The sequence below is a fragment of the Hylobates moloch genome, unplaced genomic scaffold (genome assembly GCF_009828535.3).
Source record: "Hylobates moloch isolate HMO894 unplaced genomic scaffold, HMol_V3 SCAFFOLD_6, whole genome shotgun sequence".
Taxonomy (NCBI): domain Eukaryota; kingdom Metazoa; phylum Chordata; class Mammalia; order Primates; family Hylobatidae; genus Hylobates; species Hylobates moloch.
Genome location: NW_026652281.1, coordinates 3,776,050 through 3,847,494, shown reverse-complemented (window position 1 = coordinate 3,847,494; position 71,445 = coordinate 3,776,050). Strand labels below are relative to the sequence as shown.

The following is a 71,445-nucleotide window of genomic DNA, read 5'->3' as shown; positions in this document are numbered from 1 at the left end:
TTTTGCTGAGTCATCCCTTAAGTCCTGAGATTCCTAAGCAGCCTGCTGTCTTCAATTCACATTTCAGAGTCTTTGCATGTTTGTTTGTTGTGCTATGTTCAGGATTTTTAGTTGTAAGAGGTAGGAATTGAAGGAATGGAGCTACTCCATCTTGGCAGGAACCAAAAGTCTCCCCAGAGGGAAAAGTCGAACTCAAGCCTATCTACTTTCATAACCCCTGCCTTTTCAACCTTGCTTCCCCACCCAGCTGCCTCCGTTATCTTTGCTGTAGGAACATTCGCCAACATGACCCATTAGCATTTCCCTCAGTGTCAAATTCACAGCTGCACTTGGGACCTTCTAGAATAAGACATGTTGACCTCCCCAGCCTTCCTCAGTTAATCGTGGTTGAGAAGACTCACTGGGCCACTAATGTATTATCTCACATTCTTTTGGGGAATAACCTCCAAGTCTTTTCCCACCTGAAGGTTGACTCAAAGCATGGGCCATCTAACCACTAACTCAGGAGGCCTCAGCAGCCATCTGACCCAAGGTTTCTTCACATGACACTTCACGTTCATTTTCCATTATTTAGTCCTCTCCTGAAGAGACACTTAGGAGAGATGCATTTTAATCCCTCTTTGCTCTATGACTTCTTGGGTGGCCCAAGGAAAATAGATCAGCACATATTAAAAACGCTCAATCTCCTCATTCAGGAAGAGAACAAACATGTGGGGGAGAGTAGCTCCAGGCGCACCCAGGTCTCAGGAGGCCAGGAGGTAGCAGGAGAGGTAACAAGAGCCAAAGGTCAAAGTCACGTCTCTGGTGGCTTGCTATTTGGTGGTAAATTACAGAAATAGATGGTAACAGGGACAAGACATCTCTTTCTGCCTGATTTTTCCGTACAAAAGCTATACGTTCTGCAGAGAAATTGAGTGTTACATCAATGAATACAACTAAAAATTAATAAGAGCTCCCCAACCACCTCCATTTGTAATATGGAAATAATAACAGCACCCACTTCACAGCACTATTGTGGTTAGATGGCGTCATGTGTATGAACTGATGCCCCTAGTGCCTGGCCTATTAGTAAACTTCACGTAATAATAATCCTTATTTTTAGAATGAATTGTTTCCTTAATGTTTCTTTCTTTTTATTTTTTTATTTCTATTTTAATTTTTTTGCCACAGAGTCTCACTCTGTCACCCAGGCTGGAGTGCAGTGGTGCAATCTTGGCTCTCTGCAATCTCTGCCTCCCAGGTTTAAGCGATTCCCTTGCCTCAGCCTCCCTAGTAACTGGGATTAGAGGCATGCACCATGATGCCTGGCTAATTTTTATATTTCTAATAGAGATGGAGTTTCCCCTTGTTGGCCAGGCTGGTCTCGAACTCCTGACCTCAGGTGATCTGCCTGCCTTGGCCTCCGAAAGTGCTGGGATTACAGTCATGAGCCACCACACCCGGCCCCTTAGCCTTTCATTCTACCAGTTTTCCTTTTGGTCATCCATCAAAGCTATTACAGAACAATTTTTTTCAAATACAGATGAGAGTCTTTGTACACTTTCTTTCAGTTCTAAATCCCTATGACTTCAAATTCATTTTTCCACATTAAATTTGGGAAAAGGGGCAGAATTTGGAAAGTCCCATGGAAGAGTAGAAACTGGAAGTTATAAAATCCTAAGCCATGACATCAGGATGTGGCAGCATTGTTTACACGAGGGATTGTCTCTTCCAGTAACTGAGGCCTCCCAGTCATCAACAATAGAGGCCAAAGGAGGTAAAATTATACAAATCTGGAAACCAAGACTTGGTTTTCTCCTAGTTAGTATTTGAAATGGGGCTTAAGACATTGGTACAGCCAGGGAAATATTCAAAGCATCTTTTAGCTCACCCCTAAGGCAGCTTTGGATTTTGTCCGAGAATGGTCTGGTGTGAAAAGGAAGGAGGTTCTTAAGGACCTGAAAAATGCCTGAACTTAACTGAAGTAGTTGGAAATTTTTATGAACTGAAACTGTGCTTCTGATTATACAGCTTCCCTGGGGCCCCATGAGTGGGGAATGCCAGTTCTGTCCCTTCTAGTGATTGCACAGAAAGAGAAATATTTGCCTATTCATGTTCCTCTTCCATCGCGGCCACTTCCAAATCGCTGTATTCCATGTTGACTTTCTCTTGGAAGTCTTGCTGCTATTGTATGTCACCACCATGAATGGATTCCACTATGTTTGCTCTACCAGCAAGAGGGCCTTTAACCCTGGTCCCATCATCCTGCTCTTCACCCCATCTGCAGCACCCACGGATGAGCCTTCCAATTTGTGGGCCTCCCAAGGACCTGGCCGTCCCAATTCTGGTACTCTTTGCCTAGTAGTTAAGTTTAGGTTGGGTTGCCTGTGTCTGATATGAGAGTGTGGAATCAACCTTTGTCTGGTCTAAGGCACTGTTAATTTGGGTCTCTGTTATTTAGCAGACGTTCTTCCTGAATATTGCAAATGAGAGCCTGTTCTCTGGTAGCAAACAATAAGACCAAGAGAGGAAATGGCCGTGAGTTGACCTACATGGGCAAGGGAACAGATGACTTCGCAGAATTCCAGTGTCCTGAAGCTTGGCATGCAAATGGTCCCCACACCTGAAGGGCCAGATGGACAGGAAAAATGGGCATCTCAGTGCACATCAACTTCAAGGGCAGGTGGAATTCCCTCTGACACTTAGTGCGACATAAACCTAGTAGCTCTGAGACACTGCCCTGGCAAAGGTGAATGGAAGACCCCAGAAGTGACTGTGATTTAGCGAAACAGAAGCTCAAATTTGGGGTGAGGTTAAGTTATAAAAAAATCAAGACATATTTAATGCACAACCAAAATTTGGACTAAGAAGGCAAGGCTTAGTGTCAGTATCCTCTTCCCTCTCACCCTCTCCCACGGTAATCACAGATGCCGCCTTTATTCAGGTGAGTCCTATGCCCCTCTTCTGTAGCTCCTCCTACATCCTCAGATTCCAGAGCTGCAAAACATTTCACCGCAAAGGGATCTTCATTTTGCAGAAGAAGAACCTGAGGATGGAGAGGGTCTGGAACTTGAAATTAAGCTGAGTTCCAGGCTCCTACCCAGAGCTGTCGCTGCTTCACCACTCACCTCTGGGTTCAAATAATTCTCCTACCTCAGTCTCCAAAGTAGCTGGGATTACAGGCATGCACCAGCACGCCTGGCTAAATTTGTATTTTTAGTAGAGATGGGGTTTCTCCACGTTGGTCTGGCTGGTCTCGAAATCTGGACCTCAGGTGATCCGCCCGCCTTGGCCTCCCAAAGTGCTGGGATTACAGGCGTGAGCCACTGCACCTGGACAAAACTGCTACTTTTTAAAACATCAGATCTCATGAGAACTCACTCACTATAACAAGAACAGCATGGGGGAAACAGCACCCATGATCCAGTTGCCTCTCACCAGATCCGTCCCTTGACATGTGGGGATTACAATTTGAGATGAGATTCGGGTGGGGACACAGAGCCAAACCATAGCAACAGGAGACTTTGCTTAGTGTTTTCCTGAGTACACTCCCTGGTCTCAAGCATCTCCAAGAAGGAGAGCTAACGTCGTGGTCAAGTTGCCAGCATGGGCAGCTTTCAGCAGGAGCATCTGTGTGTATGGGTGGGGGGGTGAGGAGAGTGAATTTGAAAAAGAATCATCATTGCTAATCTGCTCAGAGCAACATTTACAGGCAGTTGAATTCTGTTCGGATGCAAAAGGGAGCTGAATGCACATTCCACCAGCCACGTGCATCTGCTCCAGTGTGAAACAGATTTCATAGCTGGTGAACCAAGCAGAGGGCTGCCGGCTGCAGGCGCATGGCATTCCAAGCTCTAGAAACTGGCTCATTGAGAACAGGGGTTGGGGTGCAGTGATTGCTTTTCATTTTACTTTTTTGAAAGATCTTGTTGCTGTTTCGTTTCATGCTCAGATAGCAGCTATTCAAATAAGTAAATATGTAAGTGGAGACAGGGTGTTTCCTCTGCCTCCCCAGCCTGGAGACCAGATCCCCAGCTGCTCTCCCCAGTAAGGCCACGTCTCCCTATAGAGAAGCCCAGAATAGCCACTGAAGGCTCCAAACAGAGACTGAGAAGTCAAACGACCAGGGTCACTTGACCAGAAAATGAGGGGCCAGAGCGCCATCCGAGAGTTCCATTGCTCTATTTGCACATTCAGGCTCTCCCTAAATGGCCAGCTGCAGAAATGAAGTTCAAGCTCACGTCGCTGGATCCAATGGTCTCCAGGACAGGGGACATTCATGCCTGCTGGGAAAGGAGCAGACAAGTGCCACCAGCCCCCTTGGGTTGGTGCTAAATTTAAGAAGGCGTCCTATACCCATTTTACAGATGATGAAATGAAGGCTCCCCAAGGTTAAGTGGCTCTCTTGAGATGACAGAGGACTTTCTGACTCCAACCGCTTTCTCTCAGACCCAGCCAGCCTGCATGGGATGTCAGCTTTAAAGACCTTAATCCTTTTGAAAGGAAGAGCTGCTTTATAAATCAGATAATTAAGTGGTTTTTTCTCCCTAGAATGTCAAAACACGATGAGCTCAACATAGCTCTGAAGTAGAGCAGTTAAAAACCAGAAGGAGGGTACAGAGCATTGCTCATGTAGGGGTGGCATGCCCCAGGCATGGGGTGCTCCGGGCCGGCTGGAAAGAGGCTGGAAGGACCGCCTGGCTCCCGTAGCACTGTCACTGCTGCAGATGCCTGCCTGAGCCAGCGCACAGCTCTGCACACCAATTCCCATGCTTCAGCCAAGGGTGACCGGGCTGTCTGCCCCGCCCTTTTCATGATAGGTCCGGGTGCCATGTGCTCGCAGGAATGGGAGCTGTTGAGAACACCTGATGCTGCTCACACATTTGACCGACGGCTAAGACCAGGCCTCGACCGTCAGTCACCCACATTTCCGGCTGGCCACAGAACCAGTCCATCCCCCTCTGTATGAGCCAAATCTATTCTGAAGACCTGAGTTCTGGGCTCTGAGGACTACTGTAAGGTGAACCTAGGGAAAATGAGACCCAGAAATATAAATGGGCTATGCTTCAGCCACTCTTCACTGCCCCACAATACTCTTCACTCTTCTTTTTCTAACAGAACCCTAGTTTTGTTTGAGGGGAGCAATAAGCCCAGCTGAGCACACGAATGCCACCAGATTCCTCCAAATTACAAATGACTCTGTGACACAGTTCTGGCCAATGAGGCATAAACTGCCGATTTCTAAGAACCCTGAATCCTCCTCCCTCTGCCCTTCTTTTGCCTGCAATACTGTTGGATAGAGGTGATAGAGGTGATTTTTTTGCCTGAAATACTGCTGGTGTGGTGGTTAAATCCAAGTGTCTGGAGTCCATCTCCTTGGTTTGATACTCAGAATTGCCACTTGCAGGTCCTGTGACCCCAGCAAGTGCCTTAATTTCCATGGGCCTCAGTATTCTTGCTATAAAATAGCACCTTCCTTGTAGGTTGTTGGGGAGGGTTAAATGAATTAATACATGCAAAGCCCTTGGAGCAATGCCAGCAAATAGGAGGGCTGTCAGGGGGTTGGCCCTTGTTATGTTTCTGGAGGGGAAGCAGCCCTTTTGTAACACTGAGGACACACACACCAGAAGGCAGCAGGGAAAAAAAAAAAAAGGTGCAGGGCCCTGATCACATGGCTAAGCAGTCGCACCGTCTGTGGACTCTCTTGAACTTCCTACCTCCAGATTGTTGTTGTGACAGACAAAAGACTTGTTACTTAGAACCTCTTGTTAGTTAGATTTTCTATGCAATTTACCAACCTGGTGGGTGCCCAACCTCACTGGATTATCCTAGCGATCTGACAAAGGGATGCAGGAAAAATGGTATTTGACTGTTTATGCCCTTCCCTGGTCTAGCATATTTCCTGATTCCTGTTTCCTGGAAAGAGACGCCAACCCTAAGTAACCCAGGCTTCTCCCAAGATGAATGTGTTCTGTTGTCCTGGACTGGATTTTCAGTGGGTACTTCTTTTCAAGGCTTTCAAACAGTAAGAATGGCAGCTCATGAAAAGTCAAGACCTACATCCTATATTGCATTGATGTCCCAGTCTTGAGGCTGTATGAATAGCCTTCACTTGTTTTAGATAAATGTGAGAAGACAGATTCGAGACGGTCAAAGCCCCATCCCCTATCCCACATGTTCTCTTCCGATTGAGAGGTTGGGTCTGTGCCCTTCCCCTGAATCTGGTGGCCCTATGACCTCCAATTCAATTGCACACCGTGAAAATGCCACTGTGTGACTTCTCAGGCCAGTTTGTGAAACACCACACAGCTTTGCCTGGTCCTCTGGGGCACTTGTTCTGGGGGAAGCCACTGCCACGTAAGAAGTCTGACAGCCCTGAGGCAGCCATGCTGGGGGGACCATGTGTGGGCACCCCAATCCATACTCTAGCCAGGGCTCCCAGACACCAACCAGCATTTACTAGCAGCTATAAACATGTGTCATCTAAAATGCCCAACCCAGTCAACATCTGACCACAGTCAAATTAGAGACCCCTAGTGAGAACCACCGAGCTGAGATCTTCCTGGATTTCTAATCCACAAAACCATGAGGAACATCATATAGTTCTAGCCACTAAGTCTTTGGGTAATTTTCACATAACAATAACAACTAGAACAGAAGGAATCCTCCATAACACTCAATATGTTATTGATGAAAATGTTTTATGATCTCTGAGGATATTCCATTACCCTAGGCTCACAGTAATTACACTAAATTTTCAAGAAAACTGAATTCTCACTTCTGTCTTTTCCCAAGCAAAGACCTGGTGTACTTCATCTGCATTTCAAGGGAAATATCTTTTTTATTTTTTATTTGTTTTATCTTGAGTCAGAGTCTTGCTCTGTCTTCAGGCTGGAGTGCAGTGGCGTGATCTTGGCTCACTGCAACCTCTGCCTCCCAGGTTCAAGCGATTCTTCTCCCTCAGCCTCCTGACTAGCCGGGACTACAGGTGTGCACCACCATGCCCAACTAATTTTTGTATTTTTAATAGCGACGGAATTTCAGCATGTTGGCCAGGATGGTCTCGATCTCTTGACCTCGAGATCCACCCACCTCGGCGTCCCAAAGTGCTGGGATTACAGGGTGAGGCACTGCCCCAGGCCAAGGGAAATACCTTTGACAGCATTTGTTTCTTCTGAATGTTCACGGAACTTCTGGCGAGCTCTACCCAAGTTAAGGGATCCCAACCTCAGCCCTGATTGCAGCCAAAGCTAGGGAGGTCCCAAGGAACCTTCCACGTGCCAGATTCCCAGCCCCACTGCTGGCAGCGGCCATGACCTCGAAGGTCCCAGAGACTGAACTGCCATATGCAGGCAGGCAGGCAGGCCAGCAGGAGTTCAGAGCCTGTGTCCCTATCAGCCACATAATGCTGATTTCACTGACGTTAAATGTTCCTGTGTTGGGTTTTTCCCAAGGAGCTAATTAACACACAACAACTAATTTGGCATCGTAGGGTCTCCAGGTACTGTTTACAAACTGCTATTTAACTCTCTTAACAAAGGAGAGCAAAAACAGTTCTTGCAGGAGGAGAAGGCGGAATCCTCTTCAGTCTCTTCTCGTCATCTTTAAATGGCCCCATTTTAAAATTTTTAACACTTCCCATTAAAAATTTTTTCAAATCTCCCCATTTAAAAATATCTGGGTAAGAGGCTGTGGAGGAAATGAAAGAGTAGGAGCCAGAGGTCCCAGGTGCAGGAACTCTGGGGTATGGCAAGACCCCTGAGGCAGGCGTGACTAGCTTTGAGATCTGGGTACCAGATGCCCATCTGCTACCCTGTCTCGTGAAAGTTGCCCAACTACAACTCGGTTGGTCATGGGGGAGGCAGGGTAAGATGCCAAGAGGAGAACCTGGGCGTCTGCTGGAAGCTCCGGCATAGACTCTTAAAGAGCCAGCGCAGGAAATGTTCTCCAGGTGGAGCCTCAGTTTCCCCCTCTGTGAAACAGGGAGACTACGAGTACTTCATAGGATTGTTGTGAAAATTTAATGAGATAAAAATGCAAAGTTGCGAGCACAGTTCTTGGCATTTCGGAGGAATCTGATAAATGTCATGCCACTGCTGTTTTGGCGTTAGCGTGGTGATCCATAGCAGACACCTCCAGCTTTCGGACCATTCCATTCAACTCACAACCTTGGAAGGAGGCAAGCTCCAGGCCATCGGCTCCCTTCTCAACCTCTTTGGGCCTCAGTTCCCCCATTGGTGAGATGGAGGTTCTCTGCTGCTGCATTATGGGGGTGGGGATGGTGTGGGAAGGGTGCCTGGGATTGGGCACAGGAAGGTACCCCCAGCCCAACTGCTGAGCTGCCAGAAACCTGGAGAGTATATGCGGTGCCACTTTAGGGCATTCCCTGTTTCGTTTCAGGGTTCCTGTGTGGAACCTGAGACCACCAAAGGCACGCTGTGGTGCCGAGACCCAGTGCCTGCCTCTCTCAGCAGCACTGTTGCAAAGCCATCACCTCTTTCCTCCCCTTCCCATCCCCCACCTCTGGACTTAGTTCATGAATGTCCCTCCGCTATTCCCTTCTCTTTCGGGCCCACCCAGCTCCGCGTAGTTTTAGCTCCTGGTACCCTCCAGGGCATTCTGCAGAGACCCCAGGTCTGTGATCCACAATCTTGCCTTCTATGTGGGTTCCCAGCAGCTGCAGGGGCCACAGAGACCACCTTGCGCCCCACCCACCTTCCTGGGTGGACACCCAGATGCTAGGCTTCTAAGACCCGTTCCTGTAGAATCACAAAGTCCCTCTTCCGGGCTGGCCCCGCTCACTACTGTGCTGCCCATAACTTCCGGAGGGAGGCGGGTACCTGTGGGTAGAGCTGGGGCGCCCCAGCTCACCAGTTCAGGACTTCGAGAAAATAAAATAACCTGGTCGCACCTCAGTGTGCATATCAGTAAAGTGGGATGATAAATAGTACCTTCCTCCCAAGGTCAATTGTGAGGATTAAAACAGAATATTCACAAAAGTCCATAGCTCGCTAGACTATAGTAAGCGCCTGCTTCATTTGTAGCAGGTACTGTGACTATTACCATGATTATTTCACCCTGAAACACTTTGAGTAGGACAGTGGAAAGACCCTTGACCCCTCCGGGGACAATCCAAGGCCCCTTGGCTAAAACAGAGCAATGAAGCCCCACTGGGTTCGGGTTTGAGACTAACCTCAACCTCACCACCACCCTCAACCTGGTGACCCAGCACAGCTACGCTGTCTGGCTGTGTAGCCCTGGGTGTAATCCATGTCTGGAGGTAGAACACTGGAGTTCAGTGGGGCCTGAGCTTTCTGGAGTGAGGGTCACCGCAGGGCATGTACTGGAAATCCACATCCCTGGGCCGCTCCCTGGGAAGTTCTGATCCAATAGGTCCAGACTCCTTCTGGGATCTGTGTTTATTAAGCATCAGGATGATTCATATGACTCCGCCGGTGGAACACCGGAGCCTGCGGGGGTGTCAACGCTTGTTCACTGGTTACAGGTGAGGTCGCCCCGTTGTCACCCACCTCGGGCCCTGTGCCCTGGTGGTCCAGGGCTGGCGCTGTGGCTTAGGTGCAGCCTCTTCCACGTGCACCTGCGAGGCCTACCCTTTCGCCCGTCTCAGGGCCTTGATGCCCTCGCCTGTAAAGTTGGCATCAGCGAAGACCCCTGACGGGAAGGGCTGAGTGAGCAGGTGTGCCCCAGGGACCCTACGCGCCCCCCGCCCCGTCGAGCACGGAGGTCGTCCTGCGTCTTCCGGATCCCAGGCCAGCGGGAGGAGGGGCTGCAGGGGCCCTGCGGACGAGGGGATCCCAGCGCGCAGGGCTCCAGAAACCCCAACTCTTGCGGGGGAGAGCCACCCGAACCAGACGTGTGCGGGCAGCAGCCGCCGCGGTGGTCTGGGACGCGGGTGTCGCCTTCCACGGGACCTGGGTCCGGGGACCCAAGACGGGGATCTGGGAGGAGGGGGATGCCCGTGGGGCCTGAGACCCGGGCGGTTTCGGATGCGAAGTAGTTCCCCCGAACCACTCCCTACCTTCTCCCCGCTTCCCTGTCTTTCTGCCCCTCTGTCCTCTGCAGCTGCTCGCCCCTCCCTCCTCTGAAACCCACCGCCCGCCGGAGGCTCCCTTCTTCCTGCTGTCCCGCCCGCGAAGCTGCTGCAGGGACGGTGCACCCTTGGGCTGCACTCACCACCGCCCCTCGCCCGCAACGTCCTCCTGGCCCCCCATCCCCAGCTTTTCTGCCGCTGTTCACTCCCGCGCTCCGCTGCAGCTCAGCCCGCCCTGTAACTCTCCCTCTGTTTTCTGCCCGGCTCTTCAGTTCTGCGCTCTCCTCTTCTCCAGGCTTCTCTCTCTTCCTCCTTCTTCCTCTCCCCTATCCCCTCTCCATTCTCCTGCGCCCCTCGCCAGCGCGCTCGCAGCGCATGGGCTCCTGCCGGGGCCCTTCTGGTGCCAGCCGCTTTCAGTCTGTGGGTCCGCCGGCTGGTGGAGGGGAAGGTCGGGGCGGCCCCGGGCCCCGCGCTGCTGGGCCTCATGGTCAGAGGAGGCTCCTCCTGGTCTCCCTTCAGAGCTCCTCGTCGGAGGAGTCATCGGAGGACCAGGAAGGAGGACCCCCACAGTTGTCGCAGCCTGTGCTGCGAATCCGCTCACACCACACCTCTCACCCCAGAAGCACAGTCATCATGTCATCATTGCCCAGCCCCTTTCAGACAAAAGGAAGAGCGCGGTGGGGATGATCAGAGGTAACCCTGTCTCAATTCATGGTGTGTGTGTGTGTGTGTGTGTGTGTGTGTGTGTGTGTGTGTGTGTGTTTAAGTAGAGGGGAGAAATTCCTAAGAAAATGGGCAAAAATTACAGATAGTCCCATTTTGTCCGGTATCACCATTGGAAGGGGAGGAAGATGAAGAAAGAGCCAGTATTTGTGGAATTTGTTTCAGGCTAGAAATAGAAAAAGGCTGCAGCTGATTAAGGAGGTGGCCAGAGAAGCAATGTTTGTTGAACGCTGAAGATCACCTTGTAAAGGTGGAGTTCCTTAGGCTTCACTCCGGGAGCCCTCCCTGGGGAGGAAGAAAAGGCAGGGTCAGTGCTGGGCCATCCCGGGTGTGTGGACCTGCTGGGCTAGGTCTGGTCTGGGCGGTGCTGTTGGGACGGGGGACGACAGAGCCAGGAGGGGCCAGAATGAAAGTCGCAGAAAACCAGAAACAGGCTACAAACTTCTCCAGTCCGCCCACCCTCCCCTTCCGTTTGTTTCATTAAAACCCACTTCCAATCAGAGGACCACAGGCCAGGGAACATGGTGAGCCCAGCCAAAGACACTTTGAGGACAGATGCTATAGAAACACAGTACTTTGGTAAAGAATCAAACTGTAAATCAAAGATCAAAACTCTGACTTCGTCCCTTCCTGGAGAGCATCTTGAAAAGGAGCCCCAGAGCATCAGCAATGGTCATCTCTGGGTCAGTGGGGACAGAACTGTCTCTTGACCTTGATCTTAAGTCATTTCTTTGTGATGCCTGAAACGTGGGCACTGAGCATTCATCGTTCAGTAATAAGAGGGGACAAAATAGTAATATTTTGGACATTGTTTTTTTTTTTTTTCCAAATAAAATGAACAAGGATGGGTGCCTGGGAGTGGAATGGAATTCTGTGCAACCTCAGATGATATAGAATCTGCAGGTGGTGTCTGTGGTGTACAGAGGAGCCCCTGACATGCCTACCTGCCCCAAAGGGTGCTTGCAAATTGAGTTCATGAGGGAGAGTTTAGAACACTGCTTGGTTCATAGGCAGGGTTGGTCGGTGTCATTCTTGTTATAGTATTCACCACTTGATCCACGATGCAGAAGTGAACTGAAATTCGATTTTTTTGCCTCTCACTGGGGACTGTGTTTGGTTGTAAGACTGTCTACCTACAGTGGTGGGGGTGCCTGAGCAGGAAGCGGTGCTCTGTCTGCTGGAACTGCTCCCTCCCCTAGAACTCAGCCCGCCTGCCCTGGGTCTGCCACAGCTGACAATTCCATCTGGAGTCTCCCTTACGGGAGGCGTCTCCCAAGTCTTTGCTGTTAGCCCAACCTCAGCCGCAAAAATCCAAGCCGCTCCAGGTCCCCACTGCTCTGCTCCTGTGTCTTCTTTCTCCTGGGCAGCATCCTGCAGGACACGACACGGCTTCAAACAAACAACCGCATTCACTGAATTACACAGATTGATGTCCAGTTTGCCAAAATACCTCAGGCTTGCTGCCTCTCCAAAGCCCACGCATGGAGCCCTGAAATGCCCGCCCACCGGCGGGACGCTCACACCCCTCCAGATCCTAGCAAGGCTGGAGGCTGAAGGTTTTAAGGTGACTTTCTGTTCTACTGCCATGAAGGATTACGTTGTCGAAAAATATTGAAGGGTGAAGGGAGGTGTTCAGGCAACTAAATCAAGAAAGTAATTTGCAAAACAGCACATGCAACATGTGATCCCGTTCTTATAAGGACACGGTAAAATAACTAATAGGAATAACAACAGCTAATGCTTACTGGGTGCTGACTAAGCATGCACACTTCCGTGTGTGTGTGTGTGTGTGTGTGTAACTTACACACCAAAACACCAAACTGTGGCAAGTGGTTCTCTTGGTGGTGGCTTTGTCATGTTTCTCTCCCGTTGTGTAGTTGTATATGGTCCAGGTATTCTACAAGAAACACGTCTTACTTTGTAAACCATTCCTGTGAATTTTTAAAACATCATGTAAAGTTCATTTCTAGCACCCGTTTGAAATGGAGGGGCTGGGATTGGAAGCTGCACCCCTGAACTGGCTCCACACCCACTTTCCTTCCTCCTTCAGGACTGGTTTCTCAGAATTCCGTCTGTGATTGCTGCAGGACTGGAAGGGATTCATCTTGGGATTTTCTGTAGTAGCTTACCAGATGCCTTAGCCTACTCTAGATGATCTATACATAATAGTAAATAAGACTTCTCCAAAATGATGTTTTAATCAACCTCCCCAGCCACATCAGAGCCCAGCAAAAACCTTTCTCCCTCAGGCAGGTGGCTTTTCTCTTCCTCAGGAGTGATTTCACCTCTCTGCACCTTATCTGTTGTGATGGAAGGTGGGGAGGAGGAAGGCCATCCCGTCTGATCTGAACCTTCTGGAAGGAGGGCAGGGGTCCCTTTGGAGCTTACAGTGGGGGGACTGGTCTCAGGTCCTCCCTTCCCTTTTGCTGTCGCTGTTACCTTTCCCCTCTATCTTAATGGTAGATAAGTTCAGCTCAAGGAATTGCTCAATTCCGCCAAATAATTGCACTGTTGTTGTTTTAACTGAATTGGTCAATCAGTTTAATTAAAGCAGGCAGGCTGATAAGCCCCTCATGGCCAGGGCGCTGCTGATACTTCAAGCCATACCCTTAGTAACACAGAGTTCCATCTTGGTGTATGTGTGCATGTGCAGTGTGTGTGTGTGTGTGTTTGTGTGTGTGTGTGTATTTGTGTGTGTGTGTGTGCGCCTGTGCACACATGCCTGAGCGTCTTGGTTTAAGAAAGTAATCATTTTGTAAAAAAAAAAAAATGATAGACAAAACTATTTGGTCAACATTGAAATCAATTTAAAAATGATTCTTCCGAGCATCCTATAAACTTTTCCCTCTCCAGATTCTGGGAATCTAGATTTTGGAACTATTTTGTTTTAAAAAATTATATGTTAAGTAAAAGGTGGCAAATGTTTTGTTGTTCATATTTTGGTGAAGTATATATTTCACATAAAAGGCACGACTCCTCTCCACAAAACTCTGTGTTCCAGGAGTGTGAGTATGTGAGTTGCGAATGGAAGCATTGTTATGCCCAGCATCAAACACCCTGCACTGACAGAAATATGATTCCGGTAAATGTTAAGTTCCTTGCTGACCTCAAACATCAAATTAAATCTTGTGACAGGCATTGGAAATAGAGGGGGAAAGGGCTGAACAGACAGAAAGCTCAAGCAGTGACTGCATGCCGGTGCCTTGGGTGCAGGCTGCCCCCTGCACAGTCCATCCCCTCCCTCCAGCCACTCAACTCAGAAACCCAAGGTGCCCAGAAATCGAGATTGATGCTGTAGTGAGACTCAGGGGTCCAGCTAGAAGCTGCAGTTTTGCAACCAACAATGGCAAAAAAAGCTCTGGCAGCCCAAAGCCCTGGGTGCAAATCTGCGCTCCACCAGTCACTGGTAAGATGATCCCAGCAGGGCCAGGACTGGGGAAAGTGAATGAGGCTCTTATCTTGGGTACAACATTAAAGGCAGCACCGGAACACTCAGCCATCGAGATAAATAATATTTTAATGCAGTATCTTAAAAAATCAAAACGAACGCAAAAAATCTGTGATGCACAAAATATCAGCATTTTAAATAAAGATGGGATCCATCTCGGCGCTTGCGCGTTCTCTCTTGCTTGCCTTACCCTGACCCCAACCCTGTATTCCATCTTGATTTAAAATCTCACGTTTTGTTCCTCATGGATTTATTTTTGCATGGATTTAGATTTTTTATTTTGGTCCTGACGACTGAACGTGTTGGTGCCCCTTCAGCGGTGCCCCCAAGGTGAGGGTCTCTCTCTTGCCTCACCCTTGTACTCACCCCGTGAATAATCTCACCTTTCTGAACCTTAGTTTCCTTGTCTAAAAGGCAAGGTAATAACTGCCACTCCCTGGGACTGTTTGACATGACTCCAGGACCACAGGGAGTGCATGAGGAAGCTGGCAGTCCACCTACCACCCATTGTGAACCCAGACGGAGAGGACTTCCACACCCACGCAGTAATTCTGGGGGACTAGGACCTGCGAGCGAGGTTCAATTCCCAGTCCATCCGTCCCTGTCTGCCTGATACATGGTCACAACGTGTATTCTGCTGCAAGGCCCCAGGGCTGAGTCCTGTGAAATCCCTGTGAAATCCGGGGACCACACAGCGTAACCGGGAGACAGGAATATGACAGGAAAAGTTAACTCACAGGATGGGAGGTCCCAGGGCTGTGTGCACAGTGACAGGAGTGATCACAAGAGTGCATGGGGACTCACCCTGGCCAGAGACAGAAAGGTATACGGGAAGGTTCCCCAGGGGAGCCGAGACTCTGTCCAGACCTCAAAGAATTTGGAGAGGAGAGTGAGAGTGAGCCTGTATCTGGGATAACTGAAAAAAAAAAAATGCTTGCCTAAAAAAAAAAAAATCTCCATGTGTGACAACTTACGTCACTAAAACAAAGTGTGGATTTGAGTTACTAGGTACTCATGAGAGTTTTGGAAAATGGACACAGCCCTGCATTTAAAGGAATTGTCTTTTCATGCTGGCTGATACCCTTGTAAACACACACGCACACACACACACACACACACCCCCCACCTGACATCTCCATCTAACATTCCAGGATGGTGTCAGCCTTTCTGCTTCCTCCCTCATCCCATGTCTCCTAGAACTGCCATGAAGCTGACATGCAGCATGTGCTCGCTGCTGGGCATAGGTGGCCAGCCCATGGCTCCTTCCTGTACCCGTTGCTGGCAGGTCCCGTGCCCCGGGGCAGCTCCTGCCATCAGTCACATCTGCTCCTCAGCCGCATCTGTCAAGGGGCGCTGAGCAGGTGTGTCTGTGCTTCACTCAGGTCTCTTTAGTGGTTGTCAGTAAGCTGTGAATTCTTCCATAGAACCCTTAAATCCTTCCTCAATCCCCACAGCCCACGAGCAAGCCTCCTAAATCCAATCAATTAACACAGCCCAGAAAGTGGATCCATTTGCAGGAAAGCTGTAAGCTGGCACCTAATCGTCCTCCCCTAGGGGACTGCTTAGAGCAACGGTAGGACGGCAGGAAGGAGGTCTCCGTGGACATGAAAACATCAAGGAGAACAGTACGTGTTGATGTGGAAATATGTCCATGACATATATTGCTAAGTTTAAAAATCTTAGGCTCCAAACCAGCAGATGAATATGATTGCACTAGCTTTTGAAATGGTCGTGTTGGGTGAGTGTTTATACAGAGATGTCTGGGCCACCAAATATTCCCAGCAGTTACCGACAGAGCGACACCAGGAGGGTTCAATTTGAAAAATTGTCTTCTTTATTTTTTTTAATTTTTTTTCAGTGGTTGAATTTTTGACATGGGTATGCATTGTCTTCATAAGAAGAAAAAGGAAAAAAAAAAAACCCAGCTAGGCAATTTATAAGCTTCCATGGGGCATTTTTGGTAAATAAGAAGTGTGGGGTTTTCCAGGTAAATGGAATATGTAAACCATGGGTGCCGGGGCTGGGAGGAAGGGACAAGAGGGGACACTGCTTAGTTGCGTAGGGTTTCCTTTTGGGGTGGTGAAATGTTAGGGAACTAGAGAGGGCTGGTGCACGTTGTGATTACACTGAACATTCTGCATTACTAAATGCCACTGAACTGGACACTTGGAGATGGTTAATGTCCTGTTATGTAAATTTTACCTCAATAAAAAGTGCCAGATTCTCTGGTAAAACAAGTCACCTAACCAAGTTATCTGTGTGTCTTCTAGTTTTATATGTAACAATTTTCCTGATTTGGAGCATGCTAGTATGGATGCTCCAGAGGACTGGTCTGTCCTGAGGCTGGAACCCGATTTCTCAGCCTGCTTTTGTGGAACTCAGAGGCACTGACTGCTAATGAATGGGATGCAGGGGAATAATTTCCAAGATTCCTTTAGGTTCGCAAAAATAGCGTATTCAGAAGAATGAAACCTCTCCATGTATAACATCTGATCATTTTCTTATAGTCACTGTCGCTCTGAATTTCTCCTTCACACAAAGTTCTAGTCTGACATCTACTGAAACCAGAACTTCTAGAACTTTCTTTTCAGTAAAACATTCTCTCTCTCTCTCTTCCATTCCTCTTCATTGCATACAATATTTGAGATAGCTTATAGGAAACCAGGGTTAAAAAGGTGTAAATCATCAATGCAAGAATACAACTACGGGAAAATATAAATTAGAGTTGAGTATCAAGATTTAGAGAGGAAATACTTAGAACTCATCCTCTGAAGCTCTGAAATTACGCACAGCTGCTGTGGCAGGCCATGCATTCAACCCCCTGCTATATTTATATAGCGTGTTTACCTCTGGAGGACATTCACTCGTTTTACCCTCAAGAGTTTCCTGGGAGGTGGACAGAGGCTGAAGAGCTCTGCATGTGACAGACGGACACTGAAGGCCCTGCAGCCCCCGCCAGCCCTTACCAAAACCCTCCAAACTGACCAAGTCCTTTCTTCACCCACATACAGCAGACTCGCACGTGCCACTGCAACGGGTATGGCCCGTCTCTCACACACATGCACGCACACAGACACACACAATGGGGTCCTTACACACACGCAGACGACACACATCCAGACCAGACAAGCATGCATATTTTTATTTCAGTGAGTAGGAACAGGAGCACCGTTTCGGCCAGGACTCCACAGGGGCGATTTATGGACCTGGAGCGTCTGAGTGCATGTGTGCTGCTGGGTAGGGTAGGATGGGGCAGGAGCACACGGAGGGAGGCTGGAGGGTGCTAGAGAGAGGATGGGTGTGAAAATGGTCATCTTGATTTATACAGAACCACATTTACAGCCTGTCCATTGTGGAGCTTCACGTGAACATCATCTTCTTCTTTATCTCTTTCTTTTAGAATCCCATGTGTCTCCCTCCTCCCTCCTGTCTTTCCCTCTCCCTCCTCTCCCCTTCTCTCTCTCCCTCTCCCCCTGAGGAGGCCCAGCTGGAAGGAGACAGGGCTCCGAGTTCAGTCCGTGCAGACAGGACTAAAGTAAACATGCTGGTCATCGGGCAGGCAGTTAGCAGCATTTGGACAGATGATCAGTGCTGGGCTGGTGGAGGACCACACACGCAAAGCCCCCTCGGACCACACAGGCGTGTGCCTGCCCGCCCTGCCTACGCACACGCACATGCTTGGAGTCACACACAGGACGCCCTTCCCATGCCAGCGCGGCTCTTCTTTGCCATGGGACAGTTGGAGAGGTGTCTTCTCAACACTCACAAGTTACAGGCCCATGCTCGCCTTGCCAGAGCCCCCACACTCAGCCAGATCCCCTTGAAGAAGCAAAGGGCCAGGGGCCTCCCAGTCACATGCTTTGTGGGTACCAGGGGTATGTCCCTTCACCCTTGAAGACCTCTGTCTCTCCATCTGTGGGGCTGGGGTGATCACAGTGGCTGCTGTGCGGGGGTGTGGATGGCTGCCTCCCGTGCCCTTCACTCCCTGTGTGGACTCCAGCCTTCTCATGATTTCACCTCAAACAAGCGGTCTGCACCCCTCCCAAGGCCTGGGGGTCAGGGCCCCAGCTCACATGCCTTGGCTCTGCACCACCTGGTCAACTGGGGCAGGCCCCTCCACTTCTCTGTGCCTCAGCTTCAGCAACTCTGGAGCAGAGAGAGCAACAGGCAACCTGGCAGATGGACTAAGGCAGGCCACTGGTGCCAGCCACAAATGCTGGGCATGGATACTGGCCCACAGATGCTGGCCACAGATGCCGGCCACGGATGCCAGTCACAAAATGCTGGCCACAAATGCCAGCCCACAGATGCTCGCCACAGATGGCAGCCACAAATGCTGGACATGGATAGTGGCCCACAGATGCTGGCCACCAATGCCAGCCACAAATGCTGGCCACAGATGCCAGTCACAAAATGCTGGCCACAAATGTCAGCCCACAGATGCTGGTCACGGAAGCCAGACACAAAATGCTGGCCACAGATGACAGCCACAGCTGTTTATAGGCTGCCACTATTCTGTGCAAAGACAGCTGGGACTCCCACCTGACAGTGACTCCCTTAGACCTTTTCCCATTGTACTTCCCTCAAAATCCGCACCCCTCCTAAGAGGCTGGGAGTTTATGTCCTGTCTGCCGCGTGCCCTGAAAGAGTCACCAAGGGGGAGGGTCTCTGACGGAGGTGTGCTAACGGTTGTATCCTGCCCAGCATGTTAGAAGGCACCCCCCCCCAATAAAATGCTCCCCACCGTTGGCACAGATGGGCAGGCAGCCGCGGAAAGAGACTTAAGAACTGGTTGTTTCTCACTGTTCCGCTCCTCTTCTTAAACACTCCCCTAATCCAATTCCCGCCCCCAGATAGTCCATGTCTCTGAGAGGGCTCCCAGATTCCAACATGTGCCTAATGAGAAGGGAGCCAAATAAAGCCCCTGCCTGCTGGCCAAGGTGGGGTGGTGGTGCTGTTGGCTGAAGGAAGGAAGCCCATCTTCCCAGACTCACTCTGCTTATCAGGGTGATGGGGGAACATGGGCTGGGTGAGGAAATTCCCGCCCGGGGGACACCCCGAACAACGTTCCAGGATGGGCTCTATGGCCCCTGGCGGCCCACTGCACCATCTGCGAGGCATGTGACACTCCCAGCACGGCCAGTGGCTGACCAGGGCCATCTGTCTTCATGACGTGGGTTTGTTTGGGGGAGGTGAGAGCTGGGGGCTGTCATGGCTGAGGAAGGCTGATCTATTGGCAGAGGTGCTTTGAAGCCTCCTCAAGATTGCAGCTCTGCAGACCACAGCACGCGGATGCAGTCCCAGGCACCTTCCTACACAATGGGGGATTTCTAGTCCTGGGGCTCCAGGGAGAACTCCTCCCTGGGGGAGTTGGGTGTGGACTCAGCCACTGCCCTCTGTTCACTTGTGTCCTTCCACCTGGTTCATTTGTATTGAGCACCTACTATGAAAAGATACAATCCAGGCACTGAGGGCATAACCGTGGGGAGTCTCCTCATCTAGGGGGAGGAACGAAGTCTGAAAAAATCCCTGGATCCCCAGAGTGGGAGGAGAACACCAAGGACAACGAACCAGGATCGTGGGACAGACAGTGGGACTTCAGGGCCAGCGGTCAGGGCAGCCCTCTTTGGGGTCCCCATTTGAATTCAGATCTCAGAAACTCCTGGAGAGATAGCATTACATGAGAATCCGTGTGTCTGTCACTCTGAGTCAGCCTTCAAGCCCCAGCCTTTCTTGCCTCTGAGGCCTCTGCCTGGCACGCCAGCCTCAGTTTCCTTGTTTGCAAAATAGGCACGATAAATACACCTAACTCCTAGAGGTGCTTGGAGGGTTGAGTGAGATCAAGCATGCCCAGCATGTGGCCCACGGCGAGACCTGGGGAAATGCCAGCTGCAGTTACAATGACTGTGCGAGAATCTCCACATTTAATCTGTGGGTGAGGACACGCCAATGGGAGAGAAGCTCTGCTGTCTTGGGCAAAGAGGAAAGTCAGGACCCCTTTGTCCTGTTCCTTGGGATAGCATGACATTACTAGTGGATGATTCTAAGTGGAAGAAAGCCTTTCCTTGGGGTAGGGACACTAGCATCATTTTCATCTTGGTGCCTCCAAGAGTCACCAAGAGCAGAACAAACCCACAGTGATGTCCTGGAGAGAGAAATTGGGAATCCACTGACACACCTTTAAGAAATGCTGGGTGATGACTGTTGTTTTAATCCCAGGGACTCTCCTCACTAGCCTTAGAATCCTGGCTCAATCCCACATGAGGTTGAGATCAAGGCAAGTTACCTATCTCCCTGAACCTCAATGCAGTCATCTCTAAAAAGGGCCTAGTCGCCCTACACACAGGGGGCTTACAAAGATTGAATTAAAAGAAGGGAAGCATGTGCCCGGCACGTGGTGGGCACGCTGTCAATCTGCTTTCTATTTTCCCTTTCCCTTTTCCCTCCCTTCCTTCTCCTGTGGCTCACCCCTCCTTTTTTCTTAAATCACTAAAACACGTTGCAGAGGCACTCAAAAACTGCTAGATGTGACCAGCAAGGACACAGAAAGCAATGACTTCAAAGTGAGGGTCACAGTTTGTCCCCTCTGTCTGCAGAAGCAGATTTGGGTTAGGATGGGAAGTCTGAAATACAAGCTCTGAATGTTGCATTTTACATCCAGTCTTGCGGGTGCCTGTGCTCCATGCCCTCCCAAAGCCAGGCCCCTGAGCTGAGCGGCTTCAGAAAGTAGAGCCCCTCTGTCTTTGGTATCAAGGAGCAGGGACCATTATCATCACCTGAACAATCGAGCGCTTACTCCGTGCCAGCCCCTTGAGCTGTGCAGGCTCCAGTGCACGGATCCCTCCCATCAGAAGGACTCGGGGACCACCCACACCCCTCTTTCACTGCTGGAGAAACCAAGGCACAGAGAAGAAATGAAGCCCCATTCCAAGGGTAGGCTGCTGCCAAAATCCACCAGTCATCCCAGCCTGGAAGGTCCAGCATGGGACTTTTCCATTTCCCACCAGATGTTAGTTGAACAGAGTGAGCCGCGCCAGGCTGTAAAACAAATCCCAGCGTTCCCTGCAGCCACGCAGGAATTATATTCGCCTGTCAGGGCCCAGTGCAAGCATAACACAGACCTCCTCTCCCCTCGCCCAGCGTGGAAGGCGTTTTGACCCCTGCTGAGAAACATGAAGGTCGTGACCCACTGGCTTCCCCATCTGCCCTTTCCTCACCAGGGGATATCTGACAACAGCCCTGTTATTTATGCAGCTTAATGCAATCCAGAGGCCATTGGTACATTGCAGAAAGAGGGAGAAAGGAGGGGTGCCTGGCTCCTCAGAAACCGGTTTCACTGGCTGTGTGTTGAGCCTGGCATCCTACTGGTACGGGGAGGACAGGATGATGGCTTTCTGCAGCAGGGAGCCTCCCAGGTGGCTCTTGCTGGATGCAAACTTGAACAAACCAACAAATATTTACCCAGGGTCTGCTGGGTTCAAGGCGTTATTTTCACAGGGTAGCGTCGTTAGTAGGCACTCAGGGGACATTCCTGGATTAATTCTCTTCCGGGAGTTGTGCAGACTGGGCTGTACTGGCTCCCTGGAGCCGGCATTTCTGTGGGGGTGATGATGTCCAATCATTTGTAGCACACCACAGTACTTTCAAGTAAGAGCTAAGAAACTGGCTCTTCCTGGGAGCAAAGTTAAGTTGCATTTTTTAAGGGAATTTCTTTTCTCTCCGTAAATTTATGCTCTCTTATGACTCAACCAAGACACACAGAGTCACAGTTACTTAACACAGAGATGCTACTTTGTTTTTCTACGTTTTGTTGAAAGGACACAATGAACAGTCATGAATAGACCTCACCAGAGCATCACACAGACCTAGGTATGACTCCTGGCCTCACCATATACTAGGTCTGTGATTTGGGTAGGTTGGTTGACGTCCCCTCACTAGAAAAATGGGATCAGAATAGGACTTGGCCCTACACAGTGGGGGCCCATTAGAGATGAGGGTGAAGATATCCCTGCATGGACTCTGCCCCGGGGCAGGCTTTATGGACTGGTGCCTGTCATCATCTTCATTCTCATCTCCAGTTGAAGGCCATGTGGCAACAAAGTTGAACACGCAGAAGACAGAGCTCAGTGGCCTGGGTTCAAATCCCAGCTCTGCCCTTTGTCAGCTGTGTGACTTAGGGTCAATTACTTAACCTCTCTGTGTGTCTTGGTTGGCTTCCTCATCTGCAGTACTGGGATAATAATGGTTGTGATGAGCAAACTCATTAATAAATGCAAGGTCTGTCTTGCATTTACTGGCCAACTGGCTCATAGCTAGTTGGTCATTATTGCCATTACAGGGAGAACTGCTATTTTGGAATGCTTAATTTAAAATTACTCAAAAATATTTATTGCACAAAAAATGGCCCAGCAGACATGAATATAATAAAAAGAAAAAGAAAACTAAAAACTCCAATCTTATTTTAAGATATTTTTGTAATATGTTGATGTTTTTGTGGCTTTAACATCAGCTATTCTTATAATCATTTTAGGGAGAATTTTTATTCTCAAGCCCTCGATTTAAAGTCATTTAAAAAAATTTATTGCACAAATAATAGTATGTAAAAACTACTGATAATTAAAAATATCAGTTCTAATAAATCTTGTTTTAAGATGTTTTTGGAATTTGCAGAAGTTTTTGTGTCTTTTGTCACAAAATAGCTTCTAGAGCTGTTCATTTGGACAAATACCAGCTTAGAAAATATGCTGCGTGTGGCTTGGGCTGGGCTGTCTTCTTTTGCGTGGGACACCTCCCACCCACGCCCTGGGCATCGTAGATGATTGGGTGTCCATCTGTGAGTCCATGCCAGTGTTGCGTGGACTCAGAAACTCAACATTACAGCATCAGTTCAGGATTTTGGTTTTCAGTGTCATGTTATTCTCAAGTTATTCCTCCTTCTCTCCTGGGATAGTGACGACCTGTAATCGTCACTTGGTCAGAATTGATCATTCATGAAATATTTAAATGAAAAGTGATTGCAAAACCTCAATTACTTTCGCACCGACCTAATCATTGGCTGCCGCGGGCTCTGTGGGACCACATCTACGAATGCATCGTTCATGGCCGTTGTTCCTCGTGGAGTGTGACCCTGTGCAGGCAGGGATTTGATCTTTGGTGCACGGCAACATCCTCTGTGCTGGGACAGAGCGGGGAATGTAGCAGGAGCTCAACAAATAATCGTGAATTTATGAATGAAGACTGAAATGAACCTTATGAATAGGGGACTTTGTGAGTTTTTTACAGAGTACTTTTTTGGCTAGAACATTTCGTAAGAGTTTTTATTTTTAACTCGAAGTCATCTAGAATTATTTTACTTAAAGTAATATATATGTATATTATTGTATACATAGGTATACAGAATATATATGTATATATTAATATAAATGTAATAGGTATTGGGGCAACATTTTATATTTTTAAGTGAGTTTACATCCATGTTCATCTCCTTTAAAACCCTATGCGCTAAGTACAGCAAATAGGATTTTGTTTCCCCGACGTCCAGGCTGAGCGCAGCCAGATGGGATGACTTGACAAAGTCACAAACACTGACAAATCCCGGCGGGGGAGTTGTGGCTTCCTCCAAAGGAAGGTGAATCTGTGTTTGTCAATTGATCAGCAGTGGCCCTGAGTGAGGCCGTGAGGAAAGTAACTCTGTAGTTTTAATTCTGATGATTACTTCCTGAAAAAGGACCCTGAAATGGTGGGTCCAACCTCCTCCTTCCCTCTGTCTCTGCCAGTCACTCGGTCTCTGTCTGTGCTCCCCTCCAGCCGCCTGTCCCTCCCCCTCGATGGGGGCTTAGGGGCCCAGCTCACCACTCACGCTCCCACAACGTCCAGCGTCCATGCCTGCAGCCTGTTTCCTGGGAATTTCAGTCCATGTGGAGCGAGAGGCCAGTCTCCTGCTCTGAGCCCAGGAGGGCACGTCCTCCGCCAGCTCTCAGCACTGGCTCTGCTTCCTGTTTACTTCTGCAAGTAGCTGGGATTGTGGGGTCTGCAGCCAGCCCTGTGGTCCGAAGCCAGCCAGGCTCAAGGGGTTATCATCCTATCAGCCGAGATAGGCTGGCGGGCTCTGCCATCCGTCAACTGTCTTCTGATGTAATTGAAAGTTCTCTGTCCTGGAATGTCATCTTATTAGGTGGATCAGGCCTTGACGTGTTAACTGGAGAGTTTCTGCAGGGCTCAGCTAGTTATTTTATTTTTTCAAAATTAAGAGGCATATAGTCTTTTAAAAATCTCATAACAAGTTCTTATGAAAATTTTCCAAAAAATCATCAGAGTGTAAAGAAAAAAGTAATGATCACCCAAAACCTTATCACTCCGAAATAATATGTTGGTAACATTTCATTAAACCTCTGTCTGTGCAAATTATATCCAGAGAGATTCATGTGTATGTTTCAAAAATGGAATCAGATTTCCCATGCTGTTGTTGACCTGCTTTTCTTTTTGATGCCACAATATGGCAGGGATGTGTCTCCATGTCAATAAATACAGATTTGCATCATCTATAAATAGTAGTGTAGCATTCTCCAGGTGTGGCATTTAGACTTTTTCTTTTTTTTTTTTTTTTTTTGCTATGATATGTTATAAACAACACCACAATGAACATGTTTTGCACATTTGTGTAAATATTTCCTTGGGATCAACGCCTAGAGTTGGGGTAACTGGAGCATGGGGCATTCACACGTACAGTGACCATCTGAGCAAACTACAAGCAAGGAAGTGCCAATTTTCCTCACACAGACAATCTACACTGGGTCCCAGTTCGCAGCCCTGCATCATACCAAGTGCCCAATTCTTTCACTTAGCTACTTCCAGCAGTAGAAAGTAGCATCTCATTGTTGCTCTTTGGTCTTTAAAAAATTACATTGCACATGTTTATCAGGCATTTATGCACCTGTGAACTAGCCCAGCTACTTAAAATTAGATCCTCATGCTGCAAGAGCTGTAATGGTCAACAGATCCAACCCCACTCCCAAACCTCCATCCACCCACCATCCACATACTTGGATCGTCTCAACTGTTTCTCTCCAAAGAGCTGGCCTTGCCTCTGGTCTGTTTGAGCACTCCCATCCACGGGAGCTCATCGCTGCCTGAGATGGTCCACTGTGTTCCCAGCTCTAATTTATTAACCTATAAAAGCCAGTACATATGGAATAACCATGCTGGGCCAGGAACGACGGGAAGCCCTTTGCTGAACAGTGTCTCCAGCCTGAAACAGTGCTGAAAACATGTATCACTATTTCCTTCTTTGTTCCATCAGGGTCACAAGATGCAGAGAGGTTAAGTAACTTGCCAAGGGTCACACAGCTCTAAAGGAGCAGAACAAATAATTGAATGTGAAGAAACCGTGTACCACTTGAAAGGCTCACAGAGGAAACTTCAAGCTGGTGAGAGATCTAACAAAAATAAAATAATTTCTCAAACTACAGATTTCTTTAAAGACTTCCTGTCCTTCAGGCACTTTGTCTTCAGCTGCCCAAGGATGCAGAGCAAATGTCAGACACCCTTGGGGTCTGGGCTTTGTGCGAGACCTGTGCTAGTCTCTGCAGCTACCAGAAAGCAAGAAGGCCTGGCCTCAAAGATGTTCCAGTAGACTCGGGTGTCACCGGCCCATACGCTTATGGCTGACAGATTACCAGGCCAAAAAAAAAAAAAAAACAAGCCTACCTTAATTGATAGAGGCCTCAGATTAGTTCAAAGCATTCGCCTCTATTTTTTCCCATTGGGGCTGGTTTCAGAGATTAGATTTTCTAGGTGCAGAAATGCCCTTAGGCAAATCAGAGGCCCAATTTACAACGACCCCACTTGGCCCTCCTATCCTGCCACCTGAAAACATCATTCTCAGGGTGTCCTGTCCTCAGGTCTCTTGAAGAAAGGCTCTGGCACCAGTCATTCACACTTTAGCATAAATCAGCCCAACAATTTAAATAGTTGGACTCTATGATGAACACATGAATTTTTTTAAGTGGGCTCATTTATTCATGAGACGGATGTCTATGATTTGGATAGGAGGCTTCTCAGCTTCCCCAAAATTAATCCTTAAATTTCATCTCACCCTCCCTTTCTGTACAACTTACGTTTCTTGAGCACCGATCTGTCCTTTGGACAGACAGGTAACAAGCTATGGGCTGCTTCTCACCTGAGGAAGGTTAGGCCCCAGAAATGAAATCCGTTAAGTTTCAAAGCAAAACACACAAAACTCAACCAAAAGAAAAAAAAAGTGGGTGGGTGGGGGGGGTGCACAACGATGCCTTTTAATGTAAAGAACCTGCCCCTGTGGTCCGAATCTTTCTTATCATGAGTCCAGCGTGCAAGGGAGGATGAAGGTGCTGCATGGGTTTCCTCTGGGGTTGGGGACTGTTGGCTGGGAGCCACCATGGCTTGCAAACTAAATTTAAAAGCTTGCATCCCAAGACCCTTGAGCAAAGGTTACTCGAGGTCTATTCCGGGTTCAGGCGGAAAAAAGAAGCTTGACTTGGCAAGGAAGTGCCTTGTGAAGAGGCGCTTGGCTGACCGGGGGAATGGAGGAAAGCTGGGCCCCGCCGCGTTCTCTTTTGGCATTTACAGCCCTGAAAAATGATTGCAGCTTCCTCTGGCCGCAGAGCTGGAGCCTGAAGAGGTGACCTTTAAGGGGAGTCTGTTTACTGCAGCCGCAGGCCCAGGGCACTTGCGTGAGCTCCACGAAGTCTGCGCCGGGCCTTGGCACTGACCCTGCGGGGCCTGCAACCCAAACTCGCCGGTTTCTGGGAGCTGGTGAGGGGCTGCGCTGGGGCTGGGGCGAGGGCCCAGCGACCGGGGGAGCCTCCATGCTGGGTCCCCCCGGGCAGGGAGCGTGGGGTCGGGCGGGCTCACTGCTTGCTCCCGGGAACATCCTGCAGGGCAGGTCTGCCTGACCGGCCGCCCCATCCTCCGACGCTGAAAACTGTCGTGCAGCCAGCTTCAGCCTCTCTTGGCTCTGCAGACAAAACAAGAGGCGATTCTCCTGCGTAGGGTGCTCCTCTCTCCTTGTGGGCCCTGCCACAAATCGGATTCGAATCTCTATCCCCCGGACTTTCACACCGAGTTACACAGAGGAGAAAATGGGGATAAAAGTTAAACTGAGAAGCATTCAGAACTCACCCTATAACTGTCTGAAACGAAACCATCCACATATTTTACGGCAGACAAGGAAACTGTAATCCGATTTCTCCACTTGGATCTTAAATGTGAAATAAAAAAGCACATGTAACGGTATCTGCTATTTTTCTAGAGCAAGAATAAAACTTGAAGACTTGGATTTAACTTTTTAAAGATGGATATGAAACCTTTCTTACTGAAAACAGGACCACTATTCATTTTCTCTTTGTACCCTCATTCAACGCTCTTTTCTTTTTAGAGACACTGTTTTTTTAGAATTCTTTGGTTTCTGTTAGGAACGTAATACACTTTCTTTGGGGAAAATGTAGGAGAGAATAAAAAGAAAAATAACAGTGACATGAAATTTCACCACTCAGAATTAACGTTGGTTAACATTGCAGTAGATTTCAACCTCTTTTAAAATACATATATGTGTGTGTGTATATTTATATATATGTGTATATATGCATATATATATATGTATGGGTCTCTGTGTATTTGTGTGTATAAATAAGTGTATATAGGTGTGTACATGTGTGTATGTGTGTATATGTGGGTGTGTACATGTGTGTATGTGTGTGCAGATATGTTTGTGTGTATGTATGTACGTGTGTATGCATGTGTATATGTGGGTGTGTGTATATGTATGTGTATATGTGGGGAGTGTATGTGTGTTTGTGTGTATATGTGTAAATTTGTGTGTGTATGTAGATATGTGTGTGTGGATATGTGTGTGTGTGTCTGTGTGTTTTCTACAATGCATCCTTTACAAAACCAGTATCAGGAATTTATATTGTGCTGTTCTCACCTGTCAATGTATCATAAATACTTTGCCAAGCCATTAAAGTTTCCTTATAAACATCATTTTGATGATTGCCTAATACACCGACCTATGGATGTGCCATAATTTCCTCCACTATTCCCCTATTATAAAAAATGTTTTAAAGGTACAGACTTCCTTTCCCAGTGGGGGAAAATAGAATAGCTGGTCTGATCTGGAATGGTTATTTGTGATTTCCTGAAGTTAGGTAAAAAAAATTAGACATTTTTTGTTAACCCAAGTACCTACTTCCTGGCGGATTCCAAATATTGACCTGATGGAGACCAGGGGAGGGGAGCACCCAGACCTTTGCCTTGGGAGAAGGGAGGGGGGCCCGGAGCTGACTCTAGGACAATGTCCCTGTGTGAAGGTGGCAAGCCAGGTCACCCCTCAAGGGAGGAGGGAATTGGGGCCCCCGTTCTTAGGTGTTTATGAATCATGAACTCCACTGAGAACAAGATGACAGGAAGCCACGGAGCCTGTCTAGAAGAGTCTGTTCCCAGAGTCCACACGAAATTTCAGGGGTTCTCAACCCTCGACCCTTTGTGGAGGCCTTTTGGGATCCCTAGGACCCAGGGTTTAATTACTGGGGTCCCCCAGTGACCAGCTCCAAAAGCATCCTTGGATTCCTTTAGTCTATAACTCTGGGAAGATCATAAAACACTTTTTTTTTTTTTGAGCACTGAATGTTAACATTTAACAGAGAAAACTTTTGTTTTTGCAGAAGTTGAGAAACTATAAAATTCTTCCTGAAACCTAAGACTTTGAGCATATCACAAAGGCAAGAGTTACAAAAAAGTGAAACTTTTAGGTAATTTTATGAGTTTTGAAAATCTGCCACAAGCGTATGTTTAGCACCCTCAGAAGAATTCCAAAAGGAGTATTGCTTCAGTCTGTCAAGAACTAAAATAGTTACACATGTTTATTCCATGTGGTTTGATGTATTATAAGCTATTTGATGGAATTAGGGATGACATGGTTCCTTTTTCTCTCCATAAAAACATTAGTGCAGCATGTCCTCTGATACTTGTGGTCTTGAGCTGTTAATTTGTTTCTTCATTCCTTTCGAATGTAATGTTGCATTTTAGTGTTCAGGCTCCGTGGGTGGCACACTGGCTCACCACAAACTTGTGTGTGACTTTGGAAAATTTACCATGCTCCCCAAAGCCTCAGTTTCTTCATCTATACAATGGGGCACCTGCCTCATGGAACTCTTGTGAACCTTAAAGGAAATAAGACGTGTAAACCACTTAGCACATGGGCTGGCTTGCGAAGAACATTCTGCCTTAATTAGGATTATTTGTTAGTTCTCACCGGAACATTCAGAGATGTAAACGAGGTTGAAACAATGCCTGAAGCCTTCAGGAAGAATGGGTGAAATAAATAATGACCGCATTTGCATTACTAAAAGTTTGGGGCTAATTATGCTATAATTTCCTATTATACATTGAATGAGTTGTCCAGAAAAGAGAGAGAAAGAAAAAAAAAAAAACAAGAAACCACCCACATTCACATATATGAGACAGCTGAAAAATTGGGGGGTGTAAACTTTCTCAAGATGGGTTTCACAAAGCACTAGTCCCATTAGATGCCCCTTGAAGGGATGTCAGGGAGTTTCTCTGGAGAGATCAGTTTGGGAATGTTGCTCAATCTTCCCTCATCTTGGAGAGTCTTTGTGCACCTTAGCATAGTAAAGGCTCTGAGAAGTCCTGCAGTGAAGAAACTGACGGGGCTTTGTTAAATCCAGTTTGGGAAAAGGATTCCTACTTTGGAAAAGGCTGAACTTGAGAATGATCCCAAACATCCCCTTCAAATCACAGATGGAGACGAGGCTCAAGGGACACACTTTTAAGTATCACCATGTGGCCACACGATCTTTGACACAGTGCCAGGTAGCAGAGGCCTCACAGTCAGTGTCCAATGAGGCTTTGAGATTGCTCAACAGTTTTGTTGAGAAGTAATTCACATACCATAAAATCCACCCATTAAAAAATTCACAATTTGATGGTTTTAGTACATTCCCAGAGTTGCACAACCCATCACCACAATCAATTTTAGAACATTTTATCACTTCCAAAGGAAGCCAGTACTCACTAATAGTCACTCCTCCACTCCGCCCTCCACAACGCCTGGCAACCACTCATCTACTTTCTATCTCTAAGGATTTCCCTGTTCTATGGACATTTCATAGAAATGGAATCACACACCCTGTGGTCTTTTTGTGTCTGGCCTGTTTCACTGAGCGCCGTATTTCCAGGGTTCATCCTGCCACAGCATGTATCAGCCCTTCATTCCTTTTTCACGGTTGCATAATACTCCATTATAAGGAGAGACTGACTTTTATCTACGTATCAATCAATGGGCATTTGGATTGTCTCCAGCGCTTGGCTATTATGAGTAAGGCTGCTGTGAACATTTGTGCCTGTGTTTTTGTATGGGCATGCGTCTTCATTTCTCTTTCTTAAATACCTAGGCGTAAAATTGCTGAGTCATAGGGTCACTCTAGGTTTAACATTTTGAATAACTGCCCAAATGTTTCCCAAAGAGTCTGTACCATTTTATAACCTTACCAGCAATGTATGAGGGTTCCAAATTTTGAGTTTGCTTTCGATCAAATACCTGGCACAAAGCAGTATACTTGTTGATTAATCCAAGCTATTTTAAAAATTCTCATACTTAAATGACAATTGCCTAGTGTCAGGGAGTGTACTAAACACTCTGTGTATCATAACTCACTTAATCTTCACAACAACCCTAACAGGTGACGGTATTGTCCTCCCCTCCAGGCAGATGGGGAAACAGAGGCCCAGAGAGGTTCAACAGCTCATCCCGGGTGATGTGGTTTGTGAGCAGTGGATGGAGGGATCAAACCCAGAAGTTCAGCTCCACAGCCCAAGGCCTCAGGAGCTCTGCTGGAATCCTAATGTGTTCCAGCTTTTCTCTTCTAAACTCTTAAAAAAAAAAAAAACTATTGACAAGCACTTACAAAATTCAAAACCAGTAACTCCTCCCCTGGAATGCAGGAAGCTAGAGGACTGGGTAGAATATGCTGATTATGAGAGTTGGATAAAGTGTGATGGATTTACACAATTCACACCTTCTTTGGGGAAAGATATTTATCAACTCATCCGTGAGGCACGGGCGGAACTCACTCAGGCTGATGGTTGCTTCTCCATCTTCAGGCTCCTCTAGAAATGGATGGAAGGTGCTGTCTAGCAGCGAGCAGCAGCATGGGGGCTCGAGCCCTCAAACCCCTTGGTCAGACTCTGCAGGTCAACCTTGGCCCTGCCCTTTCTGTGCTGTGCTACGCAACCTCTGTGAGCTCCCAAGCCCATTTCCTCCCTCCAGACCCAGCCGGTGGTACCCCCTGCCTAAGGTTGTGCTGAGATTTTGGTGAGCTAATCAACGCCAATGGATCATGGTCCCTGCCCAGCAGAGTAACCACCCCCTGTGTAGTTGCAACCCTTGTTATTCTAATGCACTCCAGTCTTGAACCCTAGGTCTAGGGAGAGGCCTGACCACGCATGCACTCTACCAAGAGGCCCGTCCCCATCTGGGAAATGTTTTTAAAAATTTGGGGCTGGGTGCGGTGGCTCCCTCTGTAATGCAAGCACTTTGAGAGGCTAAGGTAGGAAGATCTCTTGAGCTCAGGAGTTTAAGACCAGCCTGGGCAACACAGCAAGACCTCATCTCTGTAAAAAATTTAAAATTAGTTGGCATGGTGGCGCACAACTGTAGTCCCATCTACTCAGGAGGCTGAGGTGACAGGATCATTTGTGCTCGGGAAATCGAGGTTGCAGCGAACCGTGATCAGACCACTGCACTCTGGCCTGGGCAACAGAGCAAGGTCTGGTCTAAAAAAAAAAAAAAAAAAAAAAAAGTGGTGCTAAGAAAACTTGCGTTTCGGTAAGTGTATGATTTTTTTTCCTTTTAGTAAAATTGAAAATTATGCAATAATAATTTCTCCCTTCCCTGGGCCCCTAGGGAACCCAGAACAAATGTTATTACTGTCATGGTGCTGTGCAGTCAAAGACCACTGGGCTTTGACAACAGAAATGAAGAACACGGAAGAGGAGAGGTTGGAGTATTTCTGGAGCATTGACTATGGACCAGGCCTTGTGCCAGTTCTGCCCTTTTACATGGCCCTCTCCTCAGTCCCCAGAGCAGCTCTATAGAGCACTTAGTGTTCCTCTTTTAGCAGTGAGTACCCCAGCCCTCAAGCGGTCCCTGCTGAGAGCAACTGGTCCTGTCCTCCAACTTTAATTCTTCTAATGAGTACCCCCTCGCTGGGGTGAGACACAGGCACTGCGGACCCAGGGACATCCCTTTTAGCAACTTGGCGTTCCATTTAAGGCAGAGAGCACAACAAGGAAGAGGGGCATAGGAGGGCTCCCATTACCCTCACTTCTACCCAAGTGACCTTGGCCAAGCCACTTGTCCTGGGCATGGGCATGCATCTGCTAAGTGGGCAGTGGATGTTGCTTGCTCTGGACACCCGAGACTTTCAGAGCATGGGATGAATGGGCCAATGCTTTCCCAGCACTTGGCATTCTCCTGCGTGCCCTGGGTGTCCACCATTAATTCGCTGGCAGTTGGGTTCATGGCACAATGTCTAACCTGATGGGTACAAAGTTGAAAAGGGCAACGTGAAGAAGCAGACAGAGGCTGGGCTCCTTGTCTTATTGTCCCCCAGCTGTGTGTCCAGGGCTCCACTTTCCTCGTCTGTAAAAAGGGCATATAATGAAACCTGCCCACTAGCTGTTGGGTCCATGCCATGAGATGATGCCCTTAGAACACTTCCCCATGCCTGGCATGTGGCAAACTTACACCAGCCAGTACCATCCAGCTTGTCATGATCATGTGCTTGAAGCCTGTTCCGAATCTTAGTGTCATGGGAACGTGAAAGACCATTATCATTTGTATTCAATGCAGACAGAGCAGTGATGATAAACCTAAGCTTGGGTGTTACCCCTGAAGTAATTGGAGACCAAAGTGTGGGATTTGCTTTGAGGTCATCAAAGAGAGAATGCATTTACAAACTACCAGGTTGAAGTTAACATAAACTTTGGAAATCATGAGGAAATTAAGGATATCACTTTAAATTAACTATCTTAAGTAGACAAGTACTCTAAATGTGATAAGACAGCTATGGCACATTAAGTCAATGCCAATTGGTAATTAAAAGCGGATTTTGTTCGGGCTTAGCTGCCCAGGAGGAGAGATCAATGTCTTCATACAGGAGCTGCTGGTCCTCAGGAGGTATGGTTTTAATAGCCTCAGGCCCCACTTGCCCTCCACTTGGCAATGATAATAATTTGTTCTTGTAATGAAATAATATTCCTTTCCTGCAAATGCACTGTGCACAGGAGTTCCAATGTGACAGGTGTTGCAAGCCCTGAGTATGACCTGATATGGTGACAATTTCATGGAATTCTGGAATCCCAGAGCTGGAAGGGATGGAAGTCACGTCAAGCCCCACTTCTTCACTTCACAAATGTCACCAAGGGTTTGTAGAGTTGTTCATGGGCCTAGAAGCACCTAGCTGTAAACTTCTGGGAGGTTCCAGGAAACATTGAATGGAAGTGTTTCCAGGTAGCTGGATGTCCAGTTTTGCTCTTCCCTCCTTCCTTCCCTCCCTTTCTCCCTTCTTCCTCTTTTCTTCTTCTTCTCTTCTTCCTTCTCTTTCTCCTCCTCCTCCTCTTCCTTCATCTTCCTGGTCCTTCCTCTTCCTCCTGTTTCTCCCCATTCTTTCTTTCCATCCTCTTCTTCCTTCTTCTCCTTTTTTCTCCTCTCCCTCCTCCTCTCCTCCTAAGCGTCCCAACCCACTTACGGTGAATCCCCTACTGCCCATATGCAACCTCAGTCTTCTAGCTGAGTCAGCTTGCCCAGCCTTCTTGGGACATCTGGTACCTGTTCTAACCTGGCATTCCTTGTGGCTGAACCTCTGGAAGCACTTGAGGAGGGTAGCAGCATGCATGGGCCTCAGGGAAGACATCCAGAGCCATGTCCTTGGTTTTCCTATCAGATGATGGTTTTACCTTCAACCAGCTGAAAGTTACTTACCTTTTGACTTCACTTTACCTGTCTGCAAAGATGACCAAGTGTAAGAGGTGGCTTTATCTTTGTTTGTCTCGTCCAAGAAGACTCCAAAAGAGTCCTAATATACAAAAAACATCCTAACGCCCTACTGAGCCCGTGTTCTGGGAGCTGGCCACAGGACCCTCTGATGGGAGGGGTTTTAGCCATCTCTAGTCTGCCTCGGGTGATGCCACTGGGCACCCACTGGACACCTGGACACTGGGTTCTCTTCTCAGGTCCAGGGCTCTCGGGTAGGGAACCAGTGCCCTGGATCCCCAAAAGTTGTGTGGGTGAATCCAGGAGTAGCTGGGATTACAGGTGCCCGCCACCGCACCTGGCTAATTTTTGTATTTTTAGTAGAGACGGGATTTCACCATGTTGGCCAGGATGATCTCGATCTCTTGACCTCGTGATCTGCCTGCCTCGGCCTCACAAAGCGTTGGGATTACAGGCGTGAGCCACGGTGCCCAGCCTCCATCTCTTTTTTGTCCCTTGTCTTTCCTTTCCTCTTCCCCACCCTCCTTTCTCCCTCCCCGCACCTATCCGTCTCCCTGAGCCTCTCTCCCGTCTCTCTGACAGTCTGTCCCACCCTCTGATACCATGCATCAAACTTCAGACCTAGGGTCCCCTGCCTTCTTCAACACACTCTATCCTGGCCGCCAGCATATGAGTCCCTGGAGCCCCACGGCTGCCTACAGTAATACAGGAGGCTTCATGTGGAAATGAGTGAAGTTTGGACAGCTCTCGCCTTGGCTCTGGCCAACTCCATCCAGTCCAAAAATGCACAAACCACTTACTCACAGGAGAATAATACATTACAGAAAAAAGAAATAAACTCATGTGTCTCTGTTAACACTGGACTTTCTTTTTCTTTTTCTTTTTTTTTTTGAGATGGAGTTTCACTTTTTTTGCCCAGGCTGGAGTGCAATGGCACAATCTTGGCTCACCAAAACCTCTGCCTCCCAGGTTCAAGCAATCCTCCAGCCTCAGCCTCCTGAGTAGCTGGGATTACAGGCATGCGCCACCACATCCGGCTAATTTTTGTATTTTTAGTAGAGACGGGGTTTCTCCATGTTGGTCAGGCTGGTCTTGAACTCTCGACCTCAGGTGATCCACCCACCTCAGCCTCCCAAAGTGTTGGGATTACAGGCGTGAGCCACCGCACCCAGCCAACACTGGACTTTCTTCTAGCAAAACGTGTCTCCTGCGTCAACCAAGGGATGCATTTTCCACTTGCAGCTGAAGCTCAGATATGTGGGCTTTTTGTGTTTAATGTTTGGAGGAGGAGTCACCTCAGGAAAATTCTAAAGAAAAAGCTAACATTTCTGGAGCCTGTACTTGCCAGGCACAAGCGTGCGAGGTCTAACAGTGAAGGTGTCTCAAGAGCATGACCGCTTGGCAGCTGGTGGCACAAACTTTTTTTTTTTTTTTTTTTTTTTTGAGACGGAGTTTCACTCTTGTTGCCCAGGCTGGAGTGCAATGGTGCAATGATCTCGGCTCACTGCAACCTCTGCCTGCTGGGTTCAAGCAATTCTCCTGCCTCAGCCTCCTGAGTAGCTGGGACTACAAGCGTGCGCCACCATGCCCGGCTAAATTTTTGTATTTTTTGTAGAGATGGGGTTTCACCAGGCTGGCCAGGCTGGTCTCGAACTCCTGACCTCGTGATCCACCTGATGGCAGAATCTTTGGGGATTGCGTTAAGTGCCTAGACTCACAACACCAGCTCCCACAACGTGGCATAAAGATAAAACAAAACAAAACAAAACAAAAAACGAAAGCTAGGTTGAGCAAGAAACTACAAACAGTATAATCTAATTTTTTAAGTGACAAATGCACAGCGAAAGCCTCTTGGAAGGAGGAAAGCATTGATTCCTGACCACCCGTAGGAGCCTCTGAGCACTGTTTATCTTGTTATCTTGGGGTCTTCCTGTTGTATCTATCGTAGGAACTGTTTACTTTCGCAGCAGTGGGTACTATTATCAGCATCTTGTTTGAAATGAGAAAACTGAGGCAGAGAGAGATTAAATGACCTGGACTCCTGTGGTTAACTCCAGAATCTACGTGCTTAGCCCTGCCCTAAATCAGATGACAGGCGCTATTTGCTAAGATAAGTTGTTGTCCCTGGGGGTTGGGATTACAGATGGTGTTTTTTTCCCTGTTTCTTTTTGCATATATGTACTCTTTTTTTTTTTTATTTTTTATTTTTTATTTTACGGTGAGCATACACCAACAGAATAATAAGCAAAGAAACAATCAAACGATCTAAGCACTGAGGGCAAGTGAAGGCTCCTTGGCCAGCATTATCCACAGTGCCATCACACTGGTAAAAATTACTGTGATACAAGGTCAGGAGATGGAGACCGTCTTGGCCAACATGGTGAAACCTCGTCTGTACTAAAAATACAAAAATTAGCTAGGTGTGGTGGCAGGCACCTATAATCCCAGCTACTCGGGAGGCTGAGGCAGGAGAATCACTTGAACCTGGGAGGCGGAGTTTGCAGTGAGCCGAGATCACGCCACTGCACTGCAGCCTGGGCGACAGAGCGAGAGTCTGTCTAAAAAAAAAAAAAATTAAAAAAAAAAATTTCTGTGATAGTTCAGCTCCACCCACCCGGCTTTCAGGGTGTGGACATGGGCCGTGGAGCCCCCTGGCCTCTGAGGAGAGAGGCTGCCTTGACCCCTCTTTATCTGGGGCTGTTGAAACTGCACCTGGATTCTGTGTACAGCTCTCAGCTGAACATCCCTGGAGATGTCAACAAATCGGGCGTTGTTTAGAGAATTGCAGCAGGAATGATTAAGGAAAGAGCGGAACGGATTTGTCAGGAAGGCTTTATGAAAGCTAAACACGAGGCTTGCGGTGATGACAACGGTCTGCAAGTAGGAGAGGGGTTGGGCACCGGAGCACGGGAGGGGCACTGCTGCGCTCGCATGGAGAAGACCCCAGGGAAGCTCGCGGGACAGACCAGCAGCTTCCTGGCTGTGGAGCAAGGGAAGTGTGCTTGGAATGGGCTGGCATTGCGATTGTGGAAGAACCGTTCCCACCGGCCATCGCAGGCATCACCGGGTTTTGCTGGGCATCACTGAACATCACTGGACAACACTGGGCAACTCTGGGCATCACTGGGCATCACTGAACAACACTGGGCATCTTTGGGTATCACTGCACTTTACTAGATATCACTGGGCCTCACTAGATATCACTGGGCTCTACCGGGCATCACTGCATATTTCTGGGTATCACTGGGCATTACTGCACATCACTGGGTGTTACTGGGCATCACTGGACGTCATTGGGCTTTCCTGGACATCTGGATATCTCTGGACATCTCTGTGTATCACTGTACATCTCCATCACCTGGCATCACTGGGCACCACTACATATCACTGGGTTTTACTGGGCACCACTGGATGTCGCTGGGTGTCACTGGTGATCACTAGACATCGCTGGGCTTTAGTGGGCATCTGGATATCTCTGGGTACCACTGGGCATCACTAGGGCATCACTGGGCATCACTGGGTGTCACTGGGCATCCCCGGGCATCACTGTATATCACGGGACTTTACTGGACATCTGGGTATCACTGGGTTTTACTGGGCATCACTGGGCTTCACTGGGCATCTGGATATCTCTGGGCATCACTGAGCATCACTGGACCTTGCGTCATTGACAGGTGCATCAAAGCTGTGAGAAGCTGGAGACCTGCCCAGGAGGAGGAATCCTCTGACCCGGCTTTGACTTTTCAGTACAACTGGTCATTGATGCTTACAGTGAGGAGACGTGGACAGGGGCAGGCAACTGCAAGGGGTGGTGACGGAAAAGGGGTTGGGAGTGTGGTCTTGGGCTGACAATGTCCCCGGGCCTTCTCCATAGAGATGAGTTGGTTGAGAGGGAGGGGCCCATCCACCAGAGACCATAAATCTGTCTGGTTGTCGCCTGGGCTGGAGTATAGTGGCACCATCTCGGCTCACTGCAACCTCTATCTCCCAAGTTCAAGGAATTCTTGTGCCTCAGCCTCTGAGTAGCTGGGATTGTGCGTCCAGCTTTTTTTTTTTTTTTAATAGTACAGATGGGGTTTCACCATGTTGGTCAGTCTGGTCTTGAACTAGCCTCAAGTGATCCACCCGCCTCAGCCTCCCAAAATACTAGAATTGCAGGCTTGAGCCACTGTGCCGGGCCATCTTGTCTCTTGAATAAATGACAGAGCATGACTGAGCCCCTCTTTGCTCAGGCTGGCCTGGTATCAGGATCATATCACCGTTTGGGGAGCAATTTCTATGATTATTTCCTTCCTTCATTTTACTGCATTTAGTCAACCTTCAACCTGTTTTTGCCCAATGGAAACTCTCTTCTGCTTTCTACTTTCTTGGTATAGCTCTTTAGTAGAGAAAAATTAAGGGTTTATAAATGTCATTGCTTGTTTTCTTGTGACATAGTTCTCTAAATTGAAAAAAAAAAATGCAGAAGCAGGAGTGCCCAGCCCTCCGGGACGATTTAGAATTGATCTATCTGTTCATTCCATCATTTTGATGGCTCTTTCTTTGCTTTTAAATATATTTAAGTTTTATATCCCATCTGGTGCCAAGAATAAGTTTGCACATCCTTTAAAACAAAGCAGAATAGAAATCAGGATAATTGGAAAGTTCTACCAGACCCAAAGCCAGTGAAAAGGCAGAAAGGAGCAATGACTCTGGGCTTCCTGGGCACCGGCATTAATCATTAAGCAAGACCCACTGGGCAAATGCTGGGCAGTGGATGGAGAAAGTACAGCTATAAAATAAACAAACAAACATGTCTCTTCCTGGTGAGACACTTAAGATCCAGAGTGGGAAGGAGACGCATTTAAAAATAAATCTGTTGGAAGGGCTGGGTAACGCTACCTATCTAATTCTAGGAGAGAACAGAGAAGGGAATTCATGACTTCAGCCCTTAATGAAATTAATGAAATTTAACTTTGAGCTTCCTGGCAGCACAAGGAAAAGATGAAATGGGTTGGGTTATATAATTCTCATTGCTCAGAGAAAATGACTGGACTTCATTGCATTAACTGATTGGTTCACTAAATTAATCCAGTACTCCGACTGCAAAAAAAAAAAAAAGGACTTTCTCATAGTGATTTTGAGAGTTTTCCATAATAAATAAGTGAAAAAAGTAAGTTGAAGAACAATGTGTAAGGTAATCCCCTCCTTGAAAGCACAAAATAAAAAGTTTTGAGCACCTGGAGAACAATTCCGAATGGCGCTCCCCAGCCTGCCACCAGCAGCGCTCCCTGCAGAGCGTGGCTTCGAGGAGGAGGCCCGGATCTTTTCCTTGTATTCATCTCTACTGGTCAATTTGTTCAAACAGATATCTCCTCCATTCTTAATTAGAAAAATAGAAATCAAAAAGGGGAAATACAGCTGCAAACCGTATATACGAAGGGAAGAAAGCTTCCCGAGACATTTCTCAGGGTGGAGGCGGGTTAGGCCTTGGTGAGCCACCCTGAGAAGGGCTTCAGGCTTCCCATGGCCAAGTGCAAAGGGCAGGGCCCTTCTGCTGCATGAGATGCTGAAAAAGGCTGCAAAGGAGGAGGCTGCCCTTGGCTCCCCTAAGCCAGCCCTGCTCCTGAGGGTAGGCACTGGTGTCCAGAGCACAGCAGGCCCACTTTAAGACGGTTTCTTTCTTTTTTTTTTTTTAATGAAAAAATCAAAAACAAACGAAGAGGTGAGTGGCAGAGACACCGAGTGCTCACCGCTGGTCTCCTCTCACCTCTGCCTGGGAGGATCAGGTCCCCTTTCTCCATCCCGGAGCCTAGAGGCTTAGATCAGGATCTGGAGCTGCGGGTCACGCACGGTGCCAGAGGTTTAGGTTGACGACAATTAGGGAGGCTTTCCTGCGATAAACCGCTTAATCTTCCCTGGAATCTGCACTCTCTCAGCTTTATGGCTGCCCATGCTGGAGCTTTGCAGACTGAACCATGTCAGAGGTCACTCTGGGCAGAGACGTGGATGGATCCATCCCTATCAGATGTCCCCAGTGGCCCCAGCAGGACAGAGCCAGTGGGACCATCTGTGATCTCACATGCAGACACGGATGTCCAGCCGGCTGCCTGGGCTTGGTAGGGCTGTAGGCAGATTACTTCCTGGGCCTCCATCTCCTCATCAATAAAAGGGACAATCATTTCTGCCCGGGGGGGTTGGGGCGGGGCAGCCACGATGTGAGAAAGCAAGTTAAACTATTAGGTAAAAACATAATGTGCTAAATACGAGCAGTTGAGAGCTTAAATACTGCATCAGGCAAATCTAAATTATTACAATCTGAATCCTGCCACGATCTGGGCGACCTGAGGCTATTCCTTCAACTTACAGCTGAACATCAGTTCCCTCACTTGTAAAATGGACAGAAATAACTACCCTCACCTCAGAGCACACGCCAGGCATTCGTGCACATTCTCCAAGCACCCTATCTACAACTGTGGCTCTTGCCCCTCCTCCATTTACTTCTGTCTTCTCCAAGCATTACCATCCAGCCTCAGTGTATTTATCTCTTTATCATCTTCTCCTGTCCATCCATCCCCGCAATGAAAGTTCCACAAGGACATGGAATTTTGTCTGTTTTATCTTCTACTGTATCTCCAGTGCCTAGTGCAATGTCCAGCACATAGTAGATGCACAATAAATGGGAAATAAACAAAAGATTAGCTAGTTTGTTGTTACATCATGTTATAGTGTATCTACAAGGTAATTCTTAAATCAACTTGCAACAAATATTGTGTATTTTATGCATTTTATTTTGAAAGTTCTTTATTCTAAAGAACTCTTTTTCTGGAGACTTTACACGTTTGGGTGTAAAGTTCTAATCCAGAAGCAGGAAAAGGGTGAGAAAAGGGTGGTTGCTGTAGTATCTTTTAAATGGTTACATTCACATGCGTGAGAAAATTTTAAATCCGACTCCCACTGTGGTCACCCTCCCTTCCACCTCCTCCTGCCCTAGGTAGAGCTGGCTTTCTTGCTCGCTGCATTCACCTCCGCCCTCATCATAGCTCTCAGGTCAAATTTTCCTGTGTTCTCAAAGCAAAGTGAGCTCTGGAGGTGAGCACATTCCTAGGTTCCAGGAAATTCCACCCTACAGAAATCCCATAACTGAGACACTGCCCCATCCAGACTGCAGGTCTGAGCAGAAGGTCCTCCATGCAAAGCAGCTGCTGTGCAACTTTCTCCCAGTGAGGAGCAGAGTTCAATTCTTTGAGGACCTTTGCAGATGCATCTGCACCAGGGTGAAATCCAGGGGCCGTGGGGAGGGTGGGGATGAGAGCTGCCAAGAACGAGCCCAGTGAGCTTAAGTTGGAAAAGAAAGACACAGCCAGAGCTGGATTCTGGAGAGGATTCCGATTAATTGGACCTGTCCTTGCCCTCCCAATTCCAACGTTCTTCTCAAATAGAGTAAAACATCGAGGAAGGGGCCAGCCATTGAAACATGGAGTTTTGGGGACAACCCTGTCATCGGAGCATCTGCTGCATCTGGCGCCCGCCCCCTCCCACCCCCGGCATGTGAGCATCTGGTTTGACTTTCTTGCTTATCTGAATGATTCCAATTGCAACACCATCTCGTCTGTGGTTTCACTGTTCATTATGAAATCATGTTTTACTTTTAAAATGCAATAATGGTGGAACCAAGCTAATTAGGCACTGAAACCAAAATCTCACAGTAAGGAGGGTTTTCTTTTTTACCCATGACAGGAGAGCTGGGATCAGATTATTACTAAATCTGATTTGCAGTAGGCTCAGAATGAGGTATCAGCTAAAGTGTTTTAATTGATTTCAGTGACCTTGTGCCAGAAACAGAACTTTTTTGGGAAAAATAATAGCAGAGAAGAAAGCGGTTATGACTCATTGGAATGAGAGATCAGACATCTTCCGCCACTCAGTGTCATCATCTAAAACTGTGACAGAAATATCAAATTATTTCCTCAAAGCTGCAAAGACTTTGATCATATAGCACTCATGTAAGATGCAAGGAACCAACATCAAAATACATGTAGCTTGCTTAATAAGTATTAATATCTTTTAACTCCCCCTAAGAGTCTGCTTTCTTAATGCTATAGATTAAGCAAAATGAAAGACCTGCAAATTCCAAGATGAGGTTGTCTTTTCAAATTGTTAGCTCAAAAAGGGGCTTAGTCACCTATAGCCCCAGCTAATTCTTTTCTCTGCTAATGACCCTCTTTCCCCAGGGTCACTGTGTTCCTCCCTCATCTGCCGTAATTCCTCTGCTATTCCTGCCCACACCCTCACTATATGCAGGGCCACCAGCTGGCCCGGCACTTTTTGGACGTAGCCCACACCCTGTTTGGAGAATAGCTATTTGGAGAATAGCCCACAGCCTGTTCCTCTGTTAGAGGATCCGTTTACTGGATGCTTGCTGTTAGGTCGGACTGCACGAAATTGCCATTTTTTGTTGGTCAGAAGCACTTGGAGGTTGGCAATATTGTAGGGTTCAAACAAATGTGTGCCAGGCACAGAAAGAAGAGCCTGTGTGTTTCCAAAAGACGGTTTGGCACTCAGGTTATGATGCGGTCTTGTGCCGCGCTTAAAACTTACCTTGTAGGCTGGGCACGGTGGCTCATGCGTGCAATCCCAGCACTTTGGGAGGCCGAGATGGGCAGATCACAAGGTCAGGAGGTCCAGACCATCCTGGTCAACATGGTGAAACCCCATCTCTACTAAAAATATAAAAAATTAGATGGGTGTGGTGGCGGGCGCCTGTAGTCCCAGGTACTTGGGAGGCTGAGGCAGGAGAATGCTGTGAACTGGGGAGGCGGAGCTTGCAGCGAGCCGAGATTGCACCACTGCACTCCAGCCTGGAGGACAGAGCAAGACTCCATATCAAAAAAAAAAAAAAGCTTACCTTGTAGCCTTCAGCATGTGACCTTGATTTACCGTGCCTCAGTTTCCTCATCTGTGAAATGGAGGTAACAGGGGCACCAGTGTCATGGGGAGGGTGTGTTGAGTGAAGGAAGTGGTGGAGGTGGAGAACTTATGATGTCACCCAGTGCTACTGGAGCCAGCAAGCTCACAACAGTTCCGAGACCAGAGGACAGCAAGCCAGTGGCTTGCCCAACATCTCTCCACTCCTTCCAGCCGAGGAGCATCCTGCTCAGATGAACCTTCCAGCCCCCTTCACCACACGCAGCTGCCTCTGTCCTTCAGATTCATGGAGCTGGGGACTGAGGACTTCCCTTCCCCTTGGCCTGACCATGCTGATCAGCCAACACCCAAACACCTGAGTTCCTCGGTACTTTCAGAGGTGATTTAAGTCCCTGGTGTTACACAAGGGTCAAAGGTGAGTCCCTGAAAACAAGAAGCTAATTTGGTTGCCAGGTATAAAAATAATCTTGCATTTTTGCATGACAGAAATATTTACTGAGATGATTTTTATTTTCTGCAGGAGGGCAAACCCTCACTGATTTGAGGAGGGTCTCAGCTGTCGCTTTTATTTTAATTTCTAAACTGTATTTTTTAGAACAAGTTTCTTTCCCCTTCCTTCCTTCCTTCCTTCCTTCCTTCCTTCCTTCCTTCCTTCCTTCCTTCCTTTTCTTCCTTCCTTCTTTCCTTCCCTTCCTCCCTCCTTGCTTCCTCCCTCCCTCCCTTCTTCTCTGTCTCTTTCATCTCTCTCTCTCTTTCTCTCTCCTTCCTTCTTTTCTCTTTTCTTTTCTTCTCGTCTCTTCCGTTTTCTTTTCTTTGAAGGGGGGACTCGCTATGTTCAGCCTAGACTGTTCTGGAACTCCTGTCAGCCATCTCTTGACTTGAGTTTCATCTTTTTTGGGGTGGAGGCGGGGACAAGGACGTCTTAACCCTTAGCCCAATTTATCTCCAGTGTTTTCATTCTCAAGGGCTATATATTTTGGTGGCTTCAACACTTGGGCTCTAATTGCACAATAAAACAAAAGAATCCCTCCCAAGGGACCAGGCTTGTCCCAGAAGTTCCCTTGGAGTCAAGCTTTGGAGGGCACACAATGACCTCCTCCACAAACAAACAAATAAATCAGGCCTCCTTCCGGTCCTCCTTCCACCAACGGTGCATAAACAGTGCCAGCCTCCCTGGCCAGGGCGTTGGAGGCTCCCACAGCTTCTACCAGTCTCAGCGGGAGGTTTGCCTGGACTGTCTGGCACACATCTCAGCACATCCTGCAACTATTTTCTCAGTGCCTGTGGGTCCCCCACACTCCAAGAAAAGACGTCTGGTGTGCCTGGCACCCCCACCCCCAGCATCCTAAAGGAAAGTGTGTCCATTGATTTCTGATCTCTGTACCCTCACCCTACACTGCTTTGGACGGTGACAGGCAAGAAGGGGGTTGAGACTTTCATATATACATATCTATGTTTAAAGCATTTTGTTTTGTGAACCAGGATGTTGCATTCGTCCAATGGCAAATGTACTGGATCCCCCACAGACTCCATGCTCAGAAGCAGAATCTGCCAAACTGGACGGAGCCCAGCTCTGGCCGGCGCCTTCTGTCTCCTGGCTGCTGAGAGGCTGAAATGTCAGGCGCTCCCCTCTCTGCTTTCAGCCGCTCTTCCTGAGTGACCAGGGCTGAGAAGCCCTCCCCTCAGGGACGGCGACCTCTCCCCTGCCCACTCCCCAGCTGAGCTCACTTTTGTAGGTAGGAATGACCAGGTAGGAAAGGGGAGAGAAGGCCATGGAGTTTTAAAAGGAGGTGCCCTGAAGCAAGAAGGACCAAGCCTTGTCCTGGGGATGTTTTGCACCATCATTCAAAGAGAATGAGAGCTCCTTTGAATCCAGGTGCTGTGGGTCATGGCCTGCCTTTGACCCTGACATCCACGCTGGGAGCTGAGTTCTGCGTTCATCCCCATTTCACAGAGGGGGAAACTGAGACCCAGAGAGCTGGGAGACCTGCCCACTACCTGCTACTGAGAGTCTGACCCCAGAGCCATGAGCCCCTCAGTGCTATGCATGGGGACCCCGCTGGGCGTGTGGATCCAATCGCGGAATGAGGGATTCTGTCAATGACCCACCGTCCTGGAGGAGGGCTTGAGAGGAAGATCATGTCTGGTTTATTCATAGAAGCACTGTCTACCAAGCCTCTGAGTTCCTGGCTTTAAGCAAGAAATTGCAATTGCATTTAGAGCACCCCTATCTGCCAGGTTGACAAGGAATGGCCTCTAGTACTGGGCGTGTTCCTTTCTACTCTAACACGGGATTTCCTCCACCCCAGCTTGTGTGGACTCTGGGAAAGCCAGGGGGAGAGGCGGGAGGAGGAGAGGGGGCTTGCTGTCGGCTGTCAAAGTATGGGGCTGGATCCTGGGTGCCCTATCTTCCTGTCCTCTGGCCTAAGATGCTAAATTCAGTTTTCTAATGAGCATTTTCGCCTTGCCAAGGTGCTACTGAGAATCCCCTTTCTAGGCCCATCAGACAACCCTTCTCTGGGACCCTATGGGTTCAGGAGCAAGTGGCAGAGGTGGGGCACTGAGGACTCTGTTGGCTTTGTCATCTGAAAGGCTCCAGGATGGAGCGAAGGGAAGGGGAAGTGCAGAAGGAGGGGCTATCGGAAGAACCGACTCCCGGGCATGTGCAGGGAAGGCAGGCGAGTCCAGGGCCACCTGCTTCCAGGATGTGGGTTCCAGGCCTGATTGCAACTCATTCCCAGCAGCTCCTGGCCTTCCCACCCCTCAGGCCCCATGGACCCCAGGAAAACCTCCCAGGCAGCTAATGCTGACAGGCTGAGAGGAGCTGGATTATCTGCTTTGGGTTAATATAAAACAAAATCAGAATTTTAGGGAGGGAAAGAAAGAGGAAGAAAGAGGTAAGCTAGGGACACGGCGTGCAGGGTGGGGGCCGAGCCCATCTCTTGGGGATGGCCCTAGCTTGTTTTTCCTGGCCCCACTCTTCATGGCACCACTACGGTCACTTTCGGAGAGATCCACCTCCCGGCCCCCGCCTGCTCAGGGCTGAAATCCTGCAAGGCAGACTGAAAGCTGGACCCGCAGGCTGTGGTGTCAGCCTCCTGGAAGCCCCACGGACTCTGAAAGCCCGGGGAAGCGGCCAGCAGTGAGGCCCATTGGGCGGCGCTGGCCAGTGTCAGGTGGTTGCAGAAGCGGCAGCCTTTGCAAGTCTCTGGCACGGTGACCAGGCTGGAAACGGGAGATGGTGGCCTCGCATTTGACCTTTCACCTCCTCTCTACTCAATAGGCCTAATTATTGCATTTGTCTGTCACTGGAGCCACAAATGATCCATTCAGGTCACGGAGGGGAGGCTGCCTGTGCAGCGCCTGTCTGGAGAGTTCCACTAATTGTATCCTTTGGGCACAGTTTGGCGGTGGTTTGCTCAGGGTGGCATTTTGAGGGAGACGCTTCGTGCCACGTGCCCCCAGGGGAAAGGATGGCACCGTGTCCTGGGCATCCTTCTCAGTGAGGTCCAGGCTTCTGGCTCTGTGGGCACCTGAGGATGGAAACATCCTTTCTTGGGCCCTGGGTGTGAATTCCAGGGTGTGTTGTCTGCAGCTTCGCCAGTGCTCACTGTCTACCCCAGGGCGGTGCTCTCCAGGGTTGGCTATGGTCCCCAATACCCAGGATCCCCCAGCCTGCTGCGCACCAGAGGAGCCCACATTTCCCAGCCTCCTTTGCAGTTGGGTGACCATGTAACCCAGTTCTGGTCATTGCCTGTGAGCCAGGGATGTGTCACCGCTGGGCCTGGCCCATAGAAGCCCCTGTGTCTGATCCTCACCATCTTTCCCCACTTGCCATCAAAATGGAAGGATTCCAGGAGCAGGGGGCGGGGGTACAGGATGGGGGAAGCCTGGCCCCAGGTGACTCTGGGGAGTGCAGATAACTACAGCACCCCAAGCTGTGTTATAGGCTACGTGAGCACAAGATAACATTATTTAGTTAAGTCATTCAGATTAGGTTTGGTATATTTAGTGTTGAGACATGGATGTTTAGCGCTTGTTTAGCACTTGGCCTACTCTGACTCATGCACTTAGGAGCGGAACCCCACTTTTATCTCAGAAGCTAACATTTTCAGCTAGGAGATGATAATGTGACAGGCTCCCTTGCAGCTAGGATTGGTCAATGACATGTGAGTTAACATTGCTGGGAAGACCTCTGAGAAACCTTCTTGAGAAAAAAACCGACAAGTGTTAGCTCAATCCCTTTTCCGTCCTGCTGCCTGGGATGCAGATATGATGGCTGGAGTTTCAGCAACTGTCTTGAGCCATGAGGTGTTAGGGATATTAAAGCAAGAGATGGAAGAAGTTTGAGTCCCTGTGGCTGTGGGGCCACTGTAGTGACCCTAAACTCAATATATAAAATAATAAAAGAAAATCATAGTTTTTAAAACCACCATTATTTTTGTTTTTTTATTAAATGTATTGGTACCTAGTGCTACCAACTAAATTCCTTATCCATAAAAAAGTAGGTACCCTGCAACGATTAACTGAGGTGGTATGATATGTGTCAAGTGAGGCATGATAATACATGTAAGGTGAGGCAGGATGATATGTGTCTAGTGAGGCGGGATAATACATGTAAAGTGATGCTCCAGCTGCCTGTCTCTAGAACTGCACCATCCAGAACAGCAGCCGCCAGCCGCATGAGCCACCTGCATCAAAATTCACCCCTGCTGGCCAAATTTAGGACAACTGGAGCAACAGGATGAATACTGGTCATAAGGAATTCTAACCCAGAGAATAAAATAGGAATTCGTGAATCCATATTGGTATAACAAATAAGTGGAGGGGAAGGAAAAGCTCTTTCTCATAGTAAAACTAAAAACTTGGTGGGACCCCAGCTCCACCCCTCCCTGATGTTTGGCTCTGAGTGAGTTCATGGAGGCAAAGCTTCTCCATGGGCATGCTCATCCATCTTCACAAGGTCACTGGGAGGATCACCCTAGAAGAAATGTTGAGCCCAGGGTTCATCCAAAGGCACTGCAGCTAATATCATTACTGCTACTAAACCCAAGTGAAACAAAGAGCAAAAGTTTCCACCTGAAAGCAAATCTAAGAGTGTGGTGGGTAGAGGAGGCAGGAAACCCCATCTCTACTGAAAATATAAAAATTAGCCAGGCATGGTGGCAGGCGCCTGTAATCCCAGCTACTGGGGAGACAGAGACAGGAGAATCACTTGAACCAAGGAGGCAGAGGTTGCAATGAGCCGAGATCAAGCCCTTGCACTCCAGCCTGGGCGACAGAGCAAGACTCTATCTCACAAAAAAAAAAAAAAAAAAAAAAAAAAAAAAAAGAAAGTTTAAAGAATACGTAGGAAAATACTGTAGAATTTCTAACCTAGCTATAAGTAAAATGTTTGAAAACAATGGCTGGGAAGGAAGAAACATTAAGTATAATCTTCTAAAGTTCTTATATTGTGCATGAAGTTCTGTAATATCATTTGAAGGTAAATAAATAAGTTAAAGATGTATGTATATTATAAACCTTAAAGCAACAACTAAACTAGCAAAACACTTATAGCTAATAAGCCAACAAAATATAAAATAAAGTATAAAATAATAATCCAAAAGAAGGCACACAAAGAGGAAAAAGGAACAAAATACAGATTAGACAAATAGAAAATGATAGCAAAATAATAGATGTAAAGCTAGAAGGCAGAGATTGTCAGACTGAATTCTTAAAAATCCAAGTATATACTGCCTTCAAGAAATGCATAGTAAGGCCAGGCTCAGTGGCTAATTCCTGTAATCCCAGCACTTTGGGAGGCCAATGCAGGCAGATCATTTGAGGCCAGGAGTTTGAGACCAGCCTGGCCACCATGGTGAAACCCTGTCTCTATTGAAAAACCAAAAATTAGCCAGATGTGGTGGCACATGCATGTAGTCCCAGCTACTTGGGAGGCTGAGGCACAAGAATCACTTGAACCTGGGAGGCAGAGGTTGCAGTGAGCCAAGATCACACCACTGCACTCTAGCTTAGGTGACAGAGCAACACTTTGTCAAAAAAAAAAAAACAAAAAACAAAAAACATGTTAAACACAAGACACAAATAGGTTAAAAATAAAAGGATGGGTGAGGATTCGTTATGCTAACACTACTCAAAAGAAAGCTTGACCGGGGCAGTGGCTCATGCCTGTAGTTCTAGCACCTTGGAAGGCTGAGGCAGAAGGATTGTTGTGCCCAGGAGTTTGAGATCTGCCTGGGCAGCACAGCGAGAGCTTGAAAAAAAAAAAAAAGAAAGAAAGAGAAAGAAAGGCAGGAAGGGAGAAAGAGAGAAAGAAACTGGGACTGGGACTGGGTCAGGGAGAGGATGACAACTCGCATAGTACCTGGTAATATTAAAATTTTTTGAATGACATAAGCTACAAAGCTCATTCAAGAAAAAATAGCCTATGTCTAGTAAAAGTATTAAATTTGCATGAAAATTCTTCCAACAAAGAAAACTTCAGGCTCAGTTTCACTGGTGAATTTTAACAAACTATTAAGGATGAATTATTACAAATTACACATCAAGTCTCCCAGATAATGAACTTAACCATTGACCCAACGCTGACCTAAATCAGCATTACCTTGATACCAAAACCAGACAAAGACATTACCAGAAAAGAGAACTATAGACCAATATTCCCCGTGAATATAGATGCAAAAATTCTATAGACAATTTTAGCAAATCAAATCCAACAACATAGCAAAAAGGATTATAAACTGTGACCAAGTAAGGTTTATCCCAGGAAGGCATGGTTGATTTAACACTCAAAATCAATGTAACTCATTATATTAATGAATTAAACACACACACAGTATCATTTCAATAGATGCAATAGATTGTCCTGCAATTCATTGAGGGCAGGGAAGAGGGCTTGGTGCTGGGAGTAACCGTGTGATCTTGAAGAAGTCAATTCCCTTCTCTGGCCTCAATTTCTCTTAAAATAAGTGATGGGGCCGGGTGCGGTGGCTCACACCCGTAATCCCAGCACTCTGGGAGGCCGAGGTGGGTGGATCACCTGAGGCCAGCAGTTCAAGACCAGCCTGGCCAACATGGCGAAACTCCATCTTTACTAAAAATACAAAAAAAAAAAAAAAAAAAATTAGCTGGGCATGGTAGTGGACGCCTGTAATCCCAGCTGCTCAGGAGGCTGAGGCAGGAGAATCACTTGAACCCAAGAGGTGGAGGCTGCAGTGAGCTGAGATCGTGCCACTGCACTTCAGCCTGGGCAACAAGAGTAAAACTCCATCTCATTAAATAAATAAATAAAATAAGTGATACAGTATTTAATTTAAAATAAGTGATTTAGTAAAATAAGCAATTTATAGCTAAGGTTATCTTATAATTTATTATCAAAGTGAGACATTTTTCAAGCAAAGGGCCCACTGTGATGAGTGTGCCGGGACCACAGCCTTAATTCAGGAAGGTCCTGAGGAAACCAGTATTACATTTGCCTTAGTTGAGCTCTGTAATATTATTCTATGCCGTCAGGGTGTTTGTAGCATGGAAAATCACTCACTGCATTTGATCTATGGGCGTCCATCACCCAGAAATTATTATTGTCCCTGTGGTCCCTACAGAAGCTGACTCTAGTCTTCTCATAAAGTAGGAGGGTGAATGCAATGCGGAGAACTTGACTCAGAAAATACAGAATAAATTTTTAGTAATTTTGAAAGTAAAAGAGAAAGACAGTTTGATGAATAGAGACATTTGTTCCATTTTGTTTTGCTGTTCTTGTTATTGAAATGACAACAAATTTCCCAATTTGACTTGACCACCATGCCATTTCTGTCCAGAAGCTAGACAATTCGCTGCTGGCCCTCACCTTGCTCATTGGGCAAAGATTCAAATGTAACTTGTCCAACTCCAAGAAGATCATATGTGCAGTAGAGCTCACAAAAAGCAAAATAATGTTTGAAATTGGCATCAGTCAGAATCATTGTGCCTGGGTCAGGTGACCTGAATGGAAGGCTGGGAGTGGGGGCTTCAAATGTTTACTATATTTAAAGTTTGGGCCTGGGCGCGGTGGCTCACGTCTGTAATCCCAGCACTTTGGGAGGTCGAGGCTGGTGGATTACTTGAGGTCAGGAGTTCGAGACCAGCCTGGCCAACCTAATGAAACCGCGTCTCTACCCAAAATACAAAAATTAGCCAGGCATGGTGGTGGGCGCTTGTAATCCCAGCTACTTGGGGGGCTGAGGCAGGAGAATCCCTTGAAGTTGGGATGGGGAGGTTGCAGTGAGCTGAGATTGTGCCATTGCACTCCAGCCTGGGCGATAGAATATAATAATATTCTCAAAAATTAATGCTCAAAAAATAATAATAATACAAATAGTAAAAAAAAAATAAAGTTTGGAGGGAGAGGCCCACCCACTTCTCAGAGCGAGCAATTGCCTGGAAACTGGAAGACTGGGGCAGCGTCTATTGTGCGCCGTGACCTTGGGCAAATCCCTTGATCTCTTGCATTTTAATTTCCTTGCAAAAAATCTGAGGTGGTTTGGAGACTCCACTAATAACAATACACGTAAAGACCTTTGCCAAAGCAAGTTCAATCCCATTCTCGGTGCTTTTTTCCGAAGTTATTTTTGTGTGCCAGTGCACGTATGTGACCGTATTTGATAAGGTATTTCCTGGAGGTGTTTGCGAAATTCCATCCAAGCCAGGGGGTCGCTGAACCTCAGGAACTGACCAACCCCTCCTCCAGCAGAGCACCGTGGGGGAAAGAGAATTCCACATGGACCCTATTTTTGTACCATTTTCCCTGAAATCGGAAGGCAAGATTCTGTCTCATGTCACATGCCGGTGGCTTTCCCTCCTGCGAGCGCTCCCACCCTCCGAAGGAAGGACTTCCCTTGGCCTCTTGCTTCCTTAGCAGGTTTCCTCAGACCCTTGCTCAGGGGAATGCCGACTCAGCAGGAAGACACCCGTGGCCAAGGGCTGCCCCAGGCCCTCACTATCTGACCGTGGATCCCACTTGAATCCTTTCCATTCCTCTTGAAGGGGCAGAGAGGGCTTTGCCCCACAGAATCATCAGAGATCGGATGGTCGCAGCTTTAGCTCAAGGAAGATGCCCCTCAAATGTGCTTCCTTCAAGCATGTAGGGACCTGATGGGAGGTGGTGCATCTTGCCTGTGCCATGGAGGACCCTTTGATGAGGTGTTTGGCTCATTGCCCACCACTTTGAGAAGTTGCAGGGGGCATCAGGGCAGAAGCAAGGGCTTGGAGTTTGCTGTCAAACTTCATCTCTCCCTTCTGGCTACGGATGGGGCTTGCTGGGTTATCTGGGAAAGGACTGCATGGGTTGCCTGACAAAATAAGGACACCCAGGTACATCTGAATTTCAAGTAATAATAAACGATTTTTTACAATAGCATGAAACATACTTTTATAAATGTGGTGTGTTGTTTATCTAAAATTCAAATGTACCTGGGCATTCTGTATTTTTATTTGCTGAATGTAACAACTCACACAGCGTCAAAAAACTGGCACACGGTAGGCTCACAGCAAAGCATTTCCTTCACGATGTTTGTCCATTACATAGATACTTTTTGTGAGTCTACTAGGCACTAGGCCCTGGGGACACAGCAGGGAATACGACAGTATCAGTTTCTTATGGCTGCCCTAACAAATTCCCACAAATCTCGTGGCAGAAACAACACACATTTATTAGTTTACAGTTCTGGAGGTCAGAAGTCCAGCACAGGCCTTACTGGGCTAAAATTAGGGTGTTGACAGGGCTGGTTCCTTCTGGTGGCCGCAAGGAAGTGTCTATTCGTTGTCTTTTCCAGAGACTACCACGTTCCTTGGTTTGTAGCCCCTTAATCGTCAAAGCCAGCAGTTGCAGTTTGAGTCCTTCTCATGACACCGTGGCTGGATCTATTTTGTCTCATTCAGAATCATCTCCCTACTTTAAGGTCAGCTGATTAGCAACCTTCATTCCACCTGCCACCTTAATCCCCCTCTGCCATGTCACCTAGTGGAATCCCAGGTTCCAGGGATTAGGATGCAGATGTCTTGGATGGCATCACCTGCTAGCCCAGGTCCCTTTTCCCTCCTCCTTTCCATGTCCAGCCCCTCTCCCAACCCAGAGGAACCAGGCACCAGCTCGGCTTCTGGGCCTGGAGAGAAGTCCTTGAGTGATGGTGATGGTGACAGCCATGATAGCAATGAGAGCAGCAGTCACAGTGATGGACTGTACGGCTCTCCAAGCACAGATGCTTCTGTGTGTTTCTTTCTTTCACCACCCAGTGATCCTGTGACTTGCTGGGTTCACACAGCCCGAGTGAGTGGGGATGTAATGGTGCATTACCAGGCTCAGAATCCCAAGCTTTCCCTCCACACCGCAGTCCACAGGACCACGAGCTTCCTCGGGGCAGGCACCATGCTCATCTTTGTGAGCAGAGAGGCTGCTTCAGCCAAGAGTAATGATGATCTGGACTCAGGGCTCAGGGCCAACTCCTGCTGGATGTATACCCGGGGGACAGGGGATGGGGGGGTTTGTCATCCATCAACCGGGGGGTCAATAGCCCACCTTGCGGGCTTGTTGTGAGGATTAAACGAGATTATCTAAGAGGGACCTGAGACATTGAGAGCCTCAGCAAACGGGAGTCAGGATTAAGACTCTGCACCCAGTCTTCCCCATGGGTCTGTGGGGCACGATCCTTGTGGTGTGTGCTGTGCTGTTGGAGGGATTGAGTGCACCGAGCAATGATCACCCACTCTCCAGCCTGAGTGCTCAATTCCATGCAAGAAAGCTTTCTGGGCTCCTACTGTGTGCCAGGCTCTGGGTGAAGTGCTGAGGACGCGAAGATGACTTAGGTTCAAGGCTTTGCCCTTTTATCTACGCAAGTTACAGATAAGGTCAGATTGCCTCCAAATAATTTGATAAGGTCATCATTATTATTATAAATAAAAAGAGCAATAACAACTAATCTGTTGAGAATTTATACGCGACAGTCACTATTCTAAGCGATTTTCTGGACTCCCGCATTTCCGTAGAGGGACCCGTGTGGGAGGTACTATTCTTATCCCTGTTTTACAGATAAGCAGGAAATTGTTGCTCTGCATGGTTACCTAGATTGTTCCAGGTCAAATGGCTAGAAAGTAACAGAATCAACATTTGAACCCAAGACCAGGAGTAAAAAGGGCTTGCAACAGGAAACATAATCAGGGGTGCAGTTCCTTTGGGACACGAACTGTCTACTGAAGCTGAATATAAGCACAGCCTCCCACCTGGAGATTCCACATTTAGGCACAATTGCAAGAAAAATGTGTACACGTCCACAAAAGGACCATCACCAGAGCATTCAGGCAGCATTGTTTGTAACAGCCAATGGCCAGAACTCCTTAAATGCTTTTCAACAGTAGGATGGATCAATGAATTATGGGATAGGTATACAGAGGAATATTACGGAAAAATGAGAATGCACAAATCTTGCCACACACAACAGCAAGGGTGCGCCTCCCTAATATAACACTTAGCAAAGGAGTCCAGGCACCGAAGGGTATGCCCTGTGTGATGCACTGTAAAATGCTCACAACCGGGTGCACAGGTCTCCATTTGCAGGGGCGTCAAGCTGGGCTGGAGCCGCTTTCCCCTGCTTGGTCGCAGGTTGGAGTTGGTGGAAAAAGGAAAGTGAGCAGGATCTGGAAGTTGGAAGTGGAGCAGCTGCCACGACCCTGAAAGTCCTTGTGGCTGTCCTGGGGAGAGACAGGCAAGGACGTGCTGATTGATGACAACTTGTTCTTGTTCTCTCTGTCTCCTTCCCAACTGCAAGCCTCACTGACCACCAGTGACCCAGGGACCACCAGTCACAGAAGCAGCTGTGCCCCGCAGATCCCTCCGCTGCCTCCCGTCCCCATTCCCCACGTGCCAGCTGGCTTTCTGGATTTCCCTGCAAGCTGCACTCACTGATGTTTCTGGAAGCCTCCCTGGGGAGGAACTTGCTTCTGAACCCCCCCAGTTCCTCCCACCATTGCGGAAGGTCTAAATCCCTGTCATAAATCTGTTATTCCACACGATGCATAGCAGTTCTGTCTCCCCGGTTGGCTGGGGCCTGATGAGCGTTATCAGGAGGCGTGAGTGGCAGCCAGGAGGGCACGGGAGCTTCTGGGCTGAGGGGCTGGCTCCAGGGCAGGGATGATTTCACAAAAATTCACTAAGCTGCATGCCCGTGATTTGCATACTTGTCTGCATTTTTGCTGTATTTCAACATGCAATCTTGAAAGGGTATTTTAAAGGGTGTTTTGCTATCACAGTCACTTTTATCTTAATGCATATTAAGTTCCCAAAACAGAGGCAGAAGGCACAGAAAACAGTTTCACTTGATGAGTCTGCCAGACTCCTGGGCTGGGATGAGCAGGGCAGGGAACGCCTTATCTTCTGTGAATTCCCAGGGCCTGGCTGCCCCCAACCCAGGGTGGGGCTCAGTGAAGGTCACTGAGGAGGCTGGGTGCACACAGCGGGGAAGCGGTACAGAGGGGGCCTGGGAGGAGGGAGGACGGGGATGGGGAAGGGATAGTTCCCATCTCTTCGGGAGGAGAGCCTTGAGTGGCTTGTCCTTTACATTTTAAGAGTCTCTTATCTCAGAGGACATTGCCCAGAGCAAGCGACGGCACTCAGAAACTCATAAACCGCTTTCCCACCAGCTCTTCAAGGGACCCTGAGAAAGACCCTCACTTTGGGATTGATGGGCGGAGACCAGGGGGATTCTCCGGACTCTGGCTTTCCTGGGTCTGAGTGAAATTTCAGTCTCTGAGGTCTCAGCTTCCTGCTAAGAAATGGCTTTTGTTTCTTCAACAGTTACTGAAAGCGGATTGCTATGGGTCAGGGGCTGTTCTTTCTCGGCCAAAATGGACAAACCTGTATCTCCCAAGGATCCCTGTCTAGGAAGGAATACAAAATAAGTTTCTCTGTAAATTACATATATAATTTTTATATAATTAACATACATATGTTAGATTTTATGTATAATTAATATGTAATTACATATCTATACGTATATTTGCATACTTTGTATATTGATTTTTTCCCACCTTCTCCTCTACTTTCTGTCCAGGCCCTGGTGCCACCCTCTGTCACCTGGGTCATCACAGTAGCCCAGAACACACCTCCCTGCTAGCACCTGGCCTGTCACTGGTCAGTTCTAACACAGCAGCCAATGTGATTCTTTAACACCTGAGTTGGGTCCCATCTCAGCCCTGCTCCGAACCCTCCAACAGCTTCCAACTCAGCCAGGTGTAATCTGAGGCTCATAACAGGGCCCAGGGCCTCCCCGAGCCAACCCTACCTGCCCCTCCCCCTCACGGCCTCCGCTCCAGCCTCCTGCCTGCCCCTGGATGCCCCCTGCACCTCTGGCCACCACACCATCTCTGCATCTCTGCTGGCTGCCCCGAGGCTTCCAAGCCTCCAGACATTCTTCCTGAGCTTGCCCAGGTGGGTTTTGGGTGGAAGTCCATTCATTCATTTAATGATGACGAATATTCTCTACTATAATGAGGAGAGTAAAAATACAGAGCTGAGGACGAACAGTCAAAAACAAAAAACCCAAAATAGTTGCTCTGGAGAGTGGCACTGGGCATGGGGAGGAGTAAAGCAAGAAGCCTGTGTTTTCATTTTCTTCCCAACTTTTAGGTTCAGAGGGTGCATGTGCAGGTTTGTTATGTGGGTGAATTGCATGTCGCAGGGGGCTGGTGTGCGATTATTTCATCACCCAGCTAATCAGCATAGTACCTGCTAGGTAGTGTCCATCCTCACCCTCCTCCTACCCCACCCTTGAGTAGGCCCAGTGTCTGTTGTTCCCGTCTATGGGTCCATGTGCTCTCATCATTAACTGCCACTTATAAGTGAGAACACGCTGTATTTAATTTTCTGTTCCTGTGTCAATTTGCTTAGGCTAATGGCCTTCAGCTGCATCCATGTTGCAGCAAAGGACATGATCTCATTCTTTTTGTGGCGGCGTAGTATTCCATGGTGCGTGTATACCACGTTTTCTTTAGTCTACTGTCAATAGGCGTTTGGGTTGGTTCCACATCTCTGCTATTGTCAACAGTGCCATGATGAACGCACACATGCATGTGTGTCTATTCCTTTCTGTCTATACCCAGTGACGGAATTGCTGGGTCACATGGAAGTTGTAAGTTCTCTGAGAAATCTCCAAACTGCTTTCCACAGCAGCTGCACTAATTTACATTCCCATCGACAGTGTGTTTTCCATGAAAGGCTGTTGAGGATTATTTGATCTTTCTTAACCACGTGCGTTTATTAGATCAGGAAAAAGAATAATACAAATGGGATTACGCCACTCCCCACGGAATCCCCTCCAATGACACTGGGGCTCCCAGAGCAGATCTCCGGTCCTCCCTGTGGACTCTGAGCCATGTTGGCCTGGCCCCACCTCCCTCTCCAGCCTCTGCTGCAGCCACACTCCACTTGAAGGCCTGTCACAGGGCCTTCGCACATGCAGTTCCCTCCCAGGTGCTCTTTTCCCAGCTGTCACTGTGGCCAGCTCCTCACCTTCAGGTCTCAGATTAAACTTCATCAGACCTTCCAATTCTAATGATCTGTTTGTGTGGTTATTTGACCATTTCCCCAGTAGACTCTAAGCTTCCGGAGGGCAGGGCCATGTCTGCTCACCCAGGGGTGGTTGCCTGCCCCCAGCACTGCCCTGGCTCATGTGGAGTCTCTGCAATTTTTTTGGACATAACAAACAATGTAGTAGTGATCTAGCCCCTGGGACAAGACGTTTAGAAGCCTCTCTCCCATGCAGCGCTGGTGCCATCCCCTTAGCCAACATGTCGGCACAATCACTGTCCTGTTTCTTAGGCCTGACCGGGGAGGCCACTGCGCAGGGGTGTGGGATCAGAGAACGTGGCCTGAGCAAAGGCTTGAACAGATGTGAGGCAAAGGGAGAAAAAGCGTCTCCCGCAAAACATCTCCCTAATGTCCTGACACAGGGGCTTAAATTCCACCATCAAAATCACTCCTTGGGAGTCTGGAAAGGCACCCGTGGAAGACAAATGAGATTGAAGGAGATAATGCCTGTGGCAGTGAAATACAGGGCGGGATAAAAAAGCAAGGTCTGGAATGTTCTTGCAGTGGAGAGGTGGTCTCGCCCCATCCATCTGGTATCATCGCAGACTTGGTTTCTGTGGGGCTCCTACCTGCCCCCAGCCTGGGTTCTCCCATGCGGGAGAGCGGCGGGCCCCTCGTCCTCACCACCAGGGGGCGCAGGGGAGCCCCATCTCAGCACCTGCAGACTGCCCAGGTTGGGGGCACAAGCCCAGCTCCCCCTTGGGTTTCATCCCCAACACCTGGAAAACTTGAGGAAACTTTAAAACACACACACACACACACACACACACACACACACACACACACACACAAACTGCAGATTCTTTAACCCCCGTCCCAGAGAATCTGATATGGAGTGGACCCTGGGAATTTAGTGGTTTTGTTGGTTTTTTAAACAAGTGCCTTGATTGAAACTGAAGTAGCCAGGTCCGTGAACCGTGAGTTCACTACAAACCGACTTTGCCCTAAAACCGCACAAAGGAAATTAGCCACAGTCATCCCTGATCATGAGGGGAATGAGAACAAAGGAAAAAGGAACCTAGATGAGTCATTCTTTTCTCTAATTTTCCACTGGCCATGCCCCCAATTTCCCCGGCCACTGTGGACACACAGGGAGGGAGGGCGCCAGGACGGAGCCAGGGCTTAGTTGTGCTGCTGTGACGAGAACAGGCAATATGAGGTTAACGAAGGTAAAGAGGCTGGAGGGAAGGAAGTCGTTAGTCCTGTCTGTGGATGCCCAAGACCCACATTTTAATTTTTTCACTTTTTCTCTGTTGGTTTCTTAACTCAGGTGCACATGGCCAACAAATTGCAGCCCTCAGCTGCTGGGGCACCATTTTCATCCCAGGCCTGACGGAACCCATCTCTCATTTTATTTCTCCAGTCCCCCTCCTGAGGGTTTCCTGCTCCCATTCCTTCTCACCATGTGGGCAACAGTTTCAATGGGTCTAAAGTGTGTTCTTAGTGTGGAAATAATTTGCATAAATGGTCTTGTGTTAAGTATTTCGTTCTATTTTTCTCCCCTCCCCACCCCCACCCCTCAGCAAGGTATTAAGACCCATCCACTGTATTGGGTCCATATGCACCGTCCCTAGCTGGCACCCCTCACTCCGTGGGGGGCGCCCCCATGCTGTACTGTCTGCTGTCCCAGTGGTGGGCTCCTCAGCTCTCACTGTCATAAACGACACCATGAGGGACATGGTGGCACGTGTCCCTTATGGATGTGTGAGAATTCCACTAGCTGCTCACCCAGGATGGGATAGGACTGCGCCGCTGTAGGGTGTGTTAATCTGATTAGCTGCAACTAGTCAGACTTTTACGCCCTAATTGTAAGAGAAAAAACTAACTTAGTAAATGCAAGTATCCCGTGACACAAATGCTGTTGGGCCCCAAAGGGCAGCACAGAGGTTTCAAAACTGAACACAGCCCCTTCTGACTGTTCCTCTCTGTGCATGTGGGAAATTACACTGCTCTTGTCCTTCACACTTCAGTTTCTGCTCAAATGTCCGCAATCAAGGTGAAGAAATCCTCTCTGTGAGCAAATACGGAAGAGGATTTGGGGATCCCCAGGGGGTGAGCTGGAACCACGGCATCGGCCTCATCTGGGAATCCACAACCCAGACCCCAATCAGAAGCTGCAGGGGTGGGGCCTGGAAGTCTATGTGTGAACAAGTCTCCAGGGGACTCTCAGACTTGTTGAAGTTTGGCGATAAATAAGGGCAAGCCTAGTTGATATCTAGGTAGGAGATATACATCAGGGGTGTCCTCTTTTGGCTTCTCTGGCTGGGCCACGTTGAAAGGAGAAGAATTGTCTTGGGCCATACCTGAAATACACTAACACTCACCATAGCTGATGAGCTAAACAAAGAAAATGAGAAAAAATTCATAATGTTTTGAGAAAGTTTAGGAATTTCTGTTGGGCCATTCGAAGCTCTCCTTGGCCACATGTGGCACTAGAGCCTTGGGTTGGACGAGCTTGATGTAGGTCGATCAATAGATGCAGATTGACTGATTGAATGAAGCTGGTTTTGGCAAATCGTAGAACACAGAAGGACAAGCTTGAAATTCCCCTCAGAGAGCATTTGGTGGTCTGACCCCCAGAATCTTCCTGGAGAAGAAGCCAGGAGTACTTAGCAGATGGGAGTGAGCTACCAACCATCTGCTTCAAACAGAAGGTCTCAACTGTTTTCCATTTTACAAAACACACATCGTGGGAAGGTTTCCTTAGAAAATAAGGTCCCAGGATACGATGAGCTGAAAACTCCTAACGCATTCCAGTCTCTCCTCATTTTACAGACAAGGAGACTAAAGCCCGAGAGATGAACTGCTTCCCTGAAGGTCACACAGCTATTCCTGGCAGAGGCAGGCAGACCGAGTTCATCTGCATCCAGGGCTTCCTGTGTGCACTGCACCAGCCCTACGTGAGTATAGGAAGGTTCTGGATGGGCTCTCGGAGCCATCGAGGCAATCCCGTGCGAGGCAGCCCAATTTGAGCCCCCCAAGGACCCGGAGCGAGCTTGCTGGGGCCTGCTCAGCCCTCCCCACTTTGCAGCCCACCCCCCGGTCAGAAACACGGAAAGCCAAGCTGGCACACAGCTGGCGGCTTCAGGTTCCCGGCCAAGTTCATTTTGACATTACAAGACAAAAAGCACAGGCGTATTCTGGTGGGACTGGCCGTTACTGTGGTGCCATTCAACAGGGTTTACGATTTTCCTGGAGCCTCTCGGCCGGGTGATGCCAGAGAGTAAGCCAGAAAAAGAAAATTCCTAGGTGACGTAAATGCAGTCACGACGCTTGCGAGGGGCATGCACTTTTCCTGCCCCGGGAAGGGGTGGGGTGTGGGGAACGGAGCCATTTTAGATCCAAATAGGGAAAGAGAAAACGAAAAAAAAAAAACAAAAAACAAAAAGCCCTGTGCTGTGTATTCATTTCATTGCCTAAGATCCTTGTGCACTCGCTGGCTTTGTTTTCCAACCAAATGCCTTTGACTTAATAAATGCTCTGGGCAATTAGCAGACAGGGGGCCCCCCATGAAATCATCAGAGCTGAGATCACTCGAAAGGGTATCAGACAGTCAGGACATTAATTGCATTATTTTATTTCCAGATAAAAGTTATTTTGGTGGAGCCAGGCTTGCCAGAGAAGAAGCTGATAAGATCAGATGCTGTCTCTTGCTGCCAGATATCCTATTAGGGGTCTCAGCAGACAGGGGATTGGGTGACGGTCCAGATCTGCATGGACAGCAGGGGTTTGTTTCAGGCCAGAGGAAAAGCCCAGGGTGCCTGAGGAGTCCCCTTAAGCCATGGAGAAGCCAAGTGGGCTATGCAGGCCCTCTGGGGGCTTTAGATAAAGCGAGTATGCTTCTGATGGCCATAGCCACAGCAATGGCTTTCACAGGAAAGAAAAAAAAAATCCCATTCTCTTTCTTTTTCAAGAGAGGGACTCTTGGTTCCTTAGTAAACATAGATGCTGGACTCGGTGCACAGCCTAAGGTCTGTCTCTCTCTTGGCAGTGGCCCAAAACACTCTCCCAAGCAAAAGGGAAAAGAAGACAGAGGGGGGTTGGGGATTGTGTCAGGTAGTGAGCTGTTTCCTGGAGAAGCCTGCGTCTGGTTCCAGAGGGAAGTGAGTTTCTAAGAGAAGGCATCTGTAGGAATTTTGCCCATCAGCGGTGACACCAGCACTGCTGTTGGAGGGATGAACAGCTCATGGACAAAGTCCTGTCTCCTCTCTCCCCTTCACCGTGTCTGTGCAATATCATTAGAATTGGCAGAGCCTTATTAAAAACAGTTGGCCACTGAGAGGCTATATCCCGTGTGAGACAGAAGCGCAGCTGGTAGGTGGTCTTACTTTTGGGGTGGGGTGTTCTAGAAGGTAACAGCCTCGAGGGCGGGAGGACCATGCTACCTCTTTCTCGGCGTCCGTAGGTGGTTCCTGCCTCCTTCCCTTTGGCAGGTGTGTGGGCAGGGTCGAGTGTGAAGGGATGCTCACAGGCACTGGGAAGATGACCTCGCTCTTGTGAAATGACAGAGGTGGCCTGGGAGGTGTCCCAGATGCTGGATTTAATGTGCAACACATGGTTCAGTCGGTCCCAATGTTGAGGCTGTAGAGAACGTACCAGAAGCGTCACAAATACTCAAGGAGTCGTGATTACTAGGATGGGGCTGTTAGGTCTATCTAGTACTTTGTAATTTTAAAGACGTGGCCAATCAATGTTACAATATAAACGGGATCCCATGGACTACCTTTCTACTTCAAACAACTTCAGTGGCATCCTGCTGTGGATAATAGAAGCTGATTCTCCTTCTCTCTCCTCCTCCTCCTCCTCCTTGTCTTCCACCTCCCTGATAAAGCATCCCCCAGCACTGACAGGGTATCATCATAATGACGGTTATATTGAAATATGTGAGTGCTTACTCTTTGCTAACCAAACTAAATTATTAGCTGCATCATTTCATCTCAACTTCATACAGTTATTATGTTTTTTCCTTTTCCTTTTATTGTGGCAAAATCTAGTTGATGTAAACCTTGCCATTTTAACTTTTTTAAAGTGAACATTTCAATGGCACTGGGTCCATTCGCGTTATCGCACCACCATCGCCACCGTCCAATTTCAAAACTGTTTCCATCCTGCAGAACTGGCACTTAGTACCCATTACATGACTCCCTCCTGCAGCCACGCTGGGAGCTGACCCTTTCCACCCATCTTCATACACTCGGGCGCTCATCCAGGGATCATCCTGTACCTCAGACTCCGCCAAGAACTGTCCAGCCCCAGGGCCTTTGCAAGCGCTGGTCGCAGTGCCTGGGATGCCCTCTCCCTGCTCACCACGTGGCTGGCTCTTTCTCATTCATTGGCCTCAGCCCAGTGGCCTCCTTCTCGTCAGAGAGGCCGCCCCTGCCTGCCCTGGCTGGCCGGCCCCTCCCCCACAATGACTCTATGACATCACCGTGTTCCTTCTCCTTGGAGCCCTCAGACCCTCTGAAACCCTCTGGTCTGTGTTTTGTTTCCTCCATCTCTATGTCTCTCTCCCCACTAGAAGGCAGGCCCCAGGAGGGCAAGCACCCGGCCTGTCCAGCTCCCAGCCGTAGCCCCAGGGCCGGGTGTGCAGTAGATGCTCAACAAGCCTTCTTTCCTCCCACCAGCCTCTCCTTCCCGCAGGGGCGACAGGACTTGGGGGTGTTTTTGGGGTCTAAACAACACAAAGGAAAGAGACGCTGAAGTGGGTGAGCTGGCCTCGCGCTGCACTTCCTGCTGGAGTTCAAAGTCAGCCCTGCCCCTGGAACTGCCACGGCCAGTTTAGATTGTTCCAGAATCCCCCTGCAGGCCATTCAAAAGGCTCCCAGCTGCTATCAGGAAATAGCTCAGGAAGGTCCCTGTTAAACACCACCCCCATCCCCATAACCCTGGGCACCCCCCTGCCACCTGCTATTTTCTATCTCTGAGAATTTGCTGACATTAGGCAAGTCATGTCTGTGGAATTATACAATGTTTGTCCTTTTATGAGTGGTTTGTTTCACTCAGCACCATATCCTCAAGGCTCACTCATGTCATAGCAGGTGTCAGAATTTCCTTCCTTTTTAAGGCTGAATAATATTCCACTGTATGGATGGACCACGTTCTGTTTATCCGTTCTCCTGTCACTGAACATTTTCGTTGCTCTCAGCATTTGGCTGTTAGGAATAGCGCTCTGAGGATATTTGTGCACACGTGTTTGCATGGATTTATTTTTCCTTTTCTTGCCTGTTCTTGGGTGTCATGGCCAAGAAGCCACTGCCAAGTCCAACATTGTGAAGCTTTCCCCCTATGTTTTCTTCTAAGAGTTTTGTAGTTTTTTTACGTTTAGTTATTAAGGTAATGCCTTTGATCCTTTTTGAGTTAATGTTTTGTATCTGGTGTAAGATAAGGGCTCAACTTCATTCTTCTGCATGTGGTGTTCAGTTTTCCAAATACCATTTGTTGAAGAGACTGCCCTTTCCCCACTGAAGGGTCTTGGCTCAAGACACTTGAATGTCAAATAAGTCAAAGGGCTTTCTGGGCTCTGTGTTCTGTCCCATTGGTCTGTCTGTCTGTCTGTGTGTAGGTCAGGACCACTGTGTTTTGCTTGTCATAGTTTTCTAGTAACTTTTGAAATCAGAAAGTTTATGACTTCCAACTTCCCGGTTTGTATTTTTACATTTTATATTTTGTCCCCATTTTACAGATGAGACAATGGAAGCTCAGAGAGGGGAACTGACTTCCAAGGTCACAGAACAAGCAAGGGTGGGACAGGATTTGAACCTAGGCTTGTTAGACCCCAGCCCCTTTCAACAAACATTTCTGTCTCAGCTTGGATCACAGAGCAAGAAAGTTACAGCCCTTTCCAGTCCCCTTCTTGTCCTGCTGATGAATTCAGCTGGGGTGGCAGCCCCGACACCTCTCAAAGGCTCTGATACGGTTTGGCTGTGTCCCCACCCGAATTTCACTTTGAATTGTAATAATCCCCACATGTCAAGGGTGGGGCCAAGTGGAGATCATTGAATCATGGGGGTGATTCCCCCATGCTGTTCTCGTGGTAGTGAGTAAGTCTCATGTGATCTGATGGTTTTATAAATGGGAATTCCCTGGCACAAACTCTCCTGCCTGCTGCCGTGTAAGACCTGCCTTTGCCTCTCCTTTGTCTTCTGCCATGAGTGTGAGGCCTCCCCAGCCATGTGGAACTGTGAGTCCATTAAACCTCTTTCTTTATGAATTCCTCATTCTCGGGTATGTCTTTATTAGAAGCGTGAGAACAGATGAGGCTCAGTGGACTAGTTGGTGGGGGAGGAGAAAGCAGCCCATGTTCCCTCTCTCAAGCAGGACCATTTTGTTTTCCTCAGTTTCCCTCTTCCACTTCCACTTGGGGACCCCCACAGCCATGGCCAGAGAGAGGGAGCTTGGGGTCCCAGTGCCTAGTACAAACTCACTCTGCCCCTCACTGCCCTTGGGGTCCCCGCTCTGTGGGTTCAGGGACCGGGGTCCACAAGGAACTGCTTGTCACCATTTTCCCACCCCCAACCCCAAAGGGGCTTGAGCATGTTCCCAGGCTCGCTTTCCCCACTGAAGGAGGGGTGGCTGTGTGAGTCCTTCCACTTCATGACCCTCTCTGTTTCCTTGTACGTTCAACAAAGCCTTGACTGAAGTCACAGTTCTCATCATTCCTTTCCTAAGCTTTCTTCAAACAGCGTGGTGCGTGAATGAGAACACGTGTTCTGTAGAAGGTGGGGCCACATAGCCCTGCCGACCGACCTTTACTGCTTTCTGCCTCTAAGGTGCAACCTGAAAGCACCTGCTGGAACCTTTGGGGCTTCCAGAGCCTGGAAGCAGGGGGATACTCTCCAGGGCTGCAGTCCACCTCAGACGCTGCTAACCACAGGTGTCTGCCTACACTTCGATTCAGATAACGTAAAATAAGCATGCAGCTCTTAGGCTTCTGAGCCACCCTTCAAGAACACAGCCACTCATGGCTAATGGCTGCTGACTGGAACCCTGGATGGCCCAGTCTAGAACTTTTCATCACCCCAGAGCATCCTGGGCAGTGCTTCTCCCGGGAAGCCCTGCAGGCAGTGACCTCCAGCTCTGAGCCTGATCCCACACAAGCTGGAATAAGACAGCCCAGGGAGGCTGCCCACAGCCGCAAGCTCATTTCTCCTGGGAAATCACACATGGGAGATGCCAAGAAATTAGAATAGAGGATGCTCCAGAGCAGACGCTCCTGTTTACAGGTACCTGGTTCTAGACAATCACCCATGAAAGGAAAATGGTGATATCTAAGAAACAACGGAAAGCATGGGCTCAACCAACGAGGTCGTAAGGAGCTCTAGGATGGGGGTGTCGCAGATGTCTCGCACATTTAGGTGGGTGGAGGGTTTCGGAGCGTGACTGGTTGATAATAACTGATGAGCACCATTGGCGGACGGCGACCATGCCAGGCATATAGCAGGGTGCTGCGTCTTCTCTAATTCTCACTGCGGCCAATGAGTTTAGAGATTTTCACTCCCATTTTAGAGATCAGCTGAGACACAGAAAGGTCAAGCAGCTTCCTCAGTCAGAAAAGGGGCAGAGCCAGGGTTCACCCCCTCGCAGAGCTGTGCACCAGTTCTGCAGAGCCCAGGATGGCGTGAGGCCAGTGGTGAGGGACAGTGAAAGGCCTAAAGAAAGAGGAGGACAGAAAAAGGGCCTGTGTTGGACAGAGAAGGAGCGATTATTGAGGCGTGAAGGTCAGGCTCGTGGAGGGCACTGGCCTGTGGTCTGCAGTGGCATTGAGAGCATGCGTTGGTCCTTCCACAACCATGTATAGCTGGTGCCCTTGGAGATTCCATCTGCTCTTTCCTATGGGGTCTGTGAGGTTGGACTTAGGGAGCCCATTTCATGGACCTGAACACTGAGTATCAGAGGGAAGGGTTTACATCTGAGATTCACCCAGAGGGGGCCTGGGGAAACACCTGGTTGTTGACAGCAGCAGATCTCAGACTTTGGCTTGTATGAGGGTTCCCTGGAGGGTCTGTGACAGGGACGGGGTGGGGCTGAGAATGTGCATTTCTAACGCACAAACTCTTTTCATCCTGCATAGCTGAAACTCAGTACTCATTAAACAACTCCCTCCTGCAGCCACGCTGGGAGCTGACACTCTCCACACATGCTTCATGCACTCAGGTGCTCATCCAGGGATCATCCTGTACCTCAAATACCTCCAAGAACTGTCCAGCCCCAGGACCTTTACACACGCTGGACCCACTGCCCGGGATGCCCTCTTCTGGCTCACCACGTGGCTGGCTCCGTCTCATTCATTGGTCTCAGCCCAGTGGCCTCCTCATCAGAGGGGCTGTCCCTGCCTACCCTGGGCTGGCCCACCCCCCGCCCCACAATGACTCTGTGATGTCACTGTGTTCCTTCTCCTTGGAGCCCTCAGGGCTCTGGAATCCTCTGGTCTGCGCCCAGGTGGCACTGCTGCTGCTGCTGGTCCAGATACCACCTTTTGAGAAGCACTGGTGTAAGGAACACACCCCTCCCTGCTCATTCAGTTGAGGCCTCTCCTCAACAAGATGTCTTTGCATTTGCTGTTTTTGGATTGTTTTGTTTTGTCTTGCCGTAAAGATGTGAGATGCTGCTCCTGGGACTCCAGGCTGATTTCTGACACCAGCATGTCTGCATTTTTGCAGAAGACCAGAGAATTCTGGGGTTCGAAGCTATGAGGTTTTGGGGTTTCTCTGAGGCTGTGGTGGGAGGAAGACCTCTCCTCTGAGCCCTCTCTCCTCAGCCAACCAGGAAGCTCAGAATTCCACAGCCTCCCTGACTCCCGCCTCAGCAGGCACCAAGATTGCTGTAATTCGGCCCTTGCAGATCTTGCAGGAGTTCAACTCATCCTGAATCGGGCTCCTTTTGACCTGGAGTATTTTGTAGGCTCTTTCTTATCAACAAGCTATGTATCCCAGGGAAACTCTCCCCCCTCTCCCTGGTCCATGCTGGAAGTGCCGTTGACGGCTTTGCATCATTTCACTGTTCCCAGACTGTCTACGTTTAGAAGTTTCTCCAAAGATTTTCCTTCGTAAACGATCATCAGAAGCACGTCGAAAACCCTGAGCACTCTCCCCTCTGCCCCGCTCCCTGTTCGCTGATTTTATAACTCTCCTCCTCAGCGTAAACAGAGCTGATCACTTTATACCCTTTGTATATTGTTTCTTAATATGAATGAAGTGAAACAGCTAACCAGTAGTCTTTCAAATTATTGCCTAACATAAACTGACAAGACGCATTGAAGTGTTTAGCCTCAGAAACCGTGAACATGGTCACAGCTTAGTAATTAACTCACATTTACTTAACCCCAACATTCATTTTGTTATTATTATTATTTTTAATCGTGGAAACCAGGTTCATTCTGTGGGATAAGGATTGGATCTGATCTGCGGCCATTTATTTTCTATGCAACCTACCCCTGCCCTCACTGCGGACGCTGCCTCAATCAGCTTCCCAGGGATAAACGTGAAATCAACCCCACCAGCTCCAAGACAAACACAGTCTCAGGGACTGGGTCCCAAAGCCACGATGGGCAGGGATTGCTCCCAGACGAGGGAATGCTTTCAAAAGAAACAGAGAGTTTTTACCTTTTTGCCAGCAATTCTGTGGGCAACATTTGTTTTCTATTTTCCTTTTTTTCTCCAACTAAATCACTTTTATAAACTCCTCAAAAGTTTCAGTTTATTCAGTGACAATTAGTTTATGGCATTTCTGAAGTGGATTTAGATTCGAGTGATAAAATTACAAGCCAAAATTGCAACCATAATGGAAAATCCTGGTACATGTTTGGCCTTTGAGACCACAACTGAGAGATTACGGGTGGACGCCAGCGAGCAGGGGGCAGCACTCACTGAGCGTTCCCTTCCCCATGGAGCAGGGTCCCCATCTGCCACCTCCTGGGGCGATGGTGGGACAGGAGGCATGGATGTGGCAGAACATGTGGCAGGACAGGTGGAAAAAGAACACAGGCTGATTGGCAGGTTCACAACTTCTTGCCCCAAGACATGTTCTGTCTTCAATTTCAGAACCAGCACTTTCCTGAATTCCAGGCCAGCTGATTGCATCTCAGTTTCTTGGTGTTTAACAGAGACTTTCCTGAGCTATTTCCTGATAGCAGCTGGGAGCCTTTTGAACAGCCTGCAGGGGGATTCTGGAACAATCTAAACTGGCCGTGGCAGTTCCAGGGGCAGGGCTGACTTTGAACTCCAGCAGGAAGTGCAGCGCGAGGCCAGCTCACCCACTTCAGTGTCTCTTTCCTTTGGGTCCTTTAGACCCCAACAACACCCCCAAGTCCTGTCGCCCCTGCGGGAAGGAGAGGCTGGTGGGAGGAAAGAAGGCTTGTTGAGCATCTACTGCACACCCGGCCCTGGGGCTACGGCTGGGAGCTGGACAGGCCGGGTGCTTGCCCTCCTGGGGCCTGCCTTCTAGTGGGGAGAGAGATAGAGACGGAGGAAACAAAACACAGACCAGAGGGTTTCAGAGGGTCTGAGGGCTCCGAGGAGAAGGAACACGGTGATGTCATAGAGTCATTGTGGGGGAGGGGCCGGCCAGCCAGGGCAGGCAGGGGCGGCCTCTCTGATGAGAAGGAGGCCACTGGGCTGAGGCCAACGAATGAGAAAGAGCCAGCCACGTGGTGAGCAGGGAGAGGGCATCCCAGGCACTGCGACCAGCGCTTGCAAAGGCCCTGGGGCTGGACAGTTCTTGGCGGAGTCTGAGGTACAGGATGATCCCTGGATGAGCGCCTGAGTGCATGAAGATGGGTGGAGAGGGTCAGCTCCCAGCGTGGCTGCAGGAGGCATCCTCTTCCTTTATCCCCTCTCCACCTGCCCCCCGCTACTCCTCCTTCCTCCCCCTGCCACATGGCAGGTCCCTGACCATCTCAGCTTCATCCTCTTATCCCACAAGCCCTCCCCAAAAGTCCCCATTCCTCCCCACATTCAACCATCTCTGGCGATGGGGGGGAACTGAGACGCTACTTACTGACCCAGGACCCTGAGCCTATGTATACATAGAGAGCACAAGCTGGGTGAGCTGCTGGCCAAGGAGTGGCATCTGCCCTCATCAGTGGAAACAAAAAGCCCCGGGGGTTAAGTGGCCATGGCTGCCCTCACAGCTGCACCAGGAGGATGACCGTGTTCCCACTCTCAGTCCTGCCGAGGCGCCTGACACCCCTGCACCCAGGAGCTGGGGAACCTAAGAGCTTGTAAAAAGTGTACAAGTGCCAGATGCTCGTTGTGCACAAATCTAAATGCAGAAAAGCACTGAAAGAAGAATCCAGAAAACCACAGTTCCCATTTTGATATGGAAACGAACAAAGGCAGATCCCAAGCTCTTTCTCTTCCCTATATCAATACAGACAGACAGACAGGTGGATAGATAGATAGATAGATAGATAGATAGATAGATAGATAGATGACAGACAGATAGATATAGATCATTGAAAGATGAATAGAGATGGATGATAGATACATACTGCCAGATGCACACACACATTCAATGGTGTAAAAATGGAATCACACTCTGTAGGCTGTTTTACCACCTACTTTACTAAATTACTGAATATAATTGAATTTTATATACTAATTTGAAACTGTGTCATTAGCTTTTTAAGTCTGTGGTGTCACTTTCACTTGTATTTTTCTATTGATTTCTTTTTTTTTTTTTTTTGAGACAGAGTCTGACTGTCACCCAGGCTGGAGTACTGTGGCACTGTCTTGGCTCATTGGAACCGCCACCTCCCAGGTTCTAGTGATCATCCTGCCTCAGCCTCCCAAATAGCTGGGATTACAGGTGCCCACCATCAGGCCTGGCTAATTTTTTTGTATTTTTAGTAGAGATGGGTTTTCACCATGTTGTCCAGGCTGGTCTCGAACTCCTGGCCTCAAGTGATCCACCCGCCTTGGCCTTCCAAAGTGCTGGGATTACAGGAGCGAGCCACCATGCCCAGCCCTATCGATTTTGAAATTGTAAGGAGAGTCGTGCTCTCTATGAATTCACACAGTAGGGGGCGAGTCAAGTGAGCAGGGAGGCACACGCGGCATCGCTCATCCCCAGCTGCACCCTGCCTGCTCAGCAGTCCCTGTGTGTCCTGCCTTGCCTACTATTTTTTTCACATGGAAAGACACCCGCGTGGTATTTATTTGAGCAGAAATGCTGTCACATCGTGCGCGTATTTCCCGTAACTTCCTTTTTCACTTGCCGAGTCCTCCACGCACATCTCTTCTGTCAGCCCATGTAGCTCTCCCCACCTTTGACATGGTTCCCAAACCATTCTTACTCCCTAAGAATTCACTTCCACAAACCTCTTACGAGAACACCAGCCAGTGGCTTAGGGCCCTTCCTAGTACAGTGTAACCTCATCTTAACTGGATTCCAGCTGCAAGGACCCTGTTTCCTTGCAAGGACCCTGCAAGGACCCTGAAGGCAGCCCTGCATGCAGTGTTCTTCATGCGGCTGCCCCACTGGGTGATGAGAGCTCCCTCCTGCAGGGAAATGGGAAAACTGTGCAAAGCCCATGTCTTGGAATCCTTTGCCCAAGGGGCAAGGGAGCAGGAGTGCTCACAGGCCACCTCCCGAGAGCTGTATGCTCCTCTCCGCATGAGGCTTGAGAATTATATGCTCCTCGTGGCATGAGGCCTGCCGCACTGGGTGTTGGC

At 48.5% G+C, this 71,445-nt stretch overlaps 1 protein-coding gene and 1 long non-coding RNA gene across 2 annotated transcripts in view; one reads left to right on the top strand and one right to left on the bottom strand.

The window, feature by feature from the left end:
- Positions 1 to 26,298: 26,298 nt before the first annotated feature.
- On the bottom strand, positions 26,299 to 67,036 carry LOC131383729 (ejaculatory bulb-specific protein 1-like). Its single transcript, XM_058440301.1, has 3 exons — positions 66,964 to 67,036; positions 27,360 to 27,438; positions 26,299 to 27,195 (listed from the first exon to the last, which is right to left on the bottom strand). Exon 3 carries the CDS (start codon positions 27,109 to 27,111, stop codon positions 26,692 to 26,694), a length of 420 nt encoding a protein of 139 aa, XP_058296284.1. The 5' UTR covers positions 27,112 to 27,195; positions 27,360 to 27,438; positions 66,964 to 67,036; the 3' UTR covers positions 26,299 to 26,691.
- A 2,322-nt stretch (positions 67,037 to 69,358) lies between these two features.
- Positions 69,359 to 71,445, top strand: part of LOC131383782 (uncharacterized) — a 7,506-nt gene continuing 5,419 nt past the window's right edge. The window contains exon 1 of the long non-coding RNA XR_009214056.1: positions 69,359 to 69,505. This is a non-coding gene — a long non-coding RNA (uncharacterized LOC131383782). The remainder of the gene's footprint in view (positions 69,506 to 71,445) is intronic.

What these genes read in the sequence shown, in the direction of transcription:
- LOC131383729 (XM_058440301.1), bottom strand. Translation starts at nt 27,111, where the DNA reads ATGTTCCCGGGAGCAAGCAGTGAGCCCGCCCGACCCCACGCTCCCTGC.